Here is a 62,680-nt window from a genome sequence, read left to right as displayed (position 1 = left end):
TTCAGTACTTGATGACAATAAGAGGACAATTTAGGGACAATATGTGCATGTGCAACTAACGGGTGCTATACGTACTTGATGACAATGAACGGGTACGATACGTACTTGACGACAATTGAATGACATGGGAATAATTGAGGGACATCGATGAACATGTTTGACTTTTTAGAACTTAGTGGATACTTATTGATGTCGATATTTTGTGTTCTTGTGCACTATACGTGTTATAACTATTGTATAGTTTATGCAATGGATACTTGTGGGACTAGTTGCGCTATGAGCCAACCTGGATTTAGTACTTGTGCCCTTTGAGGACTTACTGTAAATGTGTTCCTTGCTTATTATCGTTGTTCATATTGTGAATGGCTTTGGCATTAGATCCTTGTCATTCTCTTTTACGAACTCACCAACGTAGTGTTGACCTTGTTTAGTACATTTTTCAGGTAATCTTGTGAATCCAAGACGTGATGGGTGATTGATGCTTGCACCAGGACTTGGGATTGGACTTACATGGATCCAGGATTCATTTGCCCTATTTTATGCTTTTGGTACTTGATTAATGATGTTGGATTCACCGAATTCTTTTCTTTTATTCATATAGTTCATGTTCTACGATAATCCCATGCATACGCTATATTTTTTCAGTAACATTTCGAGCCTAGATCGGGGTGTTACATTGATCTATACAAAGTTATTTACCCGTGCATTATAAATATTAAAGCCGACGGTTGATCAAAGGGACCATTGTCACCCATTCTCATAAGTAAAGTTTTATAAGCAATATTTTTAAATTTGATTGAACTCAAAATCTAAATTTTTTGATAAATCATTAACCATCTTGCGTATCGTTCATATTTAGATTAATACTTAGTCAGTGACTTGGAGTACAGTATCACATATTGTGTAAAGTACATGTTTTATAATATATCAAAATGAAGTTTATAATGAAATCAGGCATAATATTAAGATAACAAATAATTTACATTTTTTGGTATAACATATATTGAGTGAATGTGATATATATTAAAATTGTCAATATTTGACCTTATCCAAAATTCGACTTGAAACCGACCTTGGTAAATTGGGTTAAGGTTGTGAAATCCCGACCCTGCAACCCGCCAACTTGTTTTTTTTTTTTGATCGTTGTCCGGTTGACCTTTTGGATTAACAGGTCAACTCGTCAACCCAAAAATATTTTAAATTTACAAATATTTTTTAATAAGTTTACCCACTGACTCATTTGATCCGATAACCCACAACTCATTTACTTGAAATCAATTCATGAACCCACAACTCATATAACCTGAAAGGCTAAAAGCAATTCATCAAACCATTTAACCCACCAACATATAAAAAACATGAATAACAACATATTTATAACATAATAAAATCTGACGGAGAAATATGAGTGATACTAAACCATATTACATTTTTCATCTTATTGAATGATAGATTTAGTTTTCATTTTGTTGTTGAAAAATATGATACATTAAAATGAAGAGAAAAGCTTTTACATTTTATAGTGCCATAAAATAAATCTTATATCATTTTAAAATATCAATTATTGATAATTGATAATTACGTTTTCTTTTAAAAATTCTGTACTAAATAGATTTAGCATGTATGGCTTTGAGACTTAACATTTATAACAAAGGTTTTTATGCATAGACTTTTTATTTTAAAGAGGTTACATACGTTCTTTTTTAAATTGATTATATTGTATTGTTAAAGTGATAAATATTTTGGTAACATTAATTAGGGGTGAGCAAAAACCGAACCGCTAACCGAAAAGACCATGAAAACCGAGAAACCGAACCGAAAAAATCGAAAACCGAAAAAACCAAAAACCATTGGTTTTGGTTTTTTAAAAACCGAAAGTTGTGGTTCGGTTTTGGTTTCTAATGAAAAACCGAACTGAATCAAAAAATATATATTTTTACTTTATTTTATTGTTATATCATTTTATTAATAATTTTTGATAAATATGTTATTATATTTTTATTTTTAGGTGTATATAATAATATCATTTATATGTTTTAAGTGAAAATACACAACAAAATTAATTTGTTTTAATAATTGTATAGTTAAACAACGCGTAAAAAATATAAATAGTTATATATATAATTTGTTTGAAATTTGTACAACTTACTTTTATGGATTTATTGTCATTGTTGTAGTGTTATTGTTACTAATATTGTTTTGTAAACTTGTTGAAATTAATTAAGGTGTAATTATAGGGTATAAACTTATAAACTTTTGAAGCTCAATTTGACCCAAACCACAAGTGGTTAAAACCCGACTAAAACCGAAAAACCGAACCGAAAAAGACGCAAACCAAAAAAACCGAAACCCAATGGTTTTAGTTTTAAAAAACCGAATTATAACGGTTTGGTTTCGGTTTTAGTCAAAAACCAAACCAAACCAAACCGAACCGGGTGTAAAACTATTTAACTCAATGCCTGTACTTCAATGTCTTTAATAGATTTATACTAAACTATTTAACTGTTTTAACATATTTAACTTACATATTTAATAAAGATAATAACATGTGTGTCAAACACGGGTGTAAAACTAGTGTTATTAACTAAAGATCAATTCTACGAAGTTCTCATGTCAAAAACTTTGACAGCAGGGAAATTATTGTGAAAATGGTTGTTTATGCCGTTATTTTTAAAATACTCCGTGATAAAGACTTCGTGATGTTCCGTGTTCGTAATTTTTTAAACCAAAAGATTCCCAGTAAATATGCCAACTAAACATGTGTACACATCACTAAATTATTGGTTAGAGAAGCCACATGTGAACACTTGCATCACGTTTCTCTTTACAACTTTTGCTCAATGGAAAAGCGTAATCTTGATGTGTCATCCATATATATTTATATGTAGTTGTAGTATGTAATAAACACAATTACATATTAGCTAGCTAGGTAGGGGTGTTTGTGGTTTGGTTTTTAAACGGTTAAATAGTAAACTGAACCGTTTAAAAAATAAAATAAAAAACCAAACCGTTTTTGAATTAGGTTTTGGGTTTGGTTTGTAGCCGAAACCGAATTATATATTTGGTTTTGGTTTGGTTATGGGTTTATGATAATGAATTTAGTTAAAGCGAAAAAACCGAATAACTTATATTCCTTTTATGTATTATCAAAAATATTTAATACATATATATTTTTTTGTGTTTGGTTATGGGTTTATGATAATGTGTTTTTTAATTTTGTTTTCTATTTGTTTATTATATTGATTTCTTCTGAAATTAGAATAATTCAATTGACAAACAATGTAAGACTTGATAAAATTTTTTTAATAAAGATAACAAATAAGAGTTTAGTTGTTTCAGTTATATTATTTATTTATCTATATTGTACTTGAAGTCTAAATTTACTATTTCGGTGAAAATTGAAATTATTTTGGTTGAAACACAACCTAGACAAACAAAAATTGTTGATTTATGTTTTTCATATTTGGTTTTTCTGGTTTTAAACCGAAACCGAACCAAATTCTAATTTGGTTTTTGGTTTGGTTTTTTCATTTTGAATTAGGTTTTGGTATTGAAAAACAAAAATAAAAAAAACCGAAAAACCTGAACCAAATAGTCCGAATAACCGAAAACCAAATCGATGAACACCTTGTAGCTAGGCTCTAAAATATTATAGGAAAAAAACCTAAATACTATTAATGGATATGTAATAACTTTTAAATAAATTTGAAAATGTTTTAGATCTATTGGATTACTTTTATAAAGTCATAAATATTTTTATTTTATATGTCATTTAATGATGTAATTGTAGAAAGTAATACTTCTCATATTTAGGGATGTAATCGTGCTGAGTCAAACCGACACAATGTCAAGATCGAGCTCGACTCGATTGTAAAACTCGAAGCTTAAAACTCGACTCGAGCTCAACCGAGCCTTTATAGTTAAGCTCGAGCTCGCCTTATGAGTCGACACTTTCGAGCTCGATTCAACTCGACTTGATTAAGAATTAAACTATATTATTATTCAAACTAGTCCTATAAGCTCGACAATTTAATGCTCAACTCGATTAAGCTCGACTCGGTATGATAGTAATTATGTAAATATATATAATATTCAAGGGTAAAATTGTAAAAATGCACAAGCTCAATTAAGTTCGCAAGCTTTTCGAGTAGGGTATATTGAGGCTCGAGCTCAACTCGACTAATACCAAGTCAATTTCGAATATTTTTAGAATGATATTCTTTTCTCCATTTATCCTAATATCTAATATGTTTTATGAGTTAACTAATCTCAAAACAATCATTTGTTTTACAAGTAGCTCGAAGTTATAATGGGTGACCATAAGGTAGGTTGGAGCCCTCTGGAAGGGTTCTAGTACCCTATTAGAATACGCTCCGAGTAGTCGGTACCACATGGGTGGGAAGGCTTTTGTGGTAGAACGTCTTTGTTTTGGCGATGATCACCTTCTCACCATTCCATATGGCTGTTTGAAGATGTCGTGGCCCTAAAAAAGGGGGGGGGGGTCCTTGTTCATAGGGAGAGAGTGAGTGAGACTGTGACAGAGATAAAAAAAAAAGAAGAAAGGATGAGTTAAACATCTCTAAGAGATATTTGAATTTTGTTTTCACCTTTAGAGTTTAATGATTCGTTTTTTTAAGTCATTAAAAATTGAGTGCATTAATTGACTGAATGTATAATTAATGTTTATATGTATTAAGTAAAAAATAGGTAATAGGTGGTAAAATTTGTTTATTAAGTAAAAGAAAAACATAAAATTTGACTGAATGTATTAAATTATTAAGGAGAAATGTTAGGTAAGTAATACCTATCTTAGGTAAAAAGGGGTATGTAAAATTCAAGGGAGTTTATGTAAAATTCAGGAGTTATGTATGTTTATAAAATTCAAAGGTTTAATATGTAAATAATAACACCTAAATCTATATGAGTAAGCCACCACCTTATGTTTCGTAGATATTTTTCGTAACTAAAAAAACACCTAATTAAATGAAGATTTTGTCGCCCGTTTACGTGTGAAATTGTAATATTTCTGTCCTCCGTTGACATATTTAAGATAAAATTAATTTAATACAAAATAATCAATCTTTATAATATCATCCAAAGTTTACCTTTTAGACATAGAGTGGTATTATTAAACTAGTCGATCGTTGTCACCAAGATAACATTTAGAAACCCAAGAGAAACACAAAAGGAGTTTAAAAGGAAAAGTTAAGAATAAAGCAATACTTGAAAATCCGTAAAAGTGGTTCCTAACTTTCATTTGAATTACCAACTCCCGGTAGCATTTTGGCAAGAATTATACATGTAATTAAGACTAGCTTGTACAATAAAATATCCAAAGACACACTGTCTTTCTGAAATTAATTAGTAGTATCATCGATCCCTTGTATATATACATGTATACCACTTGTTTCAAAGACTAGTCCTACACAAAAGAAAAAAGAAATGGCCACCACATCTCATTTTCTCACCATGAGAATACATTCACCATCTTCTTCTTGTTCTTCTTTGAACATGGCCATCAAATTCAAAACTACTCTAATCCGCGACTTCATATTCTCGCACCTATGTCGGTTTGCTAGCGCCTTCACTAAGGCCAAGTCCTTGGTCATTGAACTACTCCTCAAAGAAAAGCATCTCAAGAATAATATCAACTTCTTTCAAGTGTCTATCTTGAAAAGGAAAAAAAACAAAAACAATGATGTGTTCTTCGGTTCATTTAGGTTGCACTACAATTGGTGCTCGTCGTCGCATGTAGTCCCAGTGACATCACAAACTATGCATTATGTGGATCATGCTGAGATAGCACAAGAGTCTTCTTCCCAACTCTCCGGATATCTCCAATGGCTTGAAGATCAGAAGAACAAGCAGCTGGTTATAAGTAATAATGATGAGAGCAATGAGATAGATCGTCTTGCCGACAAATTCATAGCAAATTGTCACCAACAGTTTATGTTGGAAAAGCAGGAGTCTTACAGGAGATTTCAAGAAATGATGGCTAGAAGCTTGTGATCGATCCACCACAATTAATAATATATATGCATATATATGGTTTCTATTATGCAAATTAATTAATTAATAGGATACTTTTTTTCTGTAATTATACTTGATTAGACTAGCTTGTTAAGTTATCTCTACCTTTTATTCCCAAATAGTACTTAGCCTAGCTACTTGTCAAATCGTGTGGATTTTCTTTTGAATTTCATTTGTCGTTCTTGATAGTCTATTTTAGTATTTTTGACTCTTTGAATATTGTGTTGAAATTAATATGGTGTTCTAGCTTTTTGGATAGTAACTGTTCTTTTGAGTCATTTCTGATGTTAAACTTAAATTATATTGCTGGTGATCTTAATTTACAACGTACTTTTTATACACGGCAGCAATGAACGGAAAGGATTACCATCAACAACGTATTCCAGTGGTTCGACGCCTTGATGCTGCCAAGAGATTTCACGTACTAAAAATCTTTTTAATTAGGTAATTAACTATCTTATAAGTGTCCAACGAATTAAGTTTTTGACAATTGACATGAATAATATATAAGACTTTGCTTAGAATAGAGACAAGAAGTCTCTTCTTAGTACTAGCTAGCTCAATATGAGATATAAATCTCAGATGAATATAAAATGCTTAAGTTAAAAAATTGGTATAATGATTGAGCTAAGTAGTGTACGATTCATTTTAAATATGATTTATTCGATTAACAAAGATATAATTCGATCTGGTATAGCACATGTTGCCTAGTGTTAGTCGTTGGATCTTATTTCTTTGGTCAAACGATAGACCAAATTACTAACCATTAATAGAGAGCTATGGGGGGGTTGAGGTAGGAGTATATGGGACCGGTGATTTATCATCGATAAAAAAAAAAAAAAAAGTAACTTATATGCGTATCTATAGTAAGTTAGTAACTAAGAGATATATATGTATCTTCAAGACTAAATGGAGACTTCATATCGTAGATCATCTTTACCAATCATTTTCATCAACGATCATCACTACCGACTCTTCTTTGTGAATACTTTTAAGGGTGGATCCTATACCCAATTACCTTTCCAACCAAGATGTGTGAAATAACGAAGTATCGATATCACTATCATTATCATTAGAAGAAACTGTAAATACTAACATTAAATTCACATAAAATTAGACCGTCCTTATAGCGAGTCGAATTTAAAACTTGTGAGAAAAATCAACGATGCATCCATCCGTTGAATTAACTTTATTTGTTTAACATACATATTCAACAATTAAAATATTTGAAAACTTATGAAACTCTACCTCAAAGTTTAAAATTACTATTTAGTTTTTTTTTTTTCCTTAAAAAATATGTATTAGAGTTTTAAAAGTTACTATTATCTTATGCATCCGGTTAACATAATAATAATAGTAATAACAACATGAGACCCAAATATTTTTTCAATCACTAAATTCCATAGTGTATATTTTTCCTTACGTGCTTTTACATTTACACCATAAACTTTTTCATTAACACATGTTTCGTATAGTAAAAAAAATTATTTATAATGAAATCATGTAAAATAAATTAAATATATATATATTGTTAATAATCGAGTAATTAAAACCATGTTTTAAAGTCATCACCGCAAACCTATATAAAAACGGAACCCACATCGACAAACAAAATCCAATTCAAAAACCGAATTTCATGTCCGCCTTTCTATCCAAATCACACCCCTCCCCCGCTCCCTCTCTCATATAAACCCTTCCTTCCGCCATAAATTTTTTATTATAAATAAATTGTCCCCTTCCCACCCCCCAAAATTTCTTTCTTTAAATGTTACTCCAAACATTACATCATTTTCATTATTATCATTATTAATAATAAGTACCATATATATCAGCAGTTCCTTTTGTCCCAATATCTAGGGTTTCTTTTGAAGAAGATCCGGTCTTTAATTATTGCATCGGTGAGTTTATTTATGTATTCTTATTTTAGGGTTTCAATTTCAATTTAATTTATCTGTATGTATCCGAATTCTATTGTTGTGCTTAATTTTTTCTGTATGCATATTTTTCATGAGCTTTCAGGTTTAGTTTGACCTAAAATTGAAATTTCGAAATTGGGCATTTTTATAGCTTACTTGTTTATATGCTCCAAGAATAATAAATTTAGGCATTTTTTAGCTTATTTTTGTTTTTTAAAGATAATAAATTAGGCTGCTTTGAGCTTATTTTAGGGTTTTGAGCTTGAAAAATATTCAGGTTTTACAAATTATTAGTTAGTTGCAAGTTTTAATTTTTTTGTAATTAGGGTGATTAGTTGACTTTTAGCTAAATTAGTTTTTTCAGTCTGCATGGTGTTTCCTCCCCCCCTATTTTTTTGTGTCTTTGGAATTTAGATGTATTTGCGAGAAGATTTAGCTTGTGTAATGACGAAAGTCGATGTATTTTTCTCTACTGCGTTGCTTGTTAATAGGGGTATCGAGGGTATGCCTGAAAAGATAAGTACGTATATTATGTAAGATGTGAGTTTGTTTTTTTTTTTTGAATGTTTGTATGTGGGTGATGATGATTTTGTCTGCTCGAATAATTTCATTAGAAGAAACAAATCTGAACCGGTGTAATTTGGTTTCAATTGGATAAATGAAAGAAGAGATTGGTACTTTGTTATTGACATACTTCCACGGAACTGAGATATTGTAAAAAAACGCATACAGACATGTGTTGAATAGTGCATATATGGTTTCTTGATTACGTGATTTTATCTACAAGTAGTAATTGAAATTGGATTACGTTTTCAAAACATAGGGAGGTTGAAACTTGTCATGTTTGAATGTTTGATGTGTTTGTCGAATCTGGTTTACTTCGATTTTTTTTCCAAGCCGATTTGATTAAAGTTCAGAGAGATGCAAAGAGCTACCACAGTTAGAAAATATATTTAGGATTAGTTTAAGTTATCCAACTACCTCCAGCTTTGATCACGTTGTTGCTACTCATTATGATTCAGAGAACTCCCGGTTATCTGATAACATTTTTGAGTGCCACGATAACCCTTTTCAAAGAAACAGTACACATCAAAACACCTCCTAACCAACTACCGCCTGTCCTTGTACCATAGTTAAATCTATTTCTATACTATTGTCATTTCCAAAAATGCACATGCTCACATGGCACATCCAAAACCCCCCCTCACCAGACTTTCCTTTTTCCTGTTTATGAAAATGCCATTGAATGATGCTTTACTTGCACTATGTTCTTATGCTAAAAAGTTAGTCATTGTATATGCTTTTCCCTTTATCTTCTTTATCTTTGTCATGGAAACAACACAATATGTTGTTTGTTTGTACCTTTTTTCACAATTAAAAGTTTAGAAGCACAACATTGAATCTAGCCTTCTAGATCAGCTCCTTTTGGTTAATAGAAACGGCCACTTCTTAGCAGTGAAATAGGAACAAAAGAAATGATGGATTGATGGTCACATAGGTAAGTAGGGTTAGGATGAAGGTTTTGATTTCACTATAATCTATTACACCCTTTATGATTTTGCATTCAACATTACATGGGAGAAGGAAATTTAGCTTGGTGAGGTGTCTTCTAACACCATTAAATGAAGTGATATATCTTCTGACAAAACCATGGGGGTTTCTGCATCTATTTTCCATCGTCAAGATCGGAAATCAGATGAAGAAGCATAGCTCCTTCCGAGCTGGTTAGCTCCTTCCGAGCTACTAAGTACTCCTTCCGAGTCTTAGTGTAGAAGTTCCTACAGCTTTAAGTTCCTTCAAGATCTTCTAGCTCAAGAGAACAACTAAGGATGCAGACGCAGAGCATACTATACCAATCTTAGAAAGGGATACCAGGAGCGACGTTAGGCTAAGGCAGAAACAGCCTTAGTTGCTGATAGGGGGGGGGGGGGAGGGTATATGGATCAGGTGTTCATGACTATATGAAGTAGAACTGAACTTTTGATAAGAAGTTATTAATGGTAATTCCTGCAGAGGATTGTAATTCACATTTATAAGATGCGAAGAATTTAAGGAGATACAATATGTCATTCAAGTAGTGGATGCTGTAGAAAGAAGGTGAAACTACATATGTTGTATTTCTATGTAGGAATGACATTTGATGAAGAAGGGAATTAACTGTAAACCAAGAAATATAATGGTGTGAAGAATTAGCAGTGCTTCTAGCATTGACGTCCGTTTGAGGAGCAAGAGTGCTAAGATGAAAATTGATAGAGAGGAAAAAGGGGGTTGGGTATGTGGAAAGAGATCCAAGTAAAGTAGCTTTCATAAATTTTGATCAAGATTACTTGGGTTTAATGAATGGAAAGATGGTGGTTTAAATATTGTAGACAAAAGGAGATTTTGATAGAGTTAAGAGAGAAAAGAACAATTAGTAAGATACCGTAGTATGAATATGTTCTTTTTTGTTATTCTACTAAAGCTCTTGGTTTTACTTTTACATTTACTGTATTTCTTTGTTAAATAGCAAAAACTTGCGAACTAAAATAAGGTTGTTTGTGTATATTTGTTATGGTTTTATAGATATGAGGATCCACACCCCCACCCCAAGATTTATGCTTTTACGTGTTTCATGTCTTCATATATGTGCTTGATATGTGAGGAGAAATTACTATGTTATGTTATAATAGACAAGGAAGTTAGAATGAGAGGTTGGGCTGACAAAAAGTAGAGGAAGAATGAGATTGGTACGAGGAAGTACAATTCTAGTCTGCACCTTGACTGAAATTGGTTTTTCCCTATTTTGTGCCAGATAGATCTTGTTTGTCGACATATCTTCATTTTCTTCTCTACCTTTACTTTCAATATCCCAACGGAAAGTTAATCTAGCTTTCAGATCAGAAGTTGTAGAAATTCTTAAATGATATGTGTATCATCCATCAATAATGGAATGGATTTATCATCTGCCGTATGTTGGGTATGATGAATCTAACAGCTTTATATGATGTCTCAATATCTAACACAATACTAGTATATACAGTCCAATGGTCACTGATAATGTAGTACGGTTTCACATTATTGGTTTGATTTTTTTCTTCATTGATTTCGTAGAGTGGTTTAATCATGATATGTTCCAGTATTGCATAAAATGTGATCGCTATAATTTGTCATTTCTTGTGTTTCAATACAATGCATTCCCTCAAAAATTTGAATCTTATACATCTGGATTTGAGCTCTAATCTAGTTAATTGATTGATAGAATACATGCTTGTTTATTAACTATTCTAATCCTCTGTCAACAAAATTATATAGGGTTCCTGGACACGTCAACTTTTGCAATGATGCAACATGAGATGGAATCCCAGATTCATTATCTTGAACAAATAGCGTACAGCTCCGTACTTCGAGCATTCAAAGCACAGTCTGAAGCCCTTACATGGGTATGATTTGATGTTTTCTACAAACATCTACAAATTATTATCCTGAACTTGTCATGTTTTATGCTAAATAGCTCAACTGCTCTTTAACTATGTATGATATATCAGGAAAAGGAAGGATTGATAACGGAACTTCGAAAAGAGCTGCGAGTTTCCGATGATGAACATAGAGAATTACTGTCCAAGGTGAATACCGATGAACTTATTATAAGTATTAGGGAGTGGAGGTTATCAGGGGGAACCCGCAGTGCAATGATCAACATTCCTCAATCTATCCATGACCCGATATCAGTGAGTCCAACTGTTTCTGCATCGCGGAAGCGACCAAAGACATCTATGGCCCCTTCTTTACCCACTCAATCTTTTCCTGGATTGGGAGGTGGAATCCAGACCCCTAAACCTGTGAGTTGATTAAGAATCTCTATCTGAATGTGATTTTACGAAGGATTATAGCAGTCTTGACTGATAGGTCATTTTGAATCCTTGAAGTCTCCAAGGTACCCGTTAATGGGGCGAACTCCCAGGGGAATGCTCTCCAATCATGGCTCTTCTGCTATTACTTTACCAAATGATGCAGCAGCTGATGTGGGTACAAGAAATTACTTGGTTGGGAGGAAATTGAGAACTAGATGGCCTGATGACAATAACTTTTATGAGGCAGTCATAGTTGAGTACAACCCTGTACAGGTGAGTCTTAGATCTTACACTTTGTTCTATTTATGCCAATCAAGTCCCAAAATTCCTTTTCGCATTGCTTACATTGTGTCCCTTCCTGTTTTATGACCCTTCATCTAGGGAGTAGGTATTGTATTATAACTATGTTAAGAAAATAATTCACTGTATCCCTTATCTTTACTTACCCTTAGAAGTACCAATTTTGCATTTTATTCCAAACTAGTATTCATCATTGGTAATAGCTTTTTATTTTTGTCAGGATCGGCATGCATTGTCGTACAACAAAAATACACCACAGGAAAGCTTTGAATGGGTTAGTCTTAAAGAGGTAAATTGTTCACATTATCTGAAGTCTTCTATGGTGCTAATCCCTTTCTGATTATATTCCTTCAAGTTAGCGTATACTTATGCTAATAACTTAGTCTTTAGACCTTAATGTGCGACATTTGTTCATAGAATACATATGACGGACCTACCGTTTATGAGATGGAAGCTACTTTTAAATGTGGAAAATTTCACTTGGTATAAACACATCTGTGTCGCAGATTCCTCCAGAGGATATCCAATGGATAGGTGAGGACCCAGGATACCATCAAGTTAGTCATGGTGGATTTAGTAATGAAATTAGCCATGGAGTTGAAAGGGGTAGAGCAAACTCAAGGGAGCAATCTCGAGGTGGATTCCCGCTGTTGCAGAATGGTGATTCGAAGTCTCCCGATGAGATTGAGATACTTCACACTGACACTCTTATAAAGGAGGTACTATCAATGTTGATGTTGATTATGATTTCTGTATCATCATTACTTTTTTGTTTTCCCTACTCATGGCCCATATGTAAACAAATGTTCGTTAACGGAGATAAACCTAAATTTCGGCAGGTGGAAAAGGTGTTTGATGCTACTCATCCTGATCTGCATGAAATAGAGAAGGCGAAAAAAATGCTAAAGGTATGGCAGGAAAGTGAATACAGCCCATGGACTTCCAAAACTATTACTTCTGTAAGTCTTACAATTTTTTGTTGTGGATGATCTAGGATCATGAACGAGCGCTGATTGACGTCATTGCGAAGCTTGCTGATGCATCCGACAGTGATAGTGGTAATAATCATGGTGCCATGACTTTTTGTTTCATCCTTTTCTGTATATACAATATGTGTGTGTGTTTGTTCATATGCTATCTGTCTAGATATTTTAGAAGTCTATTTAAGTTGGGGTAGAAAACCTGACACATGATAAGACCCAAGGAATCTGTATTGTCAGTGATTATTATTATTAGCTTTATTTGGGTTGGGGTCATGGAAGTGCTCTAATCTGGGACTCTGGATACCGTTTAGTCCAAGATATGGGTAGTATGGGGTGATACTAATACGTGTTGGTACATGGCTTGTGAGGGATTGCTCATTAACTGCATTATTAATGTGGCATGTTTATTGATTATACATATGAGAACGGTACCCGTGCGTTGCGGCGGTGATGGAGGTGGCGGCGGTGACGGTGATGTAATGGCGCCGTCGGCGGTGGCGGTGACGGCGGCGGCGGTGGCGGTGGCGGAGAATGGTGGTGGTGGTGGAGCCGGTGAATAGTGAAAGTTATCGATGTAACGTGGTTATGATGTATGGTACATCATGCATTAGAATGTGTACATTGTTGAAACTTAAACTCAATATTGAAAAATTAAGTTCAATGTTGAAAATCAAAAGTGAATTTCCATTATAATATACTGTAGTATAGATATAGATATGCATATTCTTGTGGAGTAAATAAGCTGTAGCCTGTAGGTATTACTAATGATGTTCAGTTAAAAATATGTACTGACTAAATGATACTCACATGATCAGGCAAGTGATTTTTAAATATGTTTGCATGCAAGTATTTTGCCAGCTTCAGTTATTAGTTATCGTGTTAAGAAATTAGTAGTTATATTGAAGATGTATTAGATGTTTGCGAACTAAAGGTTATATGAAGAGGCAATGCCACTGAGCTTGTTTTACTGTTAGAAACATTCAACCATTTTACTGATAAGATCAATTGAAATATGTTTGTTTGTTAAATTTCTATCCAAGGTTTGTATTTATAGTCGCTTTTTAATTCAGGTGGTGATCATCGATTCATGCGTGGACAAGCAGTGGATGGGGAGTTAGCAACTAGGCACATTCAATATGGGAGCAATCAGTACGGGAGATCTGATGGTACGGGAATGGGCAGAGGGAGCATAACAGCAACTGATAGCCAGCCAGAGGAGTATATCGATATCCTCTAGTTCTTCTATGCATGTTGTGGAACTAAATCAAACTCTTTTCGACGTGTAAAGCTCTCTAACTTGAAAGGATATTCAGAAATTAGAGTTTAGTTTTGATTGGGTATTTTTTTGTTCAAGACATCTATTGTATAGACGGTAATATTGAAGTAGAATGCACATACTAACATTCGAAAGTATGGCCTTGTAGGTCTTAGTTTAATGCTATTTTTATGTGTACAATTAGGAAATGGAAGCCATAATAATCTATTGCCATTTTTAGTCACTCAGAATCAGGACCATCCATTGCTTACTTCTCTGTTACATTAGATGGGTCGTAAACCAAAAATTCCGGTAAATCCATGTCAAACATATTTGATGCTTAGTTTCAAGAATGAATTTTTGAGTTTTCTTTTGTTGATGTATGTATGTTTGAGAGCCAAGTTTGAACCATAATCCATGTTTCAAACATGACTTTGAATGTTCTTGATAGATCTGCATTTGCATATTCCAAATGTTGACATTCATTGTGAATTTAACAACCAATTGGATGGCTATTATAGATCAACAGAAGCCATTGTGATATTGAAGTACCAAACTTAGCACATAATCCACATATTCAAACAAGCCATTTTTTTTTTGTGGCTAAATTTAAGCTACAACAACCGAGTTCAAAATTCAGCAACTTGGGTACGGTCAAAATAGCAACCAGAAGGACTTCCTTCAGGCAAAAGAGCTAACATAACCGAGCCCTGTGCTCCCTCTTCCAATGTCATAGTACCTGTGTGCCAATTTATATCGGTGTTGACATATCCGGGATGTACACAGTTGATGCACATCTTTGGGTATGTTTTTGCAAGAACTCTAGTGTAAGCATTAAGCATGGCCTTAGACACACTGTAAGCTGGTAACATCTTTGACCACCCATTGACTTCCAGTTCATGGTTCCTTAAATCATGTAAAAACTTCTCTACAAATCCGTCAATCTTCTCTTCACTCAAAGACTGTAGATCTCCGAGTTCCTTTCTTATTTGTTTGTTCGGAATCCTCTAGATAAGAATCATATGTACGATATATCTTACGTTAATACAAGTGGGTTTTGAGATTAGCCCTATGTCAAGTAATCTGAAAATATTTCACCCAAATGACACTTACCCACAATTCACCTCGAAGGGAAGACACATTTACAATCCTTGCCCCGGAAGGGGAACGTTCTAGGAGCGGAAGGAGTGCTCGTGTTACGTTCTTGACACCATAGTAGTTTGTGTCAATGCATTCTTTTGCTGAGTCATTGGTCGTTTTCATCACTCCCTGAACCAAATTTGTTGCCTTGCCTGAGAGCTGAAACAAATTTAACTAATTTCGTCAGGTTGTGTATGTATGAAGTTCACCCGAAATGGAAGTGATGCATCTATAGCTTTACTTACCCAAGATTGTGGATCTATATTTAGAGCCCTTAGACCATCTTCATCAACTATAACTCCAGAAGCTCCAGCATTATTCACCTTCATAATTTAAATCATGCAAAATTAAAGCGATGATCAATTGGTTTAAACTGGAATTAGATTTTCTTTTCAAGATGTCCTCAAAAAAGGTATTAGCTTTACCAAGATATCAAGTTTTCCAAATTGGGTTTGTATGAAATTGGCCAAAGCTTGTATGCTTTGGAGATCTTGCACATCAAGCTGATGATACAACACATTTGATAAACCAAGTCCATGTAGCAAAGACCTGGCCTCTGTACCCCTTTTCTCATTTCTGGCTGTCAGCACCACTGTCACGCCTGAAGCGCCCAGCTGCCTAACCGTCTCAAACCCGATTCCCTTGTTTGCGCCAGTCACAACAGCACATCTAACAACACCAAAACAATAAGATCGATGATGAATTAAATGGAGTTTAAAAAGCAATTTAGGGTGCCATATATGTGTCATAATGCTGTTACCTATACCTTACCTCTCTGTCGATTGTTTGTTGTTCATCATTGTCGCTGCTGTTCTTTGATTTCTCTTCAGGTTATCCTTGGATGATATGCTGCACCTGCTATAAATGTATGAGCCAATAATTGTTTGAAAATATCATATTTTGGTTTGTCGTCTTTTGTCATTTTGAGAAAATTTGTCAATACGTGTCTTACATGAATCTTCAAATATTGTACTTTCCTATCTAGATCAATAATACACTTTACTATTAAATTTAATACATTTATTTTCAATTTACTTTCTTAAAATTATACTTTGCCATCTAAAACATCTCTACTACAAATGATTAAATTTAGTTTAACCTCAATAATAAATTACTTGCATATTAGCGAATTTACCCGGTTTCAACCTAGACATTTAAATTAAAATTATAAAACTAAAAAAATATGCAAGTAATTTTTGGAGATAGTGAATTGAATAACACAATATTTATATATTGATAAAATACATATTGCATTAACAAAACATAAAAGGATATTATATACTATAGAAAATAATTTTCTTTGTTTGTAAATAAAAGATTAATAACTTTAATTAAACATTTAATGATCTATTTTTAATTAAAAATAGTGTAAATTATTTATGACATCATAATTAAAATAAAACCTTTTTAAGTAAAATTGTAGATTCGTCACATCATATTTTTTCTAAAAATATTTTGAAATACAATTGTTAGATTATACACATACTTATACACGAGTGACAAATAAATGAATTTAACGATAACAAAAGTACAAACAATACTAATTTTTTAACTTGATATAACACCAACATATACATCATAAAGAAAAATAAAACACAACTTTAACTTAGAAAGTTAATATTAGAAAATAAAAAAAGCGTAACGGACAGTAATAGACCTTTTGAATGTGTTTTTGGACTTAATCTTAAACTGTATTAATCGGCAACAAGGGAATGAAACTTGATCCTTGTAATATGATGGCTGTAAAATGTTTGATAAAATGTCAAATTGTAAATTGGCACTGGCCACTGACCAGCATAGACATTATTAGTAGTCAAACTTAGTGATTTAACAGCTATTATGTGATTGGTTAGAAGGCAAAATTTCAAGTGAGAGGGAAGTGTTTAGTACTTTTGTGTTTAGCAAAGTAAAATGACGGGTTGTATCTTGTTAAAAATAGAAACTTGGAGGGTGTGAAATGTTAAATTAATTGTTTTTTATATTTCTGTTGCCGAGAAAGTTTGCATATTTTGATCATCAATTCAAGGTGAAAATTAGCATCGACCATGTATGATTAATTTTTTGATCTGTGCAACAAATCGAAAAAAATTAATTTGGGCCAAACCTTAAAAGTTTATTTGATTATAAATCTCTCTTATCAGATTCGAATATTTAATTTGTTAAACTTGAGTACTTAACCAAAATAAGAGAATCAGCGAGAAAGGCCCTGACCCTGCCAACCAAGTAAAAATAAAAAAGAAAGAAGAGAACGAAAAGAGAACTCTCTTGTTCGAGGCATATGAATCTTTTCGATATGCCACTCACTCAAGTGCGATTCAACAGCGGCACCGTCTATTGCAAACATAGCACTGGTTTAAAAAAACATCGCTTATAGCGCAAGGGATGCAGATTCCATTCATGAAACCCTTCCAAGCCAAGCAGCTGCTATTTGAACAACACATCCTTAATGGTGTCATTTCATGTTTTCTAGAGTGCACCCTTTTGGGTGGGTGACAACATTTGGAAAAAATAATAAAGTATAATCAATGTTAGACTTATATATTTAGAAAATTGCTAAATGAAGCCCTTAGGGATTCGCTTAACGTGCATAAAAAGATTGCATATTTCCATATTAAATTTCGTCCCCCGAATTTTATAGTAAGTGTACAACTAATTAATGTACCTTAACGCTTAACGTGCATAAAAAAATTGTATATTTTCATATTAAATGTCGTCCCCCTAAATTTATAGTAATTATACAACTAATTAATGCACCTTAACAAAAGCCGTTAGAGCCATTCTTTAGCAAAACTCATAAATTTATGCCAAACAAAATTTACTATATGCCCATTATAAATATCAATACACTGATATTTTTCTCTTTATATTCATTCAATCATTCTCTCTTTCTTCCTTTCTTTTTTTTTCTTCCTACTTGATTAACAAAAATTTGTTTGCAACTCTTATGATTTCTCAAAGATGTAAACGACAAAATTATGCAGGCACTATAACAAACATTTGAACACAAATTAAGCAATAACTTAATTTGATGGCATAAGGAATGTCCCTACAACTATAAACACCATATAAAAACACAACTATATATATATGAAGTGTATATATATGAAGTGTCTCTAGCATTATTTTACAGTACATGTCTATTTCTTGTATCACATCCTTTATTTCGATACCTATCAACTAACGGTATGCTCCACCGGTGGTATACCCGCCGGCACCACCACCACTTTTCAAGTTATGATCAGCCAAAGTTGTACCAGTCCCGGTATTTGTTCCAATTGGGTGAGACTTGATGACCCCTTCAACTACATTTCCAGCCGGCACTCCGGTTCCATGTCCTGGCAATGCCGACATCTGGTGGCCTCCCATTGGCTCACCTGTGGCTCCTGTGGTTGAGTAAGATTGTGTTCCTGTAGTGGCTTCTGCTGCCTGTCTTTGAGTAGCGTTTTGTTCACGCGCCACTTGCTTCTCGTACTCGGCCTCATTTATTCTGGACTCTTTTTTCTCGGTTGCGAGTTGTTTTTGTGTTGGGTCGTGCGCGGTCATCTTTTCACCCTGTTTTTTTTAATATCAAAGTTGCAGTAAAATTCGAATGCTAAATGTATTTAATTAGAAAAAAGATCGAAATTGTAGGGTGTTTAGAAATATATCAATGACTAATGATGACAGAGTAATCTTTCATAAACCAAAGAGGTCTTTTGGACTAGATTACTTGGGATAGTATAGAAATAAAAAAAGATTTATCTAAAAAAACCTAAACATACAGTGAGAATTTAAATAAGTGAAACTTTATTAAAATAACAAAATCATAATATCTATAATCCATTAATTAATTAGTTATTGAAACCAAATATATTTTTATATACAAGACATTATACTTATATAGGGGAAAAATAAATTGAGTCTAGCTTATTTTGAGTAAAAAAAATTCATCAATTTTTTTCCATCTCCTCCAATTCCAACCACCTCCTACCACCACCATCATCTCCGACCACCACCATGATCATCCAGCGACGAAGACCATCTCCGGTGAGACTTACACATGTGTAAGAACAACTTACATACAACTTATGTACACAACAATGAAGGTTAAAGGCGGAGCCCGTCAATCCATGGCACTATGGCAGTGGCCAAGGGCGGAGCCCGAAGTCCATGGCGGAGCCATAGCGGCTAAGGGCGGAGGTCGTTAGGTAGATCACCCATCATCGGTCACCCCTATGACTTATCACCCTCTATGACCTATCACACTATGATCTATCACCCTCAATGACCTATCACCCCACCAGCTTTGGTTTATGAATATCCTTAAGGGCGAAGCCCGCTCCGAATCCTAATTTTTAACCACCACCACTAGCCACCATCATCGCCGGAAAGTTAACTTACACATATGTAAGTATCGTCGGAGGATCATGATGATGGCCGGAGATGATGATGATAGTGGTCGTTACATGGAGTTTTTTTAGACTTAAATTAGCTAGACTCAATTTATGTTACCCATACTTATATTTGTATATATGCAATATATGTAAAAAAAAGTTTAACAATTTTGTACCCTTTAAACATGTATACTAACCGGAGGCCGGGTTTGTCCCCCTCCTCCCCTGTAGAGATAAATACTTAATCAAGGGATAGTATGTAATTATGAAAAACTAATAATAATACGACTAATCAAAGATTCAAAGGCCAATTAATATGCTTAAAATTAATTTTACATACCGATCATTTCATTTGCCATATGTTTAGACATGCTCCATATTACTCGTACTATTTTTTTTATTTTTTTTTGAAAAGTGAAATTCTATTGAGAACTCACCCCGGCAAAACGCCGGCAGTATATATGTACAAATATTTACATGAATTTGAGAGAGTACCAATTGGTCCAAGACACCCTATTGTTTTTAGATCTATTACAAAACCAGATATACCCCATTGACTTGATGTCGTGTATGATAGTCTTCTCATTACTCGTACTATTTAATTTTCAATAATAATAATAATAGAAATATGAGATGAAACCTTTTCTTGGAGGATGGCTTTGGTCTTCTCCATGCCGGATTTATTGGCGGCGCCAATGTTAGCCGCTGTCTCTTTAATGGAAGCCGCTGCATTTTTCACTGTCTCCATCTTGAAGATATATTGTCCGCAGTTTTTCTTTTTTATGAATTATTAAGATAGAATTTGATGTTTCAATATGTAGAAAGGCTTTATATAGATATTGCAATATGTAGATTTTTGACACGTAGCATAGCACCAGGGCTTGTTACTTGCTTTATTTTATGACGCGTGGCAATAACTTGTACTCCGGGATTAGTTTTGAAAAAATAGAAGTTAAAAGAGAAGAGTTTTGTTAATGACAGCTTTTAGGGCTGTCAGTATTAGTTAATTTGATGCATTAAAGTTTGTACTTTGTCTTGCGATAATTCAGGGGGACGGTTATTGATATATAAAGTACTACTTTTTATGCATGTAACAATCCTTAGGGCTGTTATTATCATTTTCCTAAAGATAATCATGCATTTTGTAATTTGATGATTCTCTTTCAAATCATTTAAAAAATGGACAGAATTGAATTATGTACTGTAAATGGAATAACAGCGAGAGCCTAGTATGTGACAAAGAGGTCGGAATAATGTACGTATGCCTTAGGATAAAACTTGGACTCAGATCGAAAATTATTCAACACCTTCATACCGGAAATAATATTTCGTCCCTACAAAATAATCCAAAATCAAAGGGTACACATTACCCGTATCTTGTTATATGTCATATAAATATACATATATATTTATGTGCTTAGACTAATTTAAATACTTGTTAGTAACATGACACATTACCTTACCTACATAGGAAACAGCTGATACTATTTAACAATAATTAATATCTATACTTCATACTTATATGGTTATATGGGGGTGTTGAAAAGTTTATAAGTTTGTGACAGGAGATTTTACTCTTTTCTTTAAAACAAAACATAAATAGCCTTATTCTCTCTTTTTCTCTCTAAAACAACACACAAAATATTCTTTCTTATGGTATACCAAAACAATACACACCCTTTTATTTCCGTGAATAACCACCGTCGTCGTCCATCATCACAAACACCATGGCCACCGTCGTCCATGAAATCCGTCGCAACATGCGGGTACCATGCTCGTCTAGCTAAATGATTTTATAAGCGAAAACTAAATCAAGTCGACAACTAAATATCTAGATATTATTCCGACAAAAGGTAAATGCCAAAGTTGTTATCTAGATAATTGTAATATACTAATATGTATCCATCTTTTTATACGAAACTACACACACCACATGAGAGAAAAAGGAAGTCTCAGATTTGCATACATCTATCCTGATTCCTCTCTAAGTCGACACACACACACGTACACCACTTACTAGACACAATATCTCTTTTTCCCTTTGACTTTCTTATTCTCTTTTCAATCTATCACACTACAACATATATAGTCATACATACATACACAAAGTTATATTCACTCAATAATTCTTACCGATTAATATCAAAGATTTACAAGGTGTGATGCAGACATAACTTTACAAATCCACCTAGTATATGGTAAAAGAGGGTCGTAATAATGCAAATGGAATAAGCGATATAACATCAAACTATTAGGAAAATTGCCTACAATCAGAAATGATATGCAAGATCCCCATTGCAATTAAACAAGACAGAAAACTCTGTTTCTGATAAAGATTACATTTTCAAATAACTTATTTTGTACCAGGTAATGTCATGTATACAGAAAATTCAATACAACAAGAATATCTATACGCGAATAACAGCTCATCTTGAAGTCATTCTGGATGAGAAAAGCGATGCTTTTATGTTGTTCACAATAGCTTCTGGACTCAGGGATGCATCAACTTTAAATATCCCTTCCGAATCATCAACCTGAAGTAAGTCGATTTGGGACTGCAGCAGTTCGGGTGGCATGAAATGCTTCCCTTCTGCTGCTCTTTTCAGCACTCGATCCATAAGAACCTGTACCCCAACATGTAACAGAACAAACTTCACAACACACGAGTCATGTGTACCACCATGATAATTCGGGTCAGCAGACCTGAGGATGTCCCTGTAGTGCTTTTGTAGGGCAGAACACCCAAGAATCACAGTTTTACCGCTTACTATGTTAACATTCAAAACGTCCCGAAGTGTTTCAAGCCATGGGTTTCTGTCTTCGTCTGACAAAGGGATCCCGTTTTTCATCTTCTCTGTTTAAATATATCGCTATTTTCACAAATGACCATGATCATTATTAAAACGCAACAAAGTAGTCTCTACATATATTATATCACTATTTAGGTGATACCACGGATTGTTTTTTCCTAAATTTTGAATGTCTAAATCTAATATTGGAATGTGGTAATAAGAGAACTCGATGTAAAAAATGATTTGTTACCTTTGTTTGACTGTGGATGAAAATCATCAGCATCAATAAAGTTACAATTTAGAGCTTCCCCAAGCATTTCTCCTATAGTTCTACACATACAACGAAATAGAAATGATGTTACAAGAATTTCAAACAAAATAGCTAGGTATGTATATAGAAAGTCTGCACTTATTAATTATGACTCGCTTCTACTCCGTTAGACCAGGGTGCATTTAGTTAGTTTTCCATTTTTGTTTTCCAAGGAAACATAAAAAACAGAAAACGCATTCAAATCATAGTTTTTCCAAAAATGTTTTCCATGAAAACAGAAAACCATGTTTTACACTTTTCTATGGGAACTTTGGAAACACTTTTTTACTGTTTTCCACTTTTCTTTTTCCATTTTCAAAATTTTGAAAACTTCAAATTGTTTTCCATTTTCAATTTTGAACGCGTTTTCAAAATTTTCATTATGGAAAACTCCTTTTCATTTTCTAGAAAATTAATAATGAAAAACCAAAAATCATTTTCCGCAACTAAACCAAAGGCTTGAGGCTATTTTGTTTACATCTTGGTGGTATATCTGGAAAGCTCGGGAATAACGTTCGTCGATCATAACAAGATTATAGAGACCAGCCTGGAAATATTCAATGCTATTGTTTCTTTCGGTTTCCTTTGGATCCGAAATCGTGACAGGAAGGAACATTATGCCTGGGACTCTTGGACCGACAACCCTTTCAATTATATCGTTTTAATTCTAGACTATGTGTAATTGTACATTGTGGTAACTAGTGTCTTGTTGCTTTTATTATACTATTTATTATAACTGCAGCCGGACTTAAAACATGACATGTCAGCACCGACCAGTTTTAGAGCTAAATCAACACGGTTGCATAGACCATTAGACGTTGAAACATACAAAAAGCAAGACTTATAATTTTGAGTAAGATGAGAACTCACGATTTCCCGGCGCCACTCACACCCATTATAACAATAGCGATCCCTGAAAAAAGCAGAAAGAATCACAAATATAGAGAAATCCCCAATGGACAACTGGAACAAGAGCTTGTTGGCTAAATATAATTAAGTTGACAGATTCGATGATGAAAAGCAAGATTGACAACCTTTGGGAGTCGAAGTCATAACAACAGACATAAATATTCCTGGTCACAAAAGAACAATTTGTAAAGAGGAGGGATTGAAAAATAAAATATGAGGAAAACTTACGACTGAATACGAGGATTTGAAGATGAAAGATGGATACCCTGGAAATGAATGATTGATTAAAAAGTTTGATATGAACAAAGGTCAATGATTTTGATTATGATTAAGCTAAGTAAGAAAGGAAAGTATACGAATCGAATAGGTTTGGTGGTTTAAATGATCGGGCATTGAGGTAGGATCCGATCCGGGTGTGACTGGGTAAGTTGCTTTTGGGCTTTTAGATTAGAATGGGCTGGACTTAATAATTACAGCTTATTGGCCGGTTTGATAAATAAAATTAAAACATTTTTATTATTATTATTATTTTTTTTAATTTCCAAAATTTTGAAAAATAAAACCATATTGAAATATCAAGTATATTCAAACACAAAAATACTTGTGAAAATTTTATAAATATTAGAACATAACTTTTTCCCAATAACTCCCCCTTCAAATTTTATGTTTTAAAAAAAGATTTTTTTTCATGCTTTAATGTATTTTTATGTTGTCTTCATGTATAATTTTTATGTATTATTTTGCTTATTTTCATTTCACCCCTTTTTTTAGTACTCTTTCATTGCGAACTAAGTTTTATACTTAATTTTTCCGTGATAGTGAACTAACTTTTTTTGTTTTTTTTTGGTTTATTGCAATTATTTATTTATTTATTACTTTTTTACTTTTTCTCATTTTTCTTTCTTGTAGTAGTTTGTGATATTATTTGGACTACTAAAATATTTTAAGAAATATATATAGGCAACTTAATTATTTAGGAACTATATAATGAAGAAAAACGAATAAAAGATTTTGATTGTGGAGTAAAGTGTAAAATTGGTCCACGTCACTATAAATTATATTGCATTTGTTCACACTTTTATGTGAGTGTGAATAAATTAAAAATTTTGTCACGCTTTTTAGTATGTACAAATATATTAAATTAAAAGTGTGTGGAAATTTCTCTACACTAAAAAGTGTGTATAAATAAAAGTTCACACTTTTTAGTGTGAACTTTCTTAATTATTTTGTCACACCTCATTTGTTCACGGTAAAATTTTTAATTTCTTCACACCCACCTAAAAGTGTGAACAAATGCAATATTGTTTGTAATCGCGTAGTGTTTTATAAATGACAAAAAACATATCATTGTCGAAAAAAGTGAGCCTAACCCATCCTTTGATTTGTTTTTACCGCCGTTATAACACTTCCCGTTAAGGTGTCTCACGTTAGAACATTTTGATCATTTTAACTTGCGAGAGATGTGAATTGTGATTCGTGTTTTCTTCGCTTTTAGAATTATTATAAGACTTCGTTTTCCAGTAAGTAGATAACTTAATAATTAAATAACTTATATTTAAAATAAGGGATAAATGCAGAAAATAGAAATCACATTTCGACTAATTCACGAAAATAGCAGTGACCTTTAAAAGTTTTATTTATTAGAAATGAACTTTCATTTATTCCCGAAAATAGCAACATTTGACACGCGTACATGATGACATGGACATTTTTTTGGTTACGTGTCATAATTTAATGACGTGGCATACTTTATAACTACAGACTATAGAAAAAACCTTTCGACCAATTTACGAAAATAACAATGACCTTTAAAAGTTTCCCTTTCTAGAAATAAACTCTCATTTATTGTTGGAATACTCCAGTACCCAACAGCGGCGGTGTTGGAGGTGGAGGTAGTTTCTTCTCGATTTCTTCAACTATTTAGAAATCGTCGGTGGTCTGTTCGAGTTCGAGCTAACCTCTGGACCTCCGCTATCTGGATCTATGTCATATGTCGACGAACTATTCTTAAACGGTCCAGATCCGGCCTATGAAACTCTCATCTCACCTTGAACATCCTCAGAATCTCTCTCCGACTAAAATGGCGATGTTTTGACATCTAATTTTAGATTTTTTAATCTCGAGATAGACAGATGAGCTAGATCTATGTCCTTTAAGATCTTCGTACATAATTTTTCAGATTTTTAATGCTTGAAATAGGAAGAAGCTTAACAAAAGAAGAAAATGACGAGAAGAAATGCCTTGTCAGAACCGAAACTGAAACGGAGCCATGTCATTTTTTTGGGGGAATGCCACGGCTGATAAAAGTTACATAATAAATAAATAAAAAATAATGTCATGTCATTAAAAAATGTCACGTAAATAAAAAAATGTCCACGTAATCATGTGCACGTGTCAAATGTTACTATTTTCGTGAATAAATGAAAGTTCATTTCTAAAAAATAAAACTTTTAAAGGTCACTGTTATTTTCATGAATTGGTCGAAATATGTTTTCTATTTTATGCAGTTATCCCTTAAAATAAATGTTATATGTGGATCATAGAATATACTGCATGTTAGATATATTAGAAATAAAAAATATCAAATTAGTTAGGGGTTGGGACCATGATCGCTAAAATGACAAGAGTTTCGGGACGGTGTACTGATACTTGGCATTCGTCCACAAATATCACAATTCACATCCTAATTATCATTTCATTATATATTTTCATTCCATTTTTATCATCATCTCGTTCTTTCTTTGTGGGTCATCATCTCGTACCTAACATAAGAAAATCATCAAGAACTTTTAAGAGATTAAAGGATTACAATCCAAGCAGTGATTTAATGGATATAGATAGTCAAAGAACCCATAAGTTATTCGACAATTTTGGTTTTACGATCAAAGTTGAAAGTAAAATACTTGATAAGTCAAAATTCGATATTTAATGTGAGACAGGGAGCATATAAAAGTATTAATGCCAAATAGTTCAAGTACAAAACTCTTCATCTCGCGAATTGAACCATGCAGTTCTAACTTACTCCAGGCAGTAAAACTAGACCATTACTGTTGGAAAATCATACATGACCCACTAACCTATTGAATCGTGTCTCGTGAACACAACTTGGTTAACCCAACATATTTTCCCCACTTCTTTTTTTCCTAGCGATATTGAATATTCGATTTGTTGCAACACATCTCCACATGGTTTGATCTCCTTTTTAGGCTTATTTTTAGGCATACAAGTTAGTCTCATTAATCATTTTCTTATTTTTTTATTAATATTATATAACATTTCATATAAAATATATGAATATATTGAGTTTTAAATATAGTTTTAATTGATATAACTTTTATTAACTATTTATGGTTAAAATATTTCGCAAGTAAAAAAACAAAAATTGATAAGTCAACAGAGATAGAATGGGATTTTAGATTTATTTATTACTGTATTTACAAGTAAAAAAACAAAAATTGATGAGTCAACAGAGATAGAATGGGATTTTAGATTTATTTATTACTGTATTTACTTAGGTGTGAATTGGCCGGTATTTAGTTTGAACGGTTGAAGGGTAAATCTGGTGTAAGTTAAAAAGAAAAAGTTAAAAAAATATGGTGCAATTTGTCGAAATAGGCTGTACACGTTTAGGTCCACTAGCATTCTTAATGGTTTTTTATTCCCACGTTTCGTACTTTTGTAAGGCTATTTAAAGTAATCTTTTTCCATTTTGGTGAATACTGTACATGAATACATCCAGCTTTTTCATTTCCCTTTCACATCCTCACATACATATACATACATATATCCTATTGAGTAGTACGTTCCGTGCAATTTTGAGTGTGTTGCAAGGGGCCCGAAACCAACAAAATGATCACCTATATATTCTAGTACCATTTGAGGTAAAAAATCTTAACTCTATAATTATATTGTTTTGATTATTATCGAGTTTGGCTAATGTAATACTCGTATGTAGTTGTTAGTAATATATATAATGATATTTGAGAAAGCTCTTAGCCGAGATTAATATCGTGTTTGGCTAATGTAATACTCGTATATAGTCAACTAGCATTATTGATATGAGCTAATCAGCTAATAATATGAGAAAATTACATATATATTTTACTGCACAGTTTACAACTGCGTAAAGTTTATATTGTTGTGAATGACAAATAGTTGTTGTAGATATATCATTCCCCTTACAAAAATGCATCTGCATTCCATGATGCCTTAGGGCTATCGCTTATGCAGTTATATATAAATTCTGAAGAGTTATTCGAATTAATATTTGCTACATTGAGCTATTATTTGTTGTACGAGCTATTATAACCAACTTGGGATATTAAGTTAGTAATTTGGACTATGATATTGCCGGTCGGGCTATTGGCTGTTGATGGTCTGACTAGTTAAAATTTTCCATTAAAATGAGTTAATTACTTTGTTGTATTGAATCAAAACTTTGTAGTAGTTACATATATACATTAAGCAAATTGCTCTATGTTTTAGTGGTTTACATTTATTTACGAAGTGACAGTGGAATTGAAGGACAGAAGACAGAGATGATCGAAGTCCTACAGCTAGAAGTTTGATTTTGGAGGTAGCCAGCTAGATTGGATTACTAACATGTCATTTTGTTTGAATATTGTAAATATTACGAGTACTATATATGGATCGACTCAACATCTGTCAAATGGTCCTTTTGAAACTCGTATATATGATAGAAACTGATAGAGTTGTGCTTAATTTAAAGAGTACGGTTAGTGTATGTAGTATGAAGAGACTATTTAGCAATGAATAAAATAATGGCAAAAAGAACTGTAGTGGTCAGGACTCAAGAGGTCAAGTGACGTGCACCATGTTCTCCATGAAAAACCTTTAAACAGGTAGGCAAGTACGCACCAAGGTCTGTGTACGCCGCACTCTGTGAACAGTAGCCAACAAATTAAAGATGAAGTATATTGAGAGCATGACCTACCAAGCTTATGAATGATTTTATAAGCTATACAATCCTAATGCCTAAAGATTCTTGCTGCTAATATGTAACTCCATGTATATATATAAAGTTGTGCTTTTATTTTATGGTTAGAAATTCAAAGGTGTCGTTTTTTTAGGAAAATACTAAACAAAGCCCTTATGGCTTCACTTAACGTGTATAAAAAAATTGTACATTTCCATATTAAAAGCTCACCGCTGAATTTAATGGTAAGTGTATAATTAATTAATACACGTTAATGAAAGCAATTGGGGGGTCGTTTATCAAAAACCCATTTTTTAATATATGCATGTCATATCGTGGCTGTCATTAGCAAAATACTTAACACAATTATTGGGTAGATTAAGAAGTTATTAATCCTTTTTTATTGGGGTATATTATACGAGTAATCCTATTTGGGATAATATAATCCTAATGCCGATCTAAATAAAGGTTTGATCCCGAAAAAGTGAAGTTGGTTAATTAAGGACTTTTAATCATATTATAGATTTTTATTGATAATACCATTTGCCTAATTGAACAAGTTACATAGATCATATTGAAAATAAGAACACATACAAACTAAGCTCACAACATCTATTAATTCATCATGCATAGCAAATATATATATATATAAAATATAATTAAGATAGGATTCCATTAATTAATTGCCTCTTTCGATCAGTAGTACTTATGAGGCATATCGATCTCTTGTTCAGTATTTACGACTGTACCAGTAAATTCCTTTCCGATCGTCACTCTTGTCAGGCTCGACAAACATACAGTTCTTTGATTCTCTCCATAACGCCACGTAATATGGGGTACTATCGCTTTGATAAAACTCTCCAAGAATTGGTTTGATGGCATTGGTGGCTTCCATGGCATGATAATGAGGGATGTATGAGAACAAATGGTGTAGCACATGTGTATCCGTGATGTTATGGAACACCTTGTTTAGAACTCCGTAATCCCTGTCAACTGTCGTGAACGCACCTTTCATCCAGTTCCACTCCGAGTCGTCGTAGTGGGGCAAAGAAGGATGAGTGTGTTGAAGGTATGTGATGGTAACAAGATACGCGTTTCTCACTATCAACGGGCCCAGATAGACACAGAAAAGCCAACCGAACCCTTGAATCATCGCCAATTTGTATAGCATGTAAGAAAAGGCAATTAGCCCGATATCAGAAAACAGAATCAGGACCCGCTCATTTTCTTGATAAATCGGGCTTCTTGGATCATAATGGCTTGCAAATTTATCATAAGGTCTCCCAGAAGCATTGACCGTCAAATACATGTAGAAACCTATTGTGAGTTTCACAAAAAGGGTTAGAGTTCGGCCAACAGGGTTGTCTAGGTAAAACGCCGAGGCACCCAATTTTGATTTTGTCTTAGGGACATATAGCTCATCACGCTCAAGGGAACCGGTGTTAGCGTGGTGCCTACGGTGGCTAATTTTCCAAGAATAATAAGGTGTTAAAAGGCATGTGTGGATGATAAACCCTACAGTGTCCTCAACCCATACTTGGTCACTAAAAGCATGGTGACCGCATTCATGAGCGATAAGCCACAGACCCATAAACACACATCCTTGAAAGTACCAATATACGGGCCAAGCAACGTAAGGAAGAGGGTGCGGTAGCTGTGGAATATAAGTCGTGGCAAGGTAGTAAAAAAGAGAGGCTGCCGCAAGGTCAGCTATTACATATGAAAACGATCGAATTAAGGATCTTTCGAAACAATGAGGTGGGATGGCTTTCTTGATATCTGCTAATGTAAATGGAGGTTCTGAGGTTGGGGCTCTTCTGATAACTTGTGTTTCGGATTGCTTCTTAACATCTAGATCATCATGACCATTAGCCACCATGATTTTATGGAAATAGATAGATTTACTACCTACAAAGATATGAAATTAATTACTACTTGAGAAAATATAAAGAAAAGCTCATATAAGAGGTACATATATATAAAAGAAGAAGAAAAAAACGATTGTAGAAAATGTACCAGATGAAAAAAAATTAAAAAAAAAAAATATCTTACAAGGACAACGTACACTTCAATAATCCAAATGAAATAGAAATGGACATACAGTTAGTTACACACTTACACGGATGATCGTGTGGTTAGATTCACTAGGAAGATATGAGTTAATTACTTGAGTTAAGGTAATTTATACGCATATGAATGCATCAGTTAAATACTGTTATAGCCGTCTACATTTACCACAATATAATAACGAATTAGTACTAAAATGGTATATATTAATAATAAAAACATGACTTTTAGCAATAAAATGGTATATATTAATAATAAAAACATGACTTTTAGCAAGGAACAAAAGTATAGGTTTAAAGTTTTAGTAGCCGTATTAAAGAAATACCGAAATAGGATGTATGTTCACAAATCAAAATGGACCTTATGAAAGGAGACTAGGAGAGTTCCTGGCAAATAAGAGATGGTTTTAATAGTTCGTCTTAGAATCCACACTTTGTTAATGGGCCTTCGATAGATGTACATCTTTTTGTGTATAACTTGGTATGTATTGCGAACTATACAATCAGGCGTTATAGATAATAAAGAAATACGTACTTGGCGTTATATATCGCAAGGGATGTCACAAAATGATAATAAAGGACTTAAAGGAAGATAAATGATGGTTCGATGAAAATTCGGGTCGAGATTCAAGACTTAAGATGAAGAAACTTGTGTCGACATGAAGCCTATGACCACATGTTAGTATTTTGGGCATAACTTCTTCATACGAACTCCGTTTCTGACGTACAAGCTGTCCACGGAAAGGCGAGAGAAAGATCTACAACTTTCGTGTTGATGTCCAGGTCCAGCGCCGCTCACAGTAGATCCAGCTCCGCTCACAACCAGCCAGCGCCGCTAGGAGTCTAGCCAGCGCCGCTGGGAGTGATCCTGAAGCATACCAACGCCGCTGGGACCTCTTAAGCGCCACTGGGACTTCACCAGTGCTGCTGGGAGTAGGTCGGCCAGCTATGGTTTTGCCTTAAACCTATAAATACTAGCCCTATACCTTAAGTTACGAACCATACTTATTCCAGACGACTTGAGGGCTGTTTCTGGGGTATTTTGACAACATCTAAACCCCCCTAACACCCCCATATCATCCGAGAGATCAAACATCAATCCTTAACATACAACATCATCATCATAATCATCAATCGAGAAGAAGGTGGTATCGTGTACGAGAGTCACAGCCGCAAGAGTGACGAGCAGTAATTCAACATCAATCAATTCTCTATTTCTCCGTCGGTACATTAAGGATTTATATACTATTGATTGTGATTGTTCTTTTATTATGAGTAGCTGAATAAGTAATCATCTACTAAGATGATGTGACATGATTATGTGATGGTTGCATGCTAGATACACTTAATGTCTTGTCGCGATCTTAATGAATTAATTATTGTAGTTTGTTATTCTTGTTGTTGATGATATATGTATGCTTTATGGTGGTACCTATTGTGTGAGTATATGATTTTGTTTGTTTATGGTATAAACAATTATTGATAAGTTAATGTGTGATAGTGAACAACATAATAATAACAAGAATTAATCTGTTAAATGGCTTGGTAAGTCAACTAGACAAGATTGTTATTTAAATAAGTTAAACAAGCTAATTGGGTAGACAACTATAGGTGGATAGGGTGGTACTCACACTTGTAGCTAATCGGTTAGGGGATTTGAGTAGGAGATACGGATTTGTTAACGGATAGGGTGGTACCCACGTGACCGAGTCTAGTGACTTATTTAGATCCTAACTATTGTATTGACTAGTGCAACCTGAAACATGTCATGGATCTGATTCGAGGTAGATGACTTTTAATCTTTCTGTTTAAAAGAACTCTCTTTCGATTAATTCCTCAGAATTACTAACTAGATGTTTTTACTAACTGATTTCAAAAGCAACATGACAACTCGGTCACAAAACCCCCAACCAATCTTAGAATTACCTAGTCTTGCTTAGTTCTTAAACATAGTACCTGTGAACAAACCTGGTCTTACCTAATAGCTATATTACAAATGAACGGATCCACTGTCCGTGAGTGTGTTTTTAGTTTGGTATTTCCTTGACTTTTATAAATTTAAAACTTGACTGCTTTTAGTTATACACAAACGACACATCATCCCTCCCGTCACGTTCTTGAGTTAGCGTAAGCGGCTCATAAACCAAAGAGTTGTACACCTTCCGGGTGAGAGGAAAACTGTCCAACCATCCTATCCTCAAGATAGCCTTCTATATCTAACCCTTCTGTCCCTTCCTACTTCTTCATCCTAGCTCTAAAAGAGCATAATCAATGACTGATCGATGCCATAAGGTATGTGAAAGTAGAAGTCGAGGACAGCGAGAGCAAAGGAGAAGACTGATTGAATAAATGTCATTTATAGCTTGTTTATCGGAGGCCACGTTTCCAGGTTTGATAGAATAAAGAAGTAGAATAGATCACTTCCCCAAAGGTTCACACCGCGGAAAAGGTTCAACGTCGTCTTTGCTGAGTTCACTTAAAGCTTGGCAATCATCGTAGGAAGTTTAATGTACATGCACCCATTTCAAGTGGGGTGAACGGCAGAGAGTGAGCTGCCCAAAGTACTCTTCGTAAACGTGAACGGTCATACTCGCGGGGCACCCCAGGCTCAAGTCCTATCATTAAACCACGTTAGCGGCACCTGTATCAAAATAATATGCGAGCGAGGTAGTTTATAAATGACTTTTTTTAAAATCATTTGTGTCAGCATTTTGAATGAACTTTAGTGTTTATCATATGCAAATTTTAGCCATAAAAAGAAACATTTAGATCAATATCCCATGCAAAGGTTGAAGGAATTTTTTCTACCATTTAAGTAGAAATAAAAGCAGTCTCTCTACTTAGGTAGAAGTAAGTATGCCTGCATATTTAAAAATAATAATAATAATGATGATGATGATGATGACTAGTCCAACTGGTCAGAGGCATTCAGGTTTTACCCAAGGTCTTAAGTTCGATCCTTAGGGATAGCAAGTCTTGGGGTTTTTTTCTCTGAATACTTGTAACGACTCATGGTCAACATCTTGTTGTCTAGGGTACATACAAGGCTTCACCATTATACGGTGAGATTTTCCTGATTTCGCATACCGACTGAATGTTCGGAAAAAAAAAAAGAAAGAAATAAGCTGCTCAGTTCCGCCTTTTGCAGGTTTTAAACCTAAATACATATCTCAAATTATTATTATTATTATTATTATTATTATTATTATTATTATTATTATTATTATTATTATTTTATTTTATTTTATATTTTCAAAAAAAAAAAAAGACAAACCAAACTCTCCATGTTCACCATCACACATATCACACGTAATGATGTGGTAGTGAATACATTGGAATACATTCTCAATACACTCTCCAATAGGAATCCTTTTAACATCAGAATCTTCATTCAACTACACATAACTTGTCTTGTGTCGTTGTCTCCCCTGATACTTTTCTCAACTACATATAAGTTGTCTCATGCTATTTTGTTTTTCCTGTTGTTTTCCTCAACTACTCACAAGCTGTCTTGTTTAATTACGTCACATGCACATAAGAAAATATTTATGTTTTTATCATTCGGAATAAATTGATGTCGACCAATTCTTGGTAATATAAATTGCCATCAAATTTGACTTTATACAAGCACATTTTAGTCATGTTTAATTTTATTCGTGGAGACATACATATAAAATATTTACAATATTCAAGCTCACTAAGTTCAAACAGTTCTTTGTTGTTCTGAATTCTGACCTTCACTCTTGTCAGGCTCAACAAACAAACAGTTCTTTGATTCGATCTCTCCATAACGCCACGTAATATGGAGTACTATCACTCTGATAAAAATCTCCAAGAATCGGTCTGATTGCATTGGTGGCATCCGTGGCATGATAATGGGGGATATACGAGAACGAATGGTGTAGCACATGTGTGTATCCGTGATGTTATGATTTATGAAACACCTTGTTTAGAACTCCGAAATCCCTATCAACGGTCGTGAATGAACGAACACACATGCATCCTTGAAAGCACCAATAAACGGGCCAAGCAACAAAAGGAAGGGGCTGCAGAATGTAAGTTGTAGCAAGGTAGTAGAAAAGAGAGACTGCTGCAAGGTCAGCTATTGCATATGGAAGATGATCGGATTAAGGATCATATCTTTTGAATTGAAACAATGAGCTAGCTAGGTGGGATAGCTTTCTTGATATCTGCTAATTAATGTAAATGGGGGTAATTATGAGGTCGGGGCTCTTTTGATAACTTCTGTTTAATTTCGGGTTTCTTAATATCTACATCAAAAGCAGCCCTCATGTTTTTCAGGAAATATATTCAGAGAGTTAATTAGCTGGGTTTGACTGTTCTATTAGACTTTGGGGACGATAATTGATTTTATAAACCTACATGAAGGTATAATTAAATACTACTTCATTAGCCCCTCCTTATTTACCAATGATAACGAATTAATTGATATAGATTAGTACTATTTTCAGTTGTGCCACAAGTGATGTCGTATTGCCTATTCAAAAATATAAATGGAAATAGACAGATCGTATGATCAAATTAAAGTCAAAGGAAAGTTCATGTCAAATTAATAAGAAATTGGTTTTAAATTTTTAATAGTTGGCATTAAATATATATCCGGATTAAGATCGTCTTAATTTGATCTAACTTTATAGCTAAAAGTTTACGTAAAAAGAGTTGAAATAGAAGCCCTAACTCTTAGTTCTATTTACAATCACCAGCTCCAAACCCCAAGTCACAACCCCAACTTGAAACTTTTGTGCCCAACATGCCGGTAGTTGGCATTAGATCGAGGATTTCAGAATTTGGATTCTGACTAAAGTTTAAATCTTGACAATGACATGTTAGTCTTATATCGCCTAACATGATTTAAAGTGTTATACAATACAATGATGTGAATCATGTTTGATGATGTACGAATCCAAAAAGTTGGTGTACAAATCACCACTCATACCTTAAGGCCCGTAAGCAATGGCGCACAGGTCAATTAAAAAAGTCATGGGTCTATATCAACTAGAATGGTAGCCACATCATCATGGTCCACGGAACAAGATAAATGAATGACTACATAGATGAGACAATTTAACAATTTTCAATTACATGAACGGAATAAAAAAGTTCGATGATTAAAAAGGACAAATAGAATAGTTCATTGGGGTTTTAGAGAAAAAACTCTAATTATACCGAAATTTCACTATCCGTGCTTCCGCATCACTTAATTACGAATATGATAGGTCTTCGGAATAATCGGGTGAAATTAGTTTCACTCTCAGTGTCTTACTTTCATGTTAACATAAAAAATTCAAAATGTTCTTTCAACTACACAATATTCTTAACAGCAGAAATATTATTAAAATGATCAAGTAGCTTATTTCAACTACACATAACTTGTCTTTTGTCGCTGTCTTTCCTGATACTTTATCAACTACATATAAGTTGTCTCATGCTAACATATATGCTATTGTTTTTCCTGTTGTTTTCCTCACTTACTCATAACTTGTATTCTTGTTTAGGTCCCATAATATTGACACTTATATAATAAAATTTTCGTGTTTTTAAACATATATATACTTACGGTAACATTACATTTTAGTCATGTTTTGATTCGCAGAGACACACGATATATATTTATACAAGATTCAAGTAAAATAAGTTGAATTGTTGAAATATCAAAGGCAATATCAACTCAGATGCCTCAAATGATATTTAGTATTTAAAGTATTTAAAATGAAATGGGTGTAAATGATCCAATGCGTTTTTATTAAAACATTACTAAAAGTTCTAATGATTATTACAAAAAAGTTTCTCAAAATAATGTCCCCTATAACTAAATACGAGTATAACAACATTATTGAGAGAGAGGAGGCTAATAACAAAGTAACACACACTTCCAATAGAGTAATCTAACTAAAGAAACATGCGAGGAATGAATATATTCAACATGACTGACAGCAGAGACGGTACCAGAAAAAAAATTTAAAGGGGGCAAACTTAGAAAACTTATGAAAAATAAATCTAAAAGGGAGCAAAATGTCAAAAACCTATATAAATTTTTTAAAAATCTATGAAAAATTTAAAAATACATGACAAAATTTAAATTTAGAGGGGGGCATTGGACCCCCTTGCCCCCCCTTTAGTACCGCCCCTGACTGACGGATACATTTGAGGTTTTCTAATTCTTAAAAGTGATGAGTTCGATCCTAAGAGATAACATGCATGTGAGGTCTTTTTATAGAAATTTCACTCTATAATACAACAGACTACTGTTTAAGACAACGTAATATATTTATCATTAATGGCATTCAAAACTGTATAGTTTTTTTTTTTTTCTTTTCCTTTTGTACCTGAAATCTATAAAATATATAGAAGGGTGATATATGAAAATGTAGAATATATAAGAGTATTTGTATAATTGTATGTTTGGAGGTAAAAATAAAATATAAAGGGTTTGTAAGCAATTGATATAACAAATGACTAGACGTATAAGAGCGTCTCAAAACATCTGTTACCATTGGAGATAGTTTTATAGATCTAGAAGTCACCTTGTCTTGCTAACAACTTTTTGCATGTCAGAATTATATTTCATATTGGCGTTCAAAATATAAAAACTAAAGTATACACTTGTTTAACGGCCAAATGACTAACAATAAGGTTGAGGTTAAAAAGATGGCTAACAGCCTAACATCCGTCACAACAAGATGACTACACTAATTAGTACCGGACTATATCCAAGTTGGAAATTAGAATCGCATAATATTGTTTAGTTAGTGCCAATTAATAATTTCAAGCAATATCGACAATTCAAATCTTACTTGAGACTTAATTTCACTAGAATTATTGGATTACTTAATACATATGCTTGACACAATACGATATATCATAGAAGAACTTAAACAAGGTATTATTACAATATTATCACATCTTGTTGTTAAACCAATAGACCCCTTCGCTTTTGTCATCGGCCTCAACAAAGAAGCACTCAGTAGCTTCTCTCCACATTGCTTTCACGATCGGGGTGTCGTCGAACTGATAGTACTCTCCCAAGATCGGTTTGATGGCTTTGGTGGCTTCCATGGCGTTATAGTGCGGAATGGTGAAGAACAGATGGTGGGCACATGTGTGTCCGTGATGTGGTGCAGGACCGTGTTCAAAATACCGTAATCCCTGTCGATGGTGGACAGAGCTCCCCTGAGCCAGTTCCACTCGGTGGAGTCGTAATGGGGAAGCGAGCGGTGGGTGTGGTGCAACCAAGTGATGACCACCAAAAACCCGTAAACAATGACCAAGGAGCAAAGTAGACCATCACTAGCCATGTAAAGCCCTGTGCCAAGCCCACTTTGTAAACCCCGTAACTTGCTACAAGAAGCCCGATATCGGTGAGCAGTATTTGAAACCGCTCACGGTCACTGTAAATAGGACTCTTTGGGTCAAAGTGGTTGGCGAATTTCTCGTACTTGCGACCAGATACATTGAAACAGACATACAACAACCAGCCTATGGTGCATAGGACGGTGAGCCTAAAGAGACGGCCCGGTGGGGTGTTGAGAACCCTGGCTGCGGCATTAAGGTTAGACTTCTTTTTGGGGACAAAAGACTCATCGTTCTCGAGTGACGCAGTGTTGGAATGGTGGCGACGGTGACTATATTTCCATGAGAAATAAGGGGCGAGCATGCCCGTGTGTAGTAAGTAACCGATGGTGTCGTTTAACCACGGGTAGTCACTAAAAGCTTGGTGACCACACTCATGACCAATAACCCACAAGCCCATTTGGACACTACCCTGGAGTATCCAATAAACCGGCCATGCTACGTATGCGAGCGGGCCAGAAAGGGGAACGATGTACGTGGCTGCAATGTAGTAAAACAAGAAGGAAAAAAAGAGGTCTACGAATAGGTAGGATGATGACTTGAGGAGGGACCGATTGAAACAGTGTGGTGGTATGGCTTTCTTTATATCGCCCAGAGTGAAGGGTGGTTTGGTCGACGGGGCTCGCTTTACTACTTCGCTGCCGGAGTTATCTCTCCCTGTTGCACGGCCACCGGATCCCATCTTAAGTTATTTTTCAGATCGGTTTTATTAGAGCCAAACTGGTTTAAGCAGCAGGCTCAGATCAAATGCAATGCCTCTGATGATCTAGATTGGTATGTTGGGCTTGGTATTTATATTGATTAAAGCTAATTATTTAGTAAACTAGACAACTTTTAAAATTTGGCCCACAACGTGTAATATAAATACTATAGTACTCCACTACTCCGTATCACACACAACCGTCTCCGAATCATAAAGCTTGGGTTCGACTCGAAATAAAATATGAGCCGAATAATAAAGTATAAAAATATATATTATTGTTTCGGAGATTATGTGGCGGCTAAGGAAAGATATTGCAAAAATCCAGAACCGAATAGGGGAATAAGATACTTAACGAGAAAACTCGATACTCGAACCCTTATGAGCCAGAAAGTTGAGCATGTATATCCTAACCCGACCTGTAACATATGTATATGCGTATATATACTAGTCATATGCTTGTGTAATGTGTTTGTATAGTGTCGACGGTGATGGTGACGGTTTCAGGTGCGGTGGTAGTAGAGGTGGCGGTGGTAGTTGGAGGATTGTTATCAATGTAAAGAATAATTGACGTAGAAAGGGGATATTTCAGTTTTTTATAAGTTGAAAGTAAAATGTTTCTAATTAAGTTCATTAAAAATATTATAGGTATTTCAAATATATAGTAACTTAGTTGAAAAATGATGAATAAAAAGAAACAGACATTTTCGGATTATTAATAACTTAGTTGAAAAAAATGAATGAAATTAAATATTTTATAATATAATAAAGATATCTTTTATATAAATAAACCAAGATTGTGATGACATCAATATTTTTTTAAGAAAATCTTATTTGACATCACTAGGCTTTTTTCTTATTATTTATTTAATTTTTATCTAACTAACTTATGACATCATATTTGAATTTTAATTTTTAGTCACTTCATTTAAAAGTTTTTAAAACTATCAAGCCTAATGTAAAATAAGCCTAATATATAATAACATCTTTTTAATGATGTAGTAAAAGTTAAATCTTCTCTTTTCATTATAGCAAAAATGATAACTTGCGACTAAAAATATAAACATTTTTACCTTACGGGTTTTTCTATGCTTCATTGTGATAACTAGCGAATTTACCCGGATTCAACCCGGGTGTTTTAATTAAAATCATAAAATTATAAAATATGCATGTAACTTTTGTTATTAATTATAAATTGATATGAAGATGATGAATTGAATAACATAATAGTTATAAAAAAAATTTCTTTGTTTCTAATAAAAGATTAGGAACTTTAAATAAGTATTTAGTGAGCTATTTTATTAAAAATATTGTAAATTATTTATGACATCATAATCAGTGACGGAGACAAGGGGGGCTGGGGGGTGCCAAGCCTCCCCCAACATGTGAAGATGCAATAGATATTGTATAATTTGGACGGAAATTTCATGAGATTTGTGTACTTTAGCCCCCTGCAATGAGTTCGAAAATGTCGGAAATTGAAAATTGTCGTCGCCTGAAAATAGAACTGTTAAAGATGAACACATGTGAATCTACAATTACTGGGCATCTGATGAATTGTTTATAGTTTCTTTGGTTATATTTTGCTATATATATCGAGATGGATTGTTTATAATGTATATAGTTTGATATGTGGGTTTGTGTAAGGAAGAAGACGACTAAGACTATGTGCCTATGTGTCTTTTTTTTCTTTCTAACTTTATTTTATCATTACCTTCATTTTAGTTTGTGATGTTTTTCTACGAGGTCATATTTTTAAGTAACTATATACAATATGTCTTTTTAATATGATATTTATATTTTTTTTGTTAACGTATTTTATCATCAATTAAATTAAATGGTTTTTTTACTTAATATTGCATAATGTGTCTTTTTTTCATCTATAACTTTTCTGGTTTTCAAACACTTTAATATAAGATAAAACCCTTTTTTTCGTAAAGAAAATGATATATCTACAACATGTTCATTTGTTGTGAATGGCAAAAAACTGTTGTAGATATATAACTTTCCTTTTTGTAAATTTTACTATAAAGTAATTATAAGTTTAAACTACATAATAAGTCATTATTAAATACTTTACTCATTAGAAATCACAAGAAATATCTTTCATCGTCCGGTCCCCGGCAACAGGAAATCCTAGCTCCGCCCCTGATTCATAATTAAAATAAAGACTCTTTAAGAAAAAATGTAGACTTGCCACATCACATTTTTTCTAAAAATACTTTTGAAATAAATATAGACATGTATTTACGAAACTTGTTTAGAATACCCGGGTTGAACCCGGGTTAATTAGCTAGTATATATAAGTCGTAAAGTTTGATGGCTGATTTGTTGCATATGTTAATGGTTACGAGAGTCTCAAACTTTAAATGCTAATTAAGTAATTATACATGTAGACAACCATTTGCATTAATGTCTTGTCGAAAACAAGGTAATTCACTAATTTGAAGACTGAACAGTACAATTAGCTTGAAGATATATATAGGAAAAAATTCGAATCAGGTTACGGGTATATTAATAAATAACGGGTCGGTTTTGAGTGAAATATCGGTTTTAAATGAATATTAAAACATTGCAAATAAAACTAAATAAAAGGAAATATAAAACTTAGAAAGGAAAATCTTTATACATATATATATATATATAATGAAACGATAACATATATAATATTAAATAATAAACAAAAAGGTGTGTAAGTGAGTTTTTTTATTTAATTTTGATCATTGTTACAATTTGTAACGATCCTAGTAAATTATATTACATATATAATTTTTTATATATGCTCCATTAAGCCTTTTAAAAAATCAGGTATCGACTAGTCGACCACTTAATCTCACAATTATAGCCCCGTGACCATTTTCCCAATGAAGGAAATGGGTATCGGGTCGAGTTTGGATACATTTTTTCTTTTTGGGTTTGAATATGACGTTACCACCCCAAACCTTCCCCATTATCATTCTTAGCTAAAGATGGAGATACAATTTGAGATGGTCTACTTGGTATGTTTTATATATGTTCGTGCAAGTTATCTTCATCTAAGTTTGTGTCCATTTAACCTTATTTCCGTGTCAAACATCACATATGTTTTTTTTTAAAGGTCAATTTCGTTGGAAACGTCGTGTCACGATTCGACAACGGAATGTCTAGCATACGCTATTTTAACCGGGTTCAAGCTAGAGAGCTCTCTCAAAGTAGAAATGTCTATTTCAAATATCCGATGGGGGAAGCCCCCTACTAATTCGCCTGAAGACACGACGATTAATAGGGGTAAACCCTGCCCATTTAGACTTGAACCTGAGTTACTGGGTATACCCAAGCCAGACCCTCATAAAGGGACAACCTATGTCTTCCCCAAAGTTTGAACACAAGACCTCATGAATGGAGGGATATCATTCAACCATTGAGTTAATGTTATTTTATTACTTGTATACTTATGCGTCTATACAAGTTTTATAATATATTGATGTATGAAAACATAATAATTTGATTACATTTTCTTATAATTCATAATTTGATTTTTAAGATTTTTTTAAACTAGAATTTTAGGTTACAGTCAAAATTAGAAGATAATACTATAATAGAAATGCATGAAGAATGTTAATAGAAAACAAGGTTGTGGTAGTTAGAGTGCAGTAGTGCACTATATGATTTTAATTTTGACACATCAACCGCCTGCAGCTCCCATGACTGGTCAAATATGGCTAAATATGCATTTTAATTGTTTATTTGCATATTATTATTATTATTATTATTATTATTAGGATATAATTATTGATATTTACCAATTGCCAATAGCAATATAAATAACTGAGGATACACTACAGATCCTATCAGCAGGGTGCAAAAATATCAAATATTGTTCTTTGGAGGACAGAAAATTGTGTGCATCCATTCTCCACCCACTGGTACTAAATCTTGACATATACTACAGTAATATGGATTAAACATATACATATATACTCTTTTTTTTTTTCTTCCTTCTGGTTCTTATATATAGTTAACAATTACATTTGCAGAGAAGAGAAGTTTGCAAGATGGGATCCGGTGGCCGTGCAACAGGGAGAGATAACTCCGGCAGCGAAGTAGTAAAGCGAGCCCCGTCGACCAAACCACCCTTCACTCTGGGCGATATAAAGAAAGCCATACCACCACACTGTTTCAATCGGTCCCTCCTCAAGTCATCATCCTACCTATTCGTAGACCTCTTTTTTTCCTTCTTGTTTTACTACATTGCAGCCACGTACATCGTTCCCCTTTCTGGCCCGCTCGCATACGTAGCATGGCCGGTTTATTGGATACTCCAGGGTAGTGTCCAAATGGGCTTGTGGGTTATTGGTCATGAGTGTGGTCACCAAGCTTTTAGTGACTACCCGTGGTTAAACGACACCATCGGTTACTTACTACACACGGGCATGCTCGCCCCTTATTTCTCATGGAAATATAGTCACCGTCGCCACCATTCCAACACTGCGTCACTCGAGAACGATGAGTCTTTTGTCCCCAAAAGAAGTCTAACCTTAATGCCGCAGCCAGGGTTCTCAACACCCCACCGGGCCGTCTCTTTAGGCTCACCGTCCTATGCACCATAGGCTGGTTGTTGTATGTCTGTTTCAATGTATCTGGTCGCAAGTACGAGAAATTCGCCAACCACTTTGACCCAAAGAGTCCTATTTACAGTGACCGTGAGCGGTTTCAAATACTGCTCACCGATATCGGGCTTCTTGTAGCAAGTTACGGGGTTTACAAAGTGGGCTTGGCACAGGGCTTTACATGGCTAGTGATGGTCTACTTTGCTCCCTTGGTCATTGTTTACGGGTTTTTGGTGGTCATCACTTGGTTGCACCACACCCACCGCTCGCTTCCCCATTACGACTCCACCGAGTGGAACTGGCTCAGGGGAGCTCTGTCCACCATCGACAGGGATTACGGTATTTTGAACACGGTCCTGCACCACATCACGGACACACATGTGGCCCACCATCTGTTCTTCACCATTCCGCACTATAACGCCATGGAAGCCACCAAAGCCATCAAACCGATCTTGGGAGAGTACTATCAGTTCGACGACACCCCGATCGTGAAAGCAATGTGGAGAGAAGCTACTGAGTGCTTCTTTGTTGAGGCCGATGACAAAAGCGAAGGGGTCTATTGGTTTAACAACAAGATGTAAAAATGGTAATAGTCGCATCTATATCTATATATATGTCATAATTAATGTTTGATGGTTAATTACATATTACCAGTACTATTAATTACCTGATCGAATTAATGTAATATTCATCTTTTGCATGCCAATGTGATGTATTATTGTTTTTATCTTATTTACTTAATTGTGATGTGAATCGGAAAACCATGCAATTATCGCATTATTCCATATGCAGTATGTAAGGGAAATCATGGTGATCAAGAATCTAGATTGCTCATATTTTCTTTTATTTTTGTTTTTAAATCTATGAGGTTATTTTAATTATTTTTATATAAAAATCGTATATTATATACGTCCATCAATTAAACTTCCAAGAGTCCTGCATCTTAATATACTTACAACATTCAATGATATTGGTTATTAGCATCATAATCCCTATCAAACCTGAGTGATCAAGAGTGACTACATATATCAAGCCATGCACCAACAGTAGTTAATAAAAAATTCAGTTGAAGATACACACTGACTGAGTACTGACCTTCGCTTTACATAGAGACACAAATTGGGTACTTCAATTCGACGGACGTGGGCATGTATTTAATTTCAAAGAATAAAAAACAGCCATGATTTTTTTTTTTTAAAAAAAATTTAGGCTCAGCAGCATGCCTTTTTATATACCCAACTCCAATTTCAGAAAAAATACATATTGGGAAACCCCTGTCTCCATTCCTGGGAGCATTTTGCTCATACCAGGATTTAAACTCAAGACCTCTTATTCTCAAGCTCTATCATATACCAATCCATCCATTGATGATGATATTGAAAATTTGTTAATTGTGATACCAAGTATTTTATTACCGTAAATATTGAGAAATAACAGGGAAGCCTAAAATATAAAAGGCCTAAAAAAGAATCTAACTTTTACATGGTGACACCTGTCGTAGTTATTTTATAACCCATTTTAACTTTAACATAATTCCTTCCGTACCCTTCTTATAATATTACTGGTATTATGCGAGTATTACTCCATATACTTCTTTTGATTTGATTCCCCATCTCTGTGTTCCAATTTCATCTTTTATTATTGGGATTAGTACTTCAAAAAGTAAATAACTTACATGAATTGTTATAGCGTGTATCAAACTTTAATTTCATGCATTGTATGTAATGAACTTTCATATTATATGTATTGTATGTGTCCGGGTATATGTGGCAATCACCTAAACTACCACTTGGTCGTTTTTTATTGGTAGAATACATACAATGCACAAAATTTGAAAGTTCATTAGATACAATACATAAGATTAAAGTTCGATACACACTATAACAATTCATGTAAAGTTGTTTACATTTTAAAGTACTAATCCCTTTATTATTTCCCAGCAATACTCAAAAACAAACTTTTTTAACCTTATTTTGGGGCATGTTCGATCATGTTGTTATACCATTAAACAAGTTCTTCCTATCTTCTTTTTCAATCTTATCCTACTCTTTTATAATATAAAAGAAAAGGGCCATTTAAATATATGCTTAATTAAATATTCTTAATTATATTTTAGAAAAACCACTAATGTACCCAATTGTTTGCATGTCATTAATTGGTTGCGTGCAATCTAATCTTACTATCTACAAATGAAACAAATAAACCCGAATTATATGTATCCAACCCGAAATAAACCGATTCAGTGACAGTGGAAGATTGGGAGTAATTACAACCCCAACTTTATATTTGGGGTATAATAGGAATTATGTTAAAAAAATTGCATTTAAAATCTTTTTGCCAGATGTAAGGTAGGTCAATATTTAGGCCTTTTATTTTAGGCTTTCCTAATCATTTCTCTATTTTGAAATATTTAATGGAATCAATGGTTAATATGCCTTTTTATATGTATTTTAAAGGACAAACTAGTAACTAAAAAAAGAAATTAAAAAAATACCAAAAATGTATGCCGAGTAATCATCACACGTTCATGACAGTTTCCAAATTAATAAAGAAGTTAGACACTTTCATGGTTAAACTGTAAAGTAAAATCTGGATGACTATTTCTATAAAATACTCGTAACAAACATCTACCAGATACATAAAAATTTGAGTAAAACTTTATTATTGTATTACAAGTATAATATAACAATTAAATATGAACCATTAAAGGTAAAATCTGTGTTTTTCATGATTATAAATTTATAATTAACAAATCAAAAATTTTTGTAGCCACTGTAGAAATGTGCATCCACATTAATAAAGAGTTTTTTGCATCCTTTTTATAGAGTGTTTGTACATCCATTTTTAAGAAGATTTGTATTTTGCAGCCACCGTAGAAATGTGCATCCACATTAACAAAGAGTTTTTTGCATCCTCTTTATAGAGTGTTTGTACATCTATTTTTAAAAAGATTTGTAGATCTAATCTAGACGAGTTGTGCATCTTTTTTATATAAGAGTTTTGCATCTATGTTTTAAGATGTCTTATGCATCCAATGAGTTATGAATCAAATTTTTAGACGATTTGTGCATCTTATAAAGGACTGTATTCGACATGCAAATTAATTAGATACACTTATGGTGAATTGAAATACCAAGAATTGAACCGTAATAAAAGCTGTTGTATATATCAAATTTAATTTTAAAAGGCAGTTAATTTAATCTATTTGTTTTGGTGAATTGGAAATTAAATAATTTAATATGAATGGATAACAATCTGTACGGTTATGTAATAAAAAATAGAAATAAACTATTTTGCAATTGTCTTCATTACCCTTTTTAATGTTTGATGATTTGGAATTCTCTTATTGGTTCTTATTTGTTCTTATTTTAATTTGGTTTTTATTGGATGGCTCCCATATATATATATATATAATATATATATAGGGAAACAATCAAATAAGAACAGTCTTAAAATAAGAACGGTGAGAACACTTAAAAAACATTATTTTGATGCATTAAAAGTCCATAAAACTAACATAGTTCATAACTAATTATCATTATTTAAGTGTTTAACAACACATTGATCCATCAAAATCAAAAAAATCACGTTTTTTGGTGGATGCATCGTTTTGAAGAATATGCATCCAAGATGGATGCACAAAACAAAAAACATGATTTTCTTGATTTTGACAGGCCAATGTGTTGTTAAACACTTAAATAATGATAATTAGTTATGCACTATGTTAGTTTTATGGACTTTTAATGCATCAAAATGATGTTTTTTAAGTGTTCTCACCGTTCTTATTTTAATACTGTTCTCACCGGAGTGTTACTTCGGTAACCCAACAATTTATTGTGAAGTTAATTATTACATAGTAATATTTTCCTATATCTTATAAAATTAATTGTAGTTTGATTTTACGCTTTAACTTGTTGATATTATAAAAACTGTATGATGACTTAGCCTAAAATTTTTGGCTCCTATCACTGAATGTGCTTGAATTATTGCTGATAGGTTTGTATTTTTAAGTGAGTGTGTTTTTTGGAAACGTCATTGTATGAATCGGTCCAAAAATTTGGACGTTAGGACTTGAGAGGGATCATTCCATTTTTTTGTACTTTCTACTATATAAAACTTAACTTTCAAGAATCTCGTTCACAAAAAAACAAACTTTAGGCTAACAAATTCCATTTTTAAAACAACACAAACAACCAAGCAAGTGTCTTCTTTCTGTTTTTTTTTTTCTTTTCTTTTCTTTTCTAATGCTATTTTCTGCATTATCTTATTGATCGGGCAAATTGGTACACCCTTAATTGAACTATTATTGTGATATTTAATAGATTTGAACCACATTAAATTGTATTGTCAATTTATGGACCGTAAGGAGGCATAAATGGTTTTAGCCACATGTCTTGGATTCGGCCTTTCAAGGTTAAAAATTGTGAGGTTTTTCTTGAATTCTTTGCTATTAGATTCTGCCTAGCGTGATTGTCTGGGATTTAACAAGTTCGGAAGATCAAACGCTAAAAAAAGTTTAAATTGTAATAACATTAATTATAAGCATTATAGATATGCATATGTGTACATAACATATATGTAAAAAAAATATAATAGATTAATAATGATTTTACTTTAACCACAGTCTAGCTATAGCAAAGTGTTCATTATTGTTACTAAATTGATGAGTAATAATCTATTCATATCTAATTTTCCGAAAAGAACACATCATGAAGTGAATTAAAATTTAAAAGATAGACGATACTATAAACAAACAAAATGTCAATTAAGATGATAATGTTTGGTTTTAAAGGGGAATTAAAAAAGTTTAGCGTTTTGTGACCACGATGGCCGGTTTAACCGCAACGACTCTGGGTCATCCGTAAAGTTGGTGGTGGCCTTAAGATTAGTCGATTCGTAAAGTGAATAGGATATCAAAGTTAATCTAAAAACATGCCCACTCGATCAGTAGTCGATCAGTAGTGACTGTATGGTTTCCAGTTAAAGACACGAATTGGGTTGTTAACACGGAAAGGAAAATGTATTACGCGTAATCTAAAAGAATTAAAAACTTGCATGTTTTAAACGTAAATAAGATCCTTTATTACAAGTACTATTGAAAAACATATTTTATCTGGAAAATGCTAAATACAGCCTTAACGTGTATAAAACAATTTGTACTTTCCATATTAAAAGTCCACCTCTTGATTTTCGTGATAAATGTACAAATAATTTATGCACCTTAAACACAGCCCTAGCAACCCCTATTTTCAATATTGAACTTAAATTTTCAATATTAATTTTAAGTACTTTCCTAAAATGTTCATTTTATCAATTCTATATTTACTTAAAATAACTATAATATCCTTTCTCTCCTTTTATCTATTGTATATTTACCTAAAATAACTATAATATACTTTCTCTCTGCTCAAATCTCAATCAATCATTTTTTTTCTCTCCTCCAAAAATCATTTATTCCTTCAATTCATTCAAAATATTTTATCTCAAAAACCGTACATCGATAGTTTATAAGAATTGTATGTGTGTTCTTGAAACTTCATGCTCTTTCATTAGAGATGTCATTCGATATACTTTCGACGAATTTTTAAATGCGATGGCGGAGCCCGTACGGCTAATTAGACATTTGACTATCATACTCTATGACATATCAACTCCTATGAACTATCACACTCTATGACCTAGCTATCACCCCACCATCTCACTGCCGTAACGCACGGATACTTACTCTCGTATTTATAAAACAAGTTAATTATATATTATCTTCTACTATAGTAAAAGCAAAATGTGCTTGAATTATTGATAATGGGTTTGTGTTCCGGCCGTCAGTGATGAGTGTTTTTCAGAAACGTCATCGCAGTATGAATCGGTCCAAAATATTGGACGTTAGAAATCATTCCATCTTTTTGAGTTTTTTAATATATAAAAACTTAACTTTCAGGAATATCGTTTGCATAACAACAAACATTAGGCTAACAATTGCATTTTAAAACCATGCAAACAACCATACAAATGTCTTGTTCTTTATGCATAATCATATATATTATTTTGAACAAACTGCTCCACCCTTATTTCGAACTATCTATTAGTCTATTACTAATATTATTTACATTTTAATCCACGTATATTAGTATATACATAAACAGTCACAGATGATTACATTTTAAAAACATTATAAACGTTGATAGTGTGTTATAAACTTCATATCAAGTAATTGGGCCTAGCTTGATAATCCATCCTATCTATAGTCCCTATAAATAACTACACGTAATTGTAATATATTTTTATATATTAATGCCGCCGCCGTCACCCAGCCACCACCAGCACCAAGGATGGAACTTTTAAGGGGCAAAAGGGGGTTCCAGCCCCTCCATAAAAGCTTATTTTTAATACTAATTTTCTTATGTCACTACAAATCATATTACATTTGTTCACACTTTTAGGTGAGTGTGAACAAATTAAAAATTTTGTCACGCTTTTTAGTGTGTAGAAATATATTGAATTAAAAGTGTGTGGAAATTTCTCCACACTAAAAAGTGTGTAGAAATAAAAGTTCACACTTTTTAGTGTGAACTTTCATAATTATTTTGTCACACTCCATTTGTCCACGGTAACTAAAAAAGTTACCGTGAACAAATGAGGTCTAACAAAATAACTATGAAAGTTCACACTAAAAAGTGTGAACTTTTACTTATACACACTTTTTAGTGTGGATAAATTTCCATACACTTTTAATTTAATATATTTCTACACACTAAAAAGCATGACAAAAATTTTAATTTGTTCACACTCACCTAAAAGTGTGAACAAATGCAATATTATTTGTAGTGTGTATCTTTCAAAATTAATTTTCATAATACATAATAGCCCCCTTCACAAAGCTAAATTTTATGTCTCATTGAGTTTTGCCCCTCCATAATCAATGTTCAAGTTCCGCCACTGACCACCACTACAATGCCTCATCGTGCAGACATATACTAGTATATTTAGACTGTTAAATTTTAGTCCCACGTATATATGTAGATGGTTAAAATAATTATATCAAAATTTTAAATAGTGTTACATATATAATGATATTGTTTGTTTATATCCACCGATCCATTCTATGATGAAGGTTCAACATATTTGTCTTTTAGGATTAATTACTCTACAGCATACAACTATTACAGCATTTCACATCTCGCGACGCGCGCATGTGAAATGGGCACGGTGAAAAAGACGTTTAGAATTCTACCTTTTTCCTAACAATGAGAGACTTCAACATAGATCGAGTTGGAACTTAGCTGATAGATGAGGGTAGGCAGGGGGCGAGCGGCCGAAACTAACCAAAATCATTGAGAGGAACATGTAGGAAAAAAATATTTACTAGTATCCTATTGTTTGCATTATTTGAATATGAATAGTAAAACCATGGCCGCTTCTAAGAAAACTTGGGTGTAAGACGAGTTTGAAGAAAAACCCTTAAACTAAGAACAACGAATTTGACCTATGGATCTAAAAACCAAAATATGTTTGTACCTAACGTCTTAACTACCAATACAAATGCTAATGGTATATTAATAAAGGTATATACACTATATGAAATATAATTTTTATACATATATGTAAATATAAAATTTAAAAATATGGGCCCCGAAAAATCGGACATTGGACAGTCGACCACTTTGTCCTATGCCTAAACTCTCCATGAGTAAAACTAATAGTCGTTCCATCTCATTTAATTTTAAGTACGGTCTTAGTTTGACTTTTAATGTGACAGTAAATACTTTTATTTTATGTATTTTATATAGTCGATGTAAACTTATTTTATTTGAAAAATACGTTAATTAAAAACTCAATCCATTCATATATTAAGTATATATCAAGTGTTATATATACATAAAACAATATAAAATAACTACAGTCAAAATTTAACGATAAAAAACTTTAAAAGTCAAACTAGGACATTTAAAATGAGAATGAATATAATATAATATAATGATACAATCGGTTGCTTAGTTAGGATTTTAAGCTAGAGGGGGCGAGCTATATGTTCAGATGGTGTGAGCCATCTGAGATTCTAAACTTTAAGTTTTGTTAGAGAGACAATTAACTATACATGGATTAAACTAATATTATAAGAATACAAGAAATACAAGGTTTTATAGACACTGTGAGATGGTCACGACCATAATTTGCCTCTATCTGGCTCTACCACTAGATAGAATGGACAGCAACATGTTCAAGTAACTATTATGTGTTGTTGGATTAAAGTTGTAAAGAAACCAGAATATAAATATTTTCATTCACTACATATATAAACGAACGACTACTTAATTGGTTATCATAAGAGGCTGCACATTAAATAATGTTCGATAAATATATAAAAAGGATTAACTGTATAATACATATATCCTTGAGTCAAAAAATTGTAGCCAAATTGACTAAAGGTCGTTGGCTATTAAAATAGTCAGATTTGTTGGCAACTTGATCGATGCGACTATAAATACAAGGCACCAGCCAGAGAAAATAACCAGCAGAAGACAATTAACCCACTTTATCTGTTGAGGTCTTTTATTCTTCCCTAAGCTACTATACCTCAAACTTCTTGAAACATATATATAATATATACATGTTCCAATTAATTAAATAGTTAGTTTTATATATATACGAGTAACTTTTTATATACTAGCTAGATTAACATGGCTTTTTTCCTATATGTACGTGCAGGTTAATCATAAATCAACAACATGGGTGCAGGTGGTCGGATGTCGGATCCAACAGCTGAAAGCAAGGATGATATCCTAAAACGTGTCCCGATTGATCCACCATTCACGCTAAGTGACCTAAAGAAAGCGATCCCGGCCCATTGCTTTGAACGATCTGTCATCCGTTCATCGTACTATGTTGTTCACGATCTCATCATTACCTACGTCTTCTACTACCTTGCCAACACATACATTCCACAAATTCCTGCTCCACTATCTTACTTAGCATGGCCCGTTTACTGGTTTTGCCAAGCCAGCATCCTAACCGGGTTATGGGTCATTGGTCATGAATGCGGTCACCATGCGTTCAGTGAGTACCAATGGATAGATGACACTGTTGGCTTTTTCCTCCATTCGGCCCTGTTCACCCCTTATTTCTCTTGGAAATATAGCCACCGAAATCACCATGCCAACACAAACTCACTCGATAACGACGAAGTTTACATTCCTAAACGCAAGTCCAAGGTAAGAATTTACTCAAAGGTTCTCAACAACCCGCCGGGTCGAGTGTTCACTTTGGTCTTTAGGTTGACCTTGGGATTTCCTTTATATCTTTTGACTAATATTTCCGGAAAGAAATACGGAAGGTTTGCCAACCACTTTGACCCCTTGAGTCCTATTTTCACGGACCGTGAAAGGATTCAGGTCGTGGTATCCGACATTGGTATTCTAGGCGTTATTTACGCAGTTAAGCTTCTCGTGGCCGCAAAAGGGGCCGCGTGGGTATTGTGCATGTACGGAATCCCCGTGATAGGAGTCCACGTCTTTTTCGTCTTGATCACATATTTGCATCACACCCATCTTTCCTTGCCTCATTACGACTCGACCGAATGGAACTGGATCCGAGGGGCCTTATCGACCATCGACCGTGACTTTGGATTCCTAAACAGGGTTTTCCATGATGTGACACACACTCACGTGTTGCATCATTTGATCTCATACATTCCACATTATCATGCAAAGGAGGCACGGGATGCAATCAAGCCGGTGTTGGGTGAGTTTTATAAGATCGATAGGACCCCGATTTTCAAAGCTATGTATAGAGAGGCCAAGGAATGCATTTACATCGAGCCGGATGAGGATAGCGAACACAAAGGAACCTACTGGTACCATAAGATGTGATCATAAAATATATGGCCCAAATTAATATAATTAATTGTACTATGCTTAATTATGATCGATGTACTGTATTTACTATTCCGTACGTGTAATAAACTATCGTAATGTAAGTGTTTACGGGTTGTGTTTGACCACCCAACTTTAATTATTATAATTTGTGTTCTTGGAAATTTGTTTGGGAAATGATATCCCCACAACACAAATTAGCCATTCACAACATACATATATATTATACTGCATAGTATATAACTGTGTAAAGCATTGATTGTTGTGGATGACTAATTTGTGTTGTGGGATATCACTTCCCAAATTTGTTATATAAGGGCCCTAATTAATTTATTTTCAGTATTATGTATTAAGTGGCCAATAAAATTTAATACATCTACCGATATATATTCATCGAGTCAGATGAAGATAAAGCAAGCAGTTGACCCAATCCAATTCCATGCTTATACTTTGTTTCAACCGTCTTTTGTTACTTTGCTCCTTAATTTGTAGTACGTAGTATCTTGTGCAATTTAATTTGGAAAATAAATTTTTAGCAAAAGGCCAAAAGTAGCATGTTAATTTTGCAAATATTTGTAAAACCGGTTGTTCAAGAAACTCAATTGTAAAACTACTATACACGGGCTGTCAAACCCGGATATAAGTCCTGGGTTTTGCAAACCCTGTTTTGACCTTGGTGTTTTGGGTTCGTGTATGTGTTCTATTGGCACCTCCGACACTGTTAGCAGGTCATTTTGCCATGTTTGATACTAATTAAATGTCAATTTTCAAATCTAGGAGTTTGTGACCCTATAGTAAGGAAAAGGATCGATGTAAGAGCATCTCCAATGGTATCAAGTTATCAAAGACTTTTTTTTAATGTCCCTACTATCAATATAATATTTAATTAAAAGTGTTAGTGGAAATTATAAACAAGTATTTAATTAAAAGTGAGTGTGAGTGTGTAATAAAAAGTCTTTGATTAAATAGCTTGATGAATATCAAGCTTTTGAAGAAAAAGAGCTATTGTCTCCAATGGTATAAAGCTATTCAAAGACTTTTTCTTTCACAAAAAGCTTTTCATCAACCTACCATTGGAGTTGCTCTAAACATGTGCTTCTACAGGATGACTTCATTTTCTTTCGATTGGATCTACACGAATTAAGCATTTGGATATTCCTATCTAACTATATTCATTTCCACGTATAAATGTGAAAAGAATAACCAAAAATAAATAAAACATGTAAGTTCTCTAGTGACGACATTGGCTCATCGCCATCAAGTGTCCGATCTGAGAGTTTTTTGGCACATAGGATGTCGCCGAAGTCCTAATGCGAGTCATATCAATAAATCAAATAAATGAAAGTATTGTCGTTTGGCCACTACAAAAGTCCTAATGTGGTTATACGCTTCTTGTTTTCGAAGCTCGATTAGCAAAAGTTGAATACTTTTTTATGTCATTTGGCCACTACTATACAAAATTCCTTTTGTAAAATGGAAAATAAAGTTGTCTTTCAAATTTTTTTAACAAAAAGAACACCTTGATTGAAAAAAGGGGGGGGGGGGGGGGGGGGAAGCGCCCCACCAAATGTTTCTACTTTTAAATTTTCAAAGTCAACTTTTTGCAACTTTGACTTTGAATATGATTGTTTGTATTATATAATATACTCGATGAAAGTTATATCGATGAAATATATGTAAAACTCAATTAATTCATAAAATTTTCATCAACTGTTATACAACACAAACAAAAATATTCAAGGTCAAAGTTGTGAAAACTTGACTTTGAAAATTAAAAAGTAGAGCATCTTTTTATGCCATTTTTATAAATACAGTTTTTTTTTTTTATTGGAACTATGTATCTATTAGTAGTCACATTTACACAAAATATTTATAAAGATGACAATAAGAAAACATATATAGCTAGATAAAACTCAATCCACCCGTTTCAACATTATACCAGAGAATTACGCATTTTGCCACCACCATTAGCACAACTATGAACTAAATACATTTATGACAAACACATCTTTGAAACTCTGCCTATTTAGCGTTCTGAGATCCCTCTATTTCTTTCGTCAATGGGCAGGGAACTTTGGCCGCGCGGCCACTCCGACTAATCCAAATTAAAGCCATAAACCGTCTAAATGTGTCTCTAACTACTTTTTCAGTTGCAAGCATATAAGGGGTCCTTCCACTTTCATCTAACACACAAGGATCTGAGGCTTGAGCCTTGTTCTAATAGTTCCAAAACTACTTCTACAATTTCCGGCCTTCGCTGCTTCATGTAGAGGTTTCAATAGGGCAGTTACCTTGCTCTCCTCATCATTAGATACAGACAAATCTTCCAGGCTTTCGATAATGCAAGCTTCAACAATTTCTTTGCTATTCGAACTGTTTCCCAATTCCTTTAGAGAACCAGACAAGTGCTCATGTGTATGCGTAGTTATACAGTCTTCCTTATTTGTAGGCACCTTTTCTTCAAGTGGTTCAAAGGAAATTTGTGTCAAAATTGTTGTATAGTCGCTTGGCTTCCTTGAGTGTAGGTCTGCCAACAGTCAATGGGATGCGTCTAATAGCACCTTTCTGGCAACTAAAGCAGGGAACTTTTCCGTCGAATAGCAGTGATCGGCTGTCGGAGGGGGCATGAATAAATACACAAGAGGAGGACATAAAGTAAGGCTTCCAGGCAGTGAAGTTACATGTAAATACACGTTTGATATACCTTCTTGTTTTTGTCGGATCCACGATTTTGCAGATCCCTATTTATACTCATAATCAAGAAGAGTGCAAAAGGGTTATTATACCTTTTGTGCATTGGCGAGTAATTGTGCACAAAAGCTTCTGGTAACAGGACGTGCCGGAAATTGTTTGCCATCTACCGGTCGGAGAGTGACCAGACTTTTGTTTCCAATCAACTACACAATAATTATCTCAAAACATGTAAAAATAACATAAGTTTTCAACTTTATAACAATATAATTTCTGAAAAAAACCCTAAATTAAAATCTAAAAATTCTTACCTGAAGTGGATAAATCCATCAAATTTTTGCCTAAAAAAATCCTTTCTATTTGCTCCCCTGCACCAACTTTCCATATAAAAGACAAAATAAGAGTAAAGTCACAACAAACTTTAGATTTTATCTGGTATTTTTAGGTTATAGAAGAGATTGAAGACATCAATTAAATCTTGATTAATGGTTTTTCACAATACCAATAGTTATTACGCAACTGAATTTTTATAGTAACATCATTTGGTAAAAATAACTTTTATCACACAACTAAGATAGATTACGCTTTCATGATCAGAGAAATTTGAATCCAAACTTCAATTATAACTTTTTTCCTAGCTTTTTTGATAAACACTATATAATAATTCCATAAATCAAAACTAAAACATCATATAACCAATTCTTTTAAGAATAATACAATAAAGAAGGTACCTGGTGAATTTTTCCTTTTTAAAAACAGTTTATATCGTCATCATTCATATAAGAATCATATCATCAAACCTACAAAAATATATCCCCTGATCAAGTCAATAAATCTTCAAGCTTTCTGAAATTAAAATCAAAAATAGAATTAAAACCCAATTTGATTAACAATGATTCTGTACCTTGTTATTTCCTCATCGAGATGGTCTGTTTCCAGGAGTGAAAATCTAAAATAGTATTCAAACCCACTTTGGTTTCTCCATGACAATCCTTGTTTGAAACCGGATTTGGCTTTGGTCTCCAACAAATCAGATTTGGCTTTGGTCTTCAACAATTCAGATCTATCAGATAGATGGAGTTCAGATGGAGATGGAAATAGAGGATCAGATGTGTTTTTTTCTTTCCTTCTTTTGTTTATCAAATCTATGAAATCAATAGATGTGGAAAAAAATGGAGAGAGTGGGTTCGAGAGTAAAAAGCTTCCAAAAGAAGCTAAGACACAAATCCTACACATACAGTCTCCCGCCCAACTTTATTTGAAAAACAAGTCCCGCCCAAACAACCCTCTAACTCCCTCTGCTTGACATACTACTCTCGCCACTTCTCTTTCTCCTTCCAAATACGACCCTACACACACTAAATACACCTAAAACTACCTAGCACTTGACATCATATTTCCGATGTGGCAACGCTCACACAGTGTCGGCTCAAGTATTTTGGTGGCTTTAAACGATATCAATTTCGGGGACTATTATTTTGGCATACAAAGTAAAATAAACGGGAAAAAAAACGTACCTGCTGTTAGTTGTTGTTGGGCTGCTGTTTTGTTGATGCCACATCTTGCTAGTTGTATAGCAAATTTGTTATTTTATCTCAAGAGAAGCAAATCAAAATTAACTAAAAAGAAATTGATAGATGTACTTCATGGATCAAACAGTTTGCAAGTCAAGTTCATATCATTTTGGGCAATTAATAAAAACCCTCCTCCTTTATCCGGGCTTAGGACCGACAAATATAAACTAAAAAGCTTATAAATGGTGGAGTTAAAAACTTATTTTTATCTACTCTTTTAAGTGTAAACAACATAACAAATAATCATATAAAGTTTACTTTCCTAGCTTTTTTAGAAGTAAATTCTTTAAACAAATCTTCTAGTTCAAGTTCATAAGTTAGTTCTATTAAAATTGACAACATAACTAACCCATCAATTCACACTTTCACAAAATCACGAATGAAGTTAAATAGAAATAAATCACAATATTCAAATTCACAAATTAATTAACATAAATAAAAATAAAGATTAAGAAAAATCACAGAAGGTAACAATGAACCTGGTCAGTGTGTGTGCCGCTGCCGTCGCCGCTGATTGGTGAACGAAATTCCCTCTTTTTAATCACTAGTTCGCAATTATAAACTAAACCAAAAGAAAATTTTAAGCAAAGGAAGTTTGAGGCCATCATATGATTTTTGAAGAATAGAAACAATAGGGAATAAACTTACCCAAATTTCTGAAAATTCACCAGAATCAAAAGACTCGTTGCCATCATAATCGCGACTCGCGAGGAGCAGGTTTTTCAATTTTCAAGAAGAAAGAAGATTTCGAGAAGGAGCTTTTTGGACTTCTTGCGTAACCTTTTTCTTTTAGGCGGATATTTCCTTTTTTTTTTACTATCTGTCGCTCCTGCTTCTATTTATTTTTTAACATTAGCTGCTTCTATAATCTATATTAGGGGTATATAAAAGCCCATCAAAAATTGGGGGCCTTTAGGTTTTGGGGGCCTAAAGCTCATGCTTGACCCACCTCTATAGTTGGGTCGGCCCTGCGCTCACAACACAAAAAAGTGATGTCACTCGATATCTCTCCTTTGGTATGAAATGAAAGGGGAGATATAATCATTGATGAAAGTTATAACAACAAAACACATATTTAAAACGCAAATAATTCATATAATTTCCATCAAATATTAGAGATATTGGTGGAGGCAACGGGTGGCGGCGCTAAGGTCGAAAGCAGTAGCCATGACGGTGGTAAGGATAGTGGTGGGGGCAGCAATGGTGCTGACTAAGTTGATTGTTGTTAAAGGTGATGTTGTATTTATTTTAACGGTTAAGTGATCTATATTGTAGATTATTTCATAAAGAGTATTATACGTTTGTTAGATTGATATGTTTAAATTAATAAATAAAGAAAATTAAAAAGGTATTTTTTGTTTTTAAAAGTTAAAAGTTTAGAAGTAAAAAAAAAGATCATTTGTCTTATTAAATAGTAGTGATTAAGGTACTGGAGTGTGACTAAGGTGGTGTTTGTTAATATCTTAATAGAAAAAATCATGACTTAATTATAAATACTTAATTCATTAAGTCATCAAAAATGTTTGTTTTTATGACTTAATAAACAAAAACCAACTATATTGGCTTAATCCGTATAGACATTGTTTATTAATTCAATCACTTAATCGATTCAGTCATTTAATAGTTAAATAGACCCTAAGTATAACGAGTCATAAATAACAAAAATAATAATAAAATGAGTTTTCAAGAAGATGATGGCTATAATATCATAATCAAATAAAGTTATAATGGCTATAATATCATAATTAAATAAAGTGAAAAAAAATAGTTTTTGACATAAGGTTTAAAAACACAAATAAACTATTTTTATCAATGGTATATAAGGTTAGTGTTATATTAGGGACTCCTTATTTTATGGACCATTAGGGACATGTAACTTACACATTTGTAATTTGTACCTTACACATGTGTAAGTCGTGATGGCGGTGGTAGCCGTCGCCGGAGGATCATGGTGGTGGTGGTGGTGGTGGTGGTTATATAACTTACACATATGTAAGTACAATGTAAGTTGTACTTACACATGTGTAAGTTGTGGTGACGGTGGTCGCCGTCACCGGAGGATCATGGTGGTGCTCGGAGATGATGGTGTGGTGGTGGTGATGGTGGTGGTGGTAGTGGTCGAAAATGATGAAAAATGAATTATTGAGAAGTGTCCCTAATAATCTCTAAAATAAGGAGTCCCTAATTTAACTTTTTCCGTTCATAGTAATAGCAAATTTTGAACATACTTCTTAATAACTAACAAAGCAATTAAAATAAAGACATGTTTTGCTTAGCGACTTTTTGATAAAAAAACAAAATTAATATTAAAGTAGATAACTTATTATACTTTTGCAAGAAAAAAGTTTTCGTTTTTTATTTGATTCAAACAGAAAAAAGACAAGTTAAGAGTTCGAATTTTGTTTTTTGTTTCATTTTTAACTCTGTTTTTATTTGTTTACGTTATATTTTAAATTTTATTATGACTTAATGTATTGAAACAATATAATCAAATATTTTAAATTTTATTATGACTTAATGTATTCGAATTTTGTTTTTTGTTTCATTTTTAACTCTGTTTTTATTTGTTTACGTTATATTTTAAATTTTATTATGACTTAATGTATTGAAACAATATAATCAAATATTTTAAATTTTATTATGACTTAATGTATTGAAACAATATAATCAAATATGGTAATATAAAGCTGTCAGATATCTAATTTTTAAACCATAAATATTATAAGGACCCAAACATTTATTCATTAAACAATAAAAAATAAAATATTAGTACGTGAAGAGTTTCACACACTTAAATGCCAAACCCATACATTTATTTATTAAATAATAAAAAATAAAATATTGATATGTGAAAAATTTCACTACCAGACACACTTAAATGCCGGATAACCTCATAGTCATATTTCCTTTTCCATGTAAAAATCCATACTTGAATACCTGGCGGCAAGATAAACAAAGTGCGTTTCATCAAGCTTTACTAATAGCAGGACGGTATATGAGTTTGGGATACTTGCGAGTTACGACGTAGATATGGCCTATGTTTAACTCTTTAATATTTAGAAAATATTCTTTGTAAAAATGTTTATTATTTTCCGTTTTATTATTGATATTTTATTAACATTTCACTGAAATTCATATGATCAATAATTATCTTTTGATATTAAATCATTCATTTCAATTTTATGACCCATATTTTTTTTATATTTTTTTTTATATATATTACGAGTATATATAAACATACGACGGGACCACTAATTGTATTGTACAAGTTACAACAAGCCTTTAACTATACATGCTAATCCCTCAAAGCAGTACACAATCACGACAGATCGAGCTAAATATTTCCCCCGAGAGGATGCATGTTGAATAAAACTTTTGTTATTGTAAAATTCATATATATAAATTTATATTGGGCCCCTGATTCTACCAGACTCCACCCACCAAAAACAGGGCTAGCTAACTCGAGACCGTGTTGGTGGATTGCACAGTAGCCGGTCCAGACTGATGGTTGGCAACAGCCGGCTTATTTGATGCGCTATGAAACGGGTTCTTTTCGGTTACACGACCAGATGCAGTAAAAGTCGGACTACCTGGACCACCATCAGCAGCGGCTGCAGCTGCATTTTGGTTATACGCTTCTTGTTTTCGAAGCTCGGCTAGCCTTATTCGGTCTTCTTTTCGTAACGTGGCCATGTCCTTTTCTACGGGATCACTTGTACTCATCTTTTCCACCTTTTCTTCCAACACTGCTTTTGTCTTCTCCATTCCAGATAACGCCGATGCAGCTATATTTGCTGCTGTTTCTTTCACCGCTTGCATTTTTGTCTACTTTGTTTTTTCTTTTGATTTAATTTGTTTATGTTTAGGTGTTGTGTTTTTGGTAAGTGAGAGAGATGGTTATACGCATATATGAGAAGGATTGGGTGGTGAAGAGGAAATGATCATTATGTGTTTGACACGTGTGGGGTTGGAGTGACACGTGTATGAGTGACTGGTACGTGTAGTGCTGTTGGGTGATTGGACGGTTTTTTCTATTTAAAGAAATGCGATAATGGTAATGTACTAATGGGAAAATAAATACTCCGTAATATGTTATTCAAGTTCATAAAATATGTATATCTATAAAAAAGCATGAAAATTTACATCATGAGCTGAAATTATGTGTGTAGAGTGAATTCGTTTCAATAGAACTGAAGAATGAGACAAACTTAGAAATGGTAAATGATAAAAAGGACAAGGTCTTCTAATTTTACGTTGTCGTTATCTGCCTAGGGTGGGTAAGTTTGACTCATATGTATACAACTTTATTAGGATATATCTCGTAGTTGTTTTCGAACCATTTCAATGGTTGTAAAGATTTATGAATGATGGATGCAAATACTAGAGATGCCCAGTGATGTTACAGAAGACAGAACTAGACTATGACGATGTTCATTATAGAAAACTTAAGACTCGATTGAGACCCTTTGATCCTGATCAATCGGGACAACAATCAAGAAAGCCTGAAAGCAATTCACCTGTTTGTACCTTGTTGAAATATGGAAGTGCATCCAAAACTTGTTTCTTTGAATGACAAAATTCTATAAGATAATTCTACAGGAACAACAATTATACAGTAAACAATTACATAACTTAAATTGGTTTGCAAAGCAGAAAACTCATATTCATATCCATCTTTCATATTTTATGATATTTAAAAGTTAACCTACTAATACAACCTAACTTTTATCATCCTATTTAATGTGTTCTTAGTTGACTTCATATAATATGGACTACCAATCTTGTCCTCCAACCGACCGGTCTCATAACCAACATGATTGGAAGGTAAATCATGTAACACTATGATTAACAGGCATGGGTTGGAATTTGAATCTCCGACCTCCTCTTTTATGATGCATGTTCCCCACTACTAAGGTATGTGATTGAACAAAAAAAAAGCAAACCAATCTCAAAACAGACGGTAGTTGATCTGAAAAATCTACAATCACTGGATACAAGCTTCTTGACCTTGTCTATATACTAACATATTATCCTCGACTTTTTGAC

General features: G+C 33.4%; 8 protein-coding genes, 1 long non-coding RNA gene and 2 pseudogenes across 12 annotated transcripts; 5 read left to right on the top strand and 6 right to left on the bottom strand.

Annotated features, from left to right (window-relative positions):
• Positions 1-5,442: 5,442 nt before the first annotated feature.
• On the top strand, positions 5,443-6,009 carry LOC122592012. Its single transcript, XM_043764230.1, has one exon. The coding sequence runs from the start codon at positions 5,443-5,445 to the stop codon at positions 6,007-6,009; it is 567 nt and encodes a 188-aa protein (XP_043620165.1).
• A 1,650-nt stretch (positions 6,010-7,659) lies between these two features.
• On the top strand, positions 7,660-14,518 carry LOC122593725 (protein EMSY-LIKE 1-like). Its single transcript, XM_043766171.1, has 9 exons — positions 7,660-7,928; positions 11,238-11,365; positions 11,471-11,764; positions 11,852-12,049; positions 12,297-12,365; positions 12,583-12,795; positions 12,916-12,984; positions 13,071-13,134; positions 14,130-14,518. The coding sequence occupies exons 2-9, from the start codon at positions 11,264-11,266 to the stop codon at positions 14,294-14,296; spliced, it is 1,176 nt and encodes a 391-aa protein (XP_043622106.1). The 5' UTR covers positions 7,660-7,928; positions 11,238-11,263; the 3' UTR covers positions 14,297-14,518.
• A 314-nt stretch (positions 14,519-14,832) lies between these two features.
• Positions 14,833-16,367, bottom strand: LOC122593726 ((+)-neomenthol dehydrogenase-like). Its single transcript, XM_043766172.1, has 5 exons — positions 16,226-16,367; positions 15,880-16,123; positions 15,700-15,777; positions 15,428-15,613; positions 14,833-15,321 (listed from the first exon to the last, which is right to left on the bottom strand). Exons 1-5 carry the CDS (start codon positions 16,252-16,254, stop codon positions 14,944-14,946), a joined length of 915 nt encoding a protein of 304 aa, XP_043622107.1. The 5' UTR covers positions 16,255-16,367; the 3' UTR covers positions 14,833-14,943.
• Positions 16,368-18,450: 2,083 nt separating this feature from the next.
• LOC122593728 (11 kDa late embryogenesis abundant protein) lies at positions 18,451-20,610 on the bottom strand. The gene is made up of 2 exons (XM_043766174.1): positions 20,468-20,610; positions 18,451-19,006 (listed from the first exon to the last, which is right to left on the bottom strand). The coding sequence occupies exons 1-2, from the start codon at positions 20,573-20,575 to the stop codon at positions 18,632-18,634; spliced, it is 483 nt and encodes a 160-aa protein (XP_043622109.1). The 5' UTR covers positions 20,576-20,610; the 3' UTR covers positions 18,451-18,631.
• Positions 20,611-22,087: 1,477 nt separating this feature from the next.
• On the bottom strand, positions 22,088-24,187 carry LOC122593727 (gluconokinase). Its single transcript, XM_043766173.1, has 5 exons — positions 24,104-24,187; positions 23,964-24,002; positions 23,800-23,842; positions 22,870-22,949; positions 22,088-22,681 (listed from the first exon to the last, which is right to left on the bottom strand). The coding sequence occupies exons 2-5, from the start codon at positions 23,992-23,994 to the stop codon at positions 22,254-22,256; spliced, it is 582 nt and encodes a 193-aa protein (XP_043622108.1). The 5' UTR covers positions 23,995-24,002; positions 24,104-24,187; the 3' UTR covers positions 22,088-22,253.
• Positions 24,188-27,571: 3,384 nt separating this feature from the next.
• Positions 27,572-28,759, top strand: LOC122594417. 4 transcript variants are annotated; one of them, XR_006322987.1, is made up of 2 exons: positions 27,572-27,719; positions 28,368-28,759. It is a non-coding gene; the product is annotated as an uncharacterized LOC122594417 (long non-coding RNA). The 4 variants fall into 4 exon arrangements; XR_006322988.1 differs by having other exon boundaries at positions 28,352-28,759; XR_006322989.1 differs by having other exon boundaries at positions 28,346-28,759.
• Positions 28,760-29,268: 509 nt separating this feature from the next.
• Positions 29,269-30,725, bottom strand: LOC122591112 (delta(12)-fatty-acid desaturase FAD2-like). The gene has a single exon (XM_043763322.1). It carries the CDS (start codon positions 30,651-30,653, stop codon positions 29,505-29,507), a length of 1,149 nt encoding a protein of 382 aa, XP_043619257.1. The 5' UTR covers positions 30,654-30,725; the 3' UTR covers positions 29,269-29,504.
• A 6,926-nt stretch (positions 30,726-37,651) lies between these two features.
• On the bottom strand, positions 37,652-38,988 carry LOC122591213 (annotated as a pseudogene).
• Positions 38,989-42,711: 3,723 nt separating this feature from the next.
• LOC122591324 lies at positions 42,712-44,232 on the top strand (annotated as a pseudogene).
• Positions 44,233-51,940: 7,708 nt separating this feature from the next.
• LOC122590523 (delta(12) fatty acid desaturase DES8.11-like) lies at positions 51,941-53,514 on the top strand. The gene is made up of 2 exons (XM_043762720.1): positions 51,941-52,045; positions 52,207-53,514. Exon 2 carries the CDS (start codon positions 52,227-52,229, stop codon positions 53,364-53,366), a length of 1,140 nt encoding a protein of 379 aa, XP_043618655.1. The 5' UTR covers positions 51,941-52,045; positions 52,207-52,226; the 3' UTR covers positions 53,367-53,514.
• A 7,366-nt stretch (positions 53,515-60,880) lies between these two features.
• Positions 60,881-62,233, bottom strand: LOC122593228 (late embryogenesis abundant protein 46-like). Its single transcript, XM_043765610.1, has one exon. The coding sequence runs from the start codon at positions 61,451-61,453 to the stop codon at positions 61,091-61,093; it is 363 nt and encodes a 120-aa protein (XP_043621545.1). The 5' UTR covers positions 61,454-62,233; the 3' UTR covers positions 60,881-61,090.
• Between the last annotated feature and the right edge of the window lie 447 nt (positions 62,234-62,680).

Source organism: Erigeron canadensis, chromosome 3 (genome assembly GCF_010389155.1).
Source record: "Erigeron canadensis isolate Cc75 chromosome 3, C_canadensis_v1, whole genome shotgun sequence".
Taxonomy (NCBI): Eukaryota; Viridiplantae; Streptophyta; class Magnoliopsida; order Asterales; family Asteraceae; genus Erigeron; species Erigeron canadensis.
The sequence above is the reverse complement of the archived record's forward strand: the minus strand, read 5'-3'. Positions and strand labels throughout refer to the sequence as shown.

Coding starts and splice junctions, on each gene's coding strand:
- LOC122593228 (XM_043765610.1), bottom strand. CDS start 61,453: ATGCAAGCGGTGAAAGAAACAGCAGCAAATATAGCTGCATCGGCGTTA.
- LOC122591112 (XM_043763322.1), bottom strand. CDS start 30,653: ATGGTGGCTAATGGTCATGATGATCTAGATGTTAAGAAGCAATCCGAA.
- LOC122593728 (XM_043766174.1), bottom strand. CDS start 20,575: ATGGAGACAGTGAAAAATGCAGCGGCTTCCATTAAAGAGACAGCGGCT. Junction 19,007..20,467: donor AAGCCATCCTCCAAGAAAAG/GTTTCATCTCAT, acceptor TAAAAAAAACAG/GGTGAAAAGATGACCGCGCA.
- LOC122592012 (XM_043764230.1), top strand. CDS start 5,443: ATGGCCACCACATCTCATTTTCTCACCATGAGAATACATTCACCATCT.
- LOC122593725 (XM_043766171.1), top strand. CDS start 11,264: ATGATGCAACATGAGATGGAATCCCAGATTCATTATCTTGAACAAATA. Junction 12,050..12,296: donor TTGAGTACAACCCTGTACAG/GTGAGTCTTAGA, acceptor TATTTTTGTCAG/GATCGGCATGCATTGTCGTA. Junction 12,985..13,070: donor AGGCGAAAAAAATGCTAAAG/GTATGGCAGGAA, acceptor TGGATGATCTAG/GATCATGAACGAGCGCTGAT.
- LOC122593727 (XM_043766173.1), bottom strand. CDS start 23,994: ATGTCTGTTGTTATGACTTCGACTCCCAAAG. Junction 23,843..23,963: donor TATGACTTCGACTCCCAAAG/GTTGTCAATCTT, acceptor TGCTTTTTTCAG/GGATCGCTATTGTTATAATG. Junction 22,950..23,799: donor GTGAGTGGCGCCGGGAAATC/GTGAGTTCTCAT, acceptor TTGTATGTGTAG/AACTATAGGAGAAATGCTTG.
- LOC122593726 (XM_043766172.1), bottom strand. CDS start 16,254: ATGATGAACAACAAACAATCGACAGAGAG. Junction 16,124..16,225: donor AACAAACAATCGACAGAGAG/GTAAGGTATAGG, acceptor TGGTGTTGTTAG/ATGTGCTGTTGTGACTGGCG. Junction 15,322..15,427: donor CCCTTCGAGGTGAATTGTGG/GTAAGTGTCATT, acceptor ATTCTTATCTAG/AGGATTCCGAACAAACAAAT.
- LOC122590523 (XM_043762720.1), top strand. CDS start 52,227: ATGGGTGCAGGTGGTCGGATGTCGGATCCAACAGCTGAAAGCAAGGAT.